The sequence below is a fragment of the Magnolia sinica genome, chromosome 2 (assembly GCF_029962835.1).
Source record: "Magnolia sinica isolate HGM2019 chromosome 2, MsV1, whole genome shotgun sequence".
NCBI classification, from domain to species: domain Eukaryota; kingdom Viridiplantae; phylum Streptophyta; class Magnoliopsida; order Magnoliales; family Magnoliaceae; genus Magnolia; species Magnolia sinica.
In genome coordinates this window covers 136,310,085-136,382,173 of record NC_080574.1, presented here as the reverse complement: position 1 = coordinate 136,382,173, position 72,089 = coordinate 136,310,085, and the positions used below count along the sequence as shown (strand labels likewise).

General features: G+C 39.6%; 3 protein-coding genes across 8 annotated transcripts; 1 reads left to right on the top strand and 2 right to left on the bottom strand.

Annotated features, from left to right (window-relative positions):
* The first annotated feature begins 12,795 nt into the window (after window positions 1-12,795).
* On the top strand, window positions 12,796-34,303 carry LOC131237813 (CDP-diacylglycerol--serine O-phosphatidyltransferase 1). 6 transcript variants are annotated; one of them, XM_058235815.1, is made up of 13 exons: window positions 12,796-13,052; window positions 18,557-18,752; window positions 20,499-20,561; window positions 20,730-20,789; window positions 24,262-24,352; window positions 28,607-28,661; window positions 28,783-28,862; window positions 28,967-29,083; window positions 29,497-29,581; window positions 31,728-31,819; window positions 32,714-32,967; window positions 33,064-33,152; window positions 33,938-34,303. In XM_058235815.1, exons 2-13 carry the CDS (start codon window positions 18,589-18,591, stop codon window positions 34,063-34,065), a joined length of 1,278 nt encoding a protein of 425 aa, XP_058091798.1. In that variant the 5' UTR covers window positions 12,796-13,052; window positions 18,557-18,588; the 3' UTR covers window positions 34,066-34,303. The 6 variants fall into 6 exon arrangements, with proteins under 6 accessions (XP_058091798.1, XP_058091799.1, XP_058091795.1 ...); XM_058235812.1 differs by lacking the exon at window positions 12,796-13,052 and adding an exon at window positions 15,018-15,083; XM_058235811.1 differs by lacking the exon at window positions 12,796-13,052 and adding an exon at window positions 15,112-16,784.
* Window positions 34,304-35,733: 1,430 nt separating this feature from the next.
* Window positions 35,734-44,094, bottom strand: LOC131237815 (palmitoyl-acyl carrier protein thioesterase, chloroplastic-like). Its single transcript, XM_058235817.1, has 6 exons — window positions 43,477-44,094; window positions 42,582-42,715; window positions 42,372-42,485; window positions 42,112-42,280; window positions 37,373-37,441; window positions 35,734-36,167 (listed from the first exon to the last, which is right to left on the bottom strand). Exons 1-6 carry the CDS (start codon window positions 43,972-43,974, stop codon window positions 35,835-35,837), a joined length of 1,317 nt encoding a protein of 438 aa, XP_058091800.1. The 5' UTR covers window positions 43,975-44,094; the 3' UTR covers window positions 35,734-35,834.
* A 2,181-nt stretch (window positions 44,095-46,275) lies between these two features.
* LOC131237812 (origin of replication complex subunit 4) lies at window positions 46,276-57,541 on the bottom strand. Its single transcript, XM_058235810.1, has 17 exons — window positions 57,406-57,541; window positions 55,949-56,039; window positions 55,810-55,866; window positions 55,581-55,628; window positions 54,063-54,113; window positions 53,897-53,940; window positions 53,720-53,783; window positions 53,372-53,458; window positions 52,719-52,810; window positions 52,271-52,352; window positions 51,500-51,585; window positions 51,298-51,407; window positions 49,367-49,459; window positions 48,861-48,925; window positions 48,600-48,743; window positions 47,983-48,088; window positions 46,276-46,688 (listed from the first exon to the last, which is right to left on the bottom strand). The coding sequence occupies exons 1-16, from the start codon at window positions 57,510-57,512 to the stop codon at window positions 48,047-48,049; spliced, it is 1,263 nt and encodes a 420-aa protein (XP_058091793.1). The 5' UTR covers window positions 57,513-57,541; the 3' UTR covers window positions 46,276-46,688; window positions 47,983-48,046.
* Between the last annotated feature and the right edge of the window lie 14,548 nt (window positions 57,542-72,089).

Sequence of the window (72,089 nt, the reverse complement as noted above, 5' to 3'; positions counted from 1 at the left end):
AGATATGAGCATGTTTATGACTTGCTGGACTTATGAAAAGCTTAAATATTTCACATGTTTAACGTAATGGCACGTGTGCCTTCATGTGGGCGTGGATTAGCAGCCGTACACGTGTGGGCAGAGCAAAGCCGAGCATGCAATTTTCATTGCTTTTATTTCATGTAATTTTTTATTTTTTTTTCTGATTTTAAAGAGAAGGTTTCAAGTCCAATTGGTTAAACTACAGGATACCGTCCATCAAGAAGATAATTTACAACATTTCATCTTCTTGCTACATCCAACACATTAGTTTAAAATACAATGGTGAGTATTAAAATTTCAGATGCATACACCCATTGATTGGACCACACATGCATTTTGTTTTAAAAAGATGTGTAGAATTTTTTTTTCCTTTACAGCCTATTTGATGGTGTATCGTGTTGTACCCTGTTTCCAACGGTCCATAGGAAAGGAAATGACACATGTCACCCTAAGAGAAATATATAACATGTGTGAGGTATTTAAAAATATTCAAAGTGTTATTTACGAACTTACAGTTGGCATGGTCATGCAGTCCAAGGTGTGAAAAACAATTGAGCGAAAAGATAGGGCATAGCTAAAAAGCCTAACAGGCAAAAAGTTGCCAAATAAAAACAGAACCATTTGAAGAAACTGAAAAGACTTAAGAATTCAGGATACCAACATTACAATGATTCAATTATCATAATGGAAGAAGTAGAGGAGAGACATATACATAATATCTTAGCAGTAGAGAAGCTTATAAATAGAAGATGAAATCAACATAGAAAGACGCCTCACACCAATCAAACAAATCAAATCTATCAATCTATTTTATTTCTAGTTATCTTAAAAGTAACGATAATCCAATAAAAGTAAGCTCATACACTAAACTTGATCATTATTTAATATGAGCAATTCTTTCAAGGCGCATTCTTGCAACTGTTTTTAATAATGAATTATAAATTTTTCATTTTGTTTAATTATTTTGGTAGACTAAAAAAATCATTTAATGTAAAAGACAAGTTTTAACTTATCTTTAGAGGAAGAACTTATCCTTTTTTCTATTATCATCTAATCATTATAAATACTTTACAAGTGGTTGAGTAGGTGATTAATCTTCTCATCTTCAACATTTGATATAATTGTCTATTTTAGTGCTTAAGGTCAAAGTTGATTGATTTGAATCAAGATGCTATATTAATTCGCATCATAGAAAATAATCTGAGTTCCATTAATATTTATTGTACACCGGTCATGTAAATTAAGTGCCGGCCTAATGATGTTAGGGTGTACACGAACCGAGCTAGATCGGTTAGCTTACTGGACTCGACTCAAAAAAGCTCGATTCGGCTCCGTTCGAACCGGTTGAGTACGAACATTTCTTGATTTTAAATACCCAAAGTACCCCTCGACCGAATCACGCATTATAAGCGGAATCGTAAGATTCGTAACTACGGGAATGGGAGGTGAGAACGTCCATGACAACTGACGCCTACTCGTGAGCACACATGCCAATGTTTCACACGTGCGGAATATCTGGCCGTTCATGAACGGTTCCAATGAATATTTGACTTGCAGCCAAAAAACAGAGGGTGGATCTGCTTATGCGACACTTTAGATCTGGCCCAGCGGTTGATTTTTTTACTCTTAGCTGTCCATTTCTTTACCCGTGTGGGCCATTGATGGATAGACAGCTTAATTTTGGGAATGGAACTTACAAATGGAGCATCTTGCAAGGCTTACAATGATAGATGATCCTACCCGTTGGATTGATGACCATAGAGTGAAAAGTGGTCGATGATCCAACTTCACCTGAAAGACTGAACAGTCTAGACCATGCCAATTCATAACGGGAGACTGATTTCTGATTCTCAGTGGCTGCGCATCAACCATCAGGCTCTGGCTCTGCCAGAGCATCTAATAAGAGAAAACTTTCATACTCTGAGATAGTGTGATGGTTGATCCGCAACCACTTGTAAACGTGGCATACAAGTAACCCATAACAACCATCGGCTGTTGGACATTTATTGGACGGTTGAGATGAAAAGTAGCCAAAGGTTTGACTTCAGCAAACAACTATCTGGAAATCAGAGGTTAAGATTGCCCAACCAATCTGATTTTCTGCTGATGACTATCAACAGTGGGTCCCACAATTTTTACCGTTTAATTCGAGTAATTCTTGATGGACCAGAAAATGGACGGCTCAAAGTGTTGACCATGCTTGTTTCATCGTGAATGATCTTCACCGTCCAATATATAGGCTACTGTTCTTCTAGTCGGTTTTGAGCTTGCTTTCTTCAATATTATGAATCTAGTCCATCCATTAGGTCCATTCCAGTCTACTTCTTCTATTTGGGAAAAATCATAATAATTTGATTATCGAAGCAAGATCGTTCATAGAAAGCAAGTCGAATCACGAATGTTTAGGATCATCCAATTGCCATGATTTTTCATTGTAGTTAAAGAAGAGTGGCCCAACCTTATGGATGGCCCACATAGATTATGTGAATTCCAACAAGGCCAAATGCAACTAAGTGTATGAAAAGGTTTCCATACATTCAATCCACTAGATCATCTCATTATGTATAGAGATGATTGTTGTTGGTTATCAAGATTACTTTTAATCTTTACCGAAAGCCGATAATCTCCATCAATTAACTATGATGGAGGGGTTCCGCTCCATGGCTACATGGTAGATAGGCTATGTTTTAACATTGGGATCAAGGATCGAATACCCATGTGATGTGGGTGGGTTGTAGAGCGTGGGTGTGTGAAAAAATAAAAAAAATAAAATTGAGAAATGATCTAGTGATCCTAGAGCATTATTGGCTCTCCTAGTTAGATTGGGGTATGTGGAAAATTCATTAAATTAACTTAGACTATTGATTAGGTCTAACATTGATTTCATGGGCTACCATGCAAACATGGCATACATATGTTAATCTTGCCATTTGATGGTTAGCCTCCGATATGGATGGTGGAGATCAGTTATACAATAATTGGTCCCATTAACAATTTTGATCAATTTATTTGTTGGGGCTATCATAGATTGATTGCGGTTCTAAATAGTCAATTTTTCTAGTAATCCTCCCTGTCCCACCCACGGCTCCAAAAGAAAGCTGGCTACAAAAACATGTTGCGGAGAAGCATTTGCAAGGGATTGATATAAGCAAAGTCAAAATCACAATGAAAAGGGTTAAACAAAAAGAAAGAAAAAAGAAAAAAACCAAAGTTAAACCAAAAGAATAGACAAGATTTACAAGGGTTTATGTGGTTCAACAATGTACCTACTTTAGAAGACAATGGTATAAAAATTCCTTTTCGAGGCCATTTGGATGAGAATAGATAGAGGTAAATGAATGGAATTGGAAGTAAATAGAGATAAATGATATTTGAGGTGTAATTGAATAAAAGTAAATTCATGTAAATGAAATGAAATAAGAGTAAATAAGTATGTAAATGAAATCCACTTTAGAATAGGGGATTTAGAAGTAAATGGGATTAAATGCTTTTTTAAAGCTCCCTTAAAGAGTCACACGAGTAATCAAAAGTGTCACCATGAACACCGTCCAAATGATGGCCATTTAAATAGACGGATACAAATATTGTCAAGTTGCTTGTTTGTGGCCTACTCAAGTCTTGAAATTTCCTCTTTTTAAAATTTCCTCCTTTTTTTATTTTGATTTTACTAAAGTATATATTTCACCGTGAATATTACAAGCCTTCTATTAAATATTGCTATTTTTTTTGCACCCACACCACAATAGTTTTTTACAATGATGGGTATTCAAACAGATGACCTCGTGTTGAAACTCTTGTGAGTCTACCACGGAGGCATGAGTAAGGACCGCCTTTTACTATAATTTAAATAGAATATTTTGATTTCAAAAAAATCTCATTTGCTGATTTCAAAAAAAAATCATTTACTCTCATCTAAACATAAATGCATAAGTCGTTCACTCCCAATTCACTTACTCCAAATCTATTTATCATTTACTTCTATTTACAAGCTCCCAAACAAGCCCGAATTACTAAAACATAAGTACAAGACACACCTCTCTCACCCATACAAAAAATCCCCATCAAAGATTTTTTTTATTTTTTATTTTTTAAATAAACTATTAGAATACCTCTCTCTAAATGCACTCTTTCTCATTAGATTACACCAGAGAGAGCTGGTAGGAAAGCCTAGAAAAACCACTCCTTCACCTAACTGCATGTGTGTGTGTGAGAGAGAGAGAGCGAGAGAGGGAGGGAGACGTCTCTCAATAAGAGATGTCTCCACATCTCCACTGCTGCAACAAAACAAAGACAAAAATAGGATGGATTGGATCACCAGATCAGTGAGATTTTTGCATAGGAGCCCATAAAATGTGTTATGAATCTAATAGACAATTTAGATTGGATGGGATTAGACTGTGGAAGTGATATATGCAATTTGGAACACTATAAATTAATACTGCTTATAATTAACTAAAATGAATCAATATTTTCTCACTTTGCGTTGGACCGACTCGTCCGGTCCTGATTCGAGTTGGGAATCAAGTATGTTACCGAATTGGATGGGACTCGACCGAGTCAGACTCAACTCAGGCGAGTCAACTAAAATGAGATAACCTCTTTTTTAGCATATACCAAACATGCCCTTCCCATCTCTTTAACTATTATAGAAACCCGATTGGACCCGGTCCTTAAACGGGTCCTACTTTTGGACCCCACCCTTTAAATCAGGTGGGAGATTGGTACCACCCATGTACACCAAAAACAGCTAGTCAAGAGGTAATGTGGTAATTTTAGGAGGGCATTCTGGGAAACAAAAAATAGTTTAGTGAGAGTTGTGATAATGAAAGAGTACTTGGAAGATGGAGACTCTCATGAAATAATTATGGACAGAGAAAACTCAAAGCTCAGAGAGTTTACTGTTTGTCAGCGTAGAAAAAAAAGGACGGTCTTTCTCAGCCCTCCCTTTCCTTCTTTTCCTCCAAAACATCTCTCCTTTTGTCCCTCGCCTCCAAATACTGCCAAAAAACGCCACCGCCTACCCTTAATTTACGGAACTGCACCTGTAAGCCGGTCCGGAACACCTGCTGTATGAAGCCCGTGTGCACACTCTAGCTCTGTGTGGCCCATCACGACGTGTAAGTAGAATCCGATCCGTCTAAACATTGATACACATCCTATTAACTGTACATTAGAAATATAGAATTTCTCCTATATTCAGGTGGACCACACCAGTGGAAAAATATTAAATATTAGTGACACGTGGCCACAATGCGATCTTTAGATCAGGTCGAATTTCTATATGTATATTCATCCTGGTGGTTATAACCTGATGAACGGTTTAGATGGAACTTAACAATACATTGGGACCTAGAAAATGGTGGTTGTCTCTTTCACCACTGTTCCTCAGACGTGGCCCACGTAAGTTATTTTATCGGTTGATTATTTTCTAATAGTTCTAGAATCATCCATCTCGACTGATGGACGGAGTGGATATCAGATAAACATCACGGTGGGCCCACAGTGCTTGGGTGTTGAACATTCTTTATACAACAGCTGTTGTATAGGTTTCAGGTCCCTGTACACTACAGCCATGTTAATTGAGGTCCGGGTCTTGGAGCACGGGGATGCTAAAAGTGAATTCATAATCCGCTAGTTGGGACATTATTACTGATGATCTGAACCGTTCAAGAGACAGATCCAACCATGAATAGACCACTGGATATGTATTGGTTTTTTCCTAAATGAATATAGCTGTTGGATCTATGGAAAGATAAACCATTGATGGTTTACATTTGAGTCCATTTTTTTATAATGGTTAGGATCATCTTTATATGAAAATAGGACAGTCCATGGTCTATCCCTACTTGGGTCTACTTCGTGAAGTGGGCCTTGCAATCATCTTCATGGCCCATCGAGTGGACTACGATCTCACTTCCATGCTCCGGGGGCTAACTTCCTTTTACCGTAATGATATTCTAAAGTGCACCCCTTCTAGAGAAATGGTCACACCAATCGGTTGGATGATAAGATATCATCCGGCAGCAAATGGGTAATGTTCGAGAAAGATCCAAGCCATACAATAAGTTAGCCCCACGATGGGTAAAATATTCTGAAAATATCATCCTAATCCACTCATCATAAGGACCACGCTTCTATTCTATTTTTATCAGCTGCATTCTATTATTTTCTATAGTGTGGCCCACATGATGACTGGTTTGGATTTATTTTTGAAAAGGTGATTCTGGTAATGGCTATCCTATTGGACGGAATGGATCTTGTACACACATGGTAGGCCAGAAGTTATCCGGTGGGTGGATGGTAGCTCATCGTCCAACCGGTTGGATGTGAGAATATCTTTTGAAAAATGTGGTGGGTCATGCTCCTCACATGTTGTGTTGATGCACAGCTATCCAAACAATTCAAATAGTGGGTCCCATCGTCAATGCAACATGTGTCTAAAATCATACTGATCAGGCAATCCTATCCATCCAATAAAATGGATGGTTAAAAGTTAATTAATGAATGGTCCAAATTAGAGGGTAAGAAAAAGAAAGAAAAAAGAGGTGTTTAATCTTACCTTCTTAGTGCAGTTTTTTGGTTGTGCTCCATCCAGTGATGGGTCAGATATTTGGACGGTCTGGATTCCCGTAAAACTATGCCCTTTGTAGGACCCATCATCATTTCTTAAATGGTGCAAAACTGACACAGCAGTCTGCCCAAGTCTAAAGTGGGCTTGTTTGGTAAGAAAGTTAGGGCGGCTAGCCTTACTATTATTTGGTCCGCCCAACAAATCATAGGTGGGGCCCAGATGTTGATGAGACGTGGAGTGCATACATTGCATCATATACTTGGAATATTTCCATCTGTCATGGCCGTCCATTCATACCAACATGATTTGGTACACTTGAGTGGAACTTTTTTTAAATGAAGTGAACTGGTCCCACCTGCAACCGATGCATTGTAGTTCAGTGTATAAGCTATTGATAACGTTGGAATAGTAAGATACGTTGGAACACATGTTAGTTACCATGCATCCCAGCTTCATGGGCGCCACTTTCTATAGGCATGTTTAGGCGGGAATGAACGTGGTAAGGATAACTACTCCGAATCTACAGAGCTTCTCTGGACTCCTCAACTCATTCCGGTTTGCGAGATACGCCCGATCTAAGGTCCGACGGTCCGCATCACTTCTATCATCAACCGGGCCTTTTCTGTTCCAACTTGGCCATGAAACTGTTTGCGACCCGCTCTACATCACATGTGAAATCCAAATCATGAATCTAGTGAGAATAACTCATTAACACCGTCCATATAAGGAAGGAAATCCCTCCTGCCCCGCCGGGCTAAATCCGTCCAAGCAGGGGCTCTGTGGGCCCATCGTGATATATGGATTTTATCTACATCGTTCATCCATTTTTCCTAATCATTTTAGATACTAAGCTTAAAAATGAAGCAAATCCCATGCTCAAGTATACCACAAGGTGAGGATTGAACATATACCGTTGAAAATTTATTGGAAATCAAGTAAGTTTTGAATCAAGCTTACATTTTGTGTTTTCCCTTCATTCAAATATGTGTGACTTTATAAATAGGTTGGATAGGTAATAAACATTAGGGTGGATGATTAAGGTTTCAACGGTGAGCATTATTATTACCAGTACTTATGATTGTGGTCCACTTGAACCTCCAATCTATCTCATCTTTGAGCTCCTATCCTAAAATGATTTAAAGTAATGGACAATAGTTATTGATGAAAGCCATACATAACAATATATTTATAGAGTTTATTGTTAGACTGATATTTGTTCAAATAGAAATAAGATTTAATATGCGTAGACAATTATCATGAAATCTACGTAAATTAAAATTGTAGTTGTATTTGATTCTCTATTATTAAAATCTATTAAAATCCGATAATCTACACTTATACCAAACATACCAATTACCACTTATTCACATGGGTTCATGCTCCTCTACTCCATATACTTACTTTTATGGCCCGCTTGAGTTTTGGAATAGCTTAAGTTTCAGTGTTTTTCTTCATCCTAATGGGTTCACTTGATTAATGGGTTGGATGACATTTAAACAATATATTAGACCCAAATTTTATCTGACAAGTTCCTATGCTGGGTGTCTCCTATATTTCTCTGTGTGGCCCAACTAAGCTATGGTTTATGTAGAAGTTTTGGATCTAAAGCTAACATGGGGATGCACATCTAATAGACGGTTTAGATGACACTCGCTCACACTCCTAGATTAGACTGAAGAGGCATGGGTTCCACCCTAACCATCCGCCTCATCATCTCGGTTTTGGACCAAGCCATCTGTGAAGTCACAGAACCTCTCAAACCATCCATGACTTCCATTTTTTAATAATTCCTTTTGCGTCGTTGTGTTAAAATGAAATATTTTACTTTATCTTATATTTTCTATATTTTAATTAACATCTCATTGGTTGGACCACAACAATAGAATGGCCCACTTTCACAGTTTGATGGACGGTTCAACTTTTACACTGTATCCATCACAAGAAGTTCAGCCATCGATTTTGAAACTGCCGTTCCTGGGCATGGATTGCCAGTTGGTCTGAGTCAACTCACACTTGGGACCCAATCAATTGAAACCACGCATTACTCGGACGAGTCACCCCAACTCGGCTGAGTCGACTCATACTCAGCTGGACCCAATCAGTTCAACACTGCAAGTCACCATCCCTACTCGGCCGAGTCGGACAGATTCATCCCAACTCAGCCAAGTCGGCTCGCAACTTGACTCAAGACCAGATGAGTCGACCAGAATCTTAAACCTTTGGGTGGTCCAACATACTCCTAACCTCCTTAGCTAATCATCACAAGATTGAAGAAATCATAGAGTCTTGATGATAGTCACTATAATGGAGAATATATGGGCAAATATTAGAATATATGAAAGAAAGATGCATATCTAATAGAAAATTAGGACTTTTATGACTTTATTGGATCACCTAATTAATGTGCTATTGACTATTTTAAAACTCTTCTTTCTAGCTGTAAATGCAAAGATCGTGCAACTTGTTGAGTGTGGGGCCCACTGTGGTGTGTGTATGGAGTTTCACTCATTAGGTGGGTTCAACGCACTATCGGTTTTGTAAGGAGTCATCAGGTGGCCACACCATTTAAAAATAATGCAAAAACCTCTAAATTCACTTAGTAGCCCAACCAATGGTTAGATAGGCCTAACTTTTAGGGCATCCCATCATAAATTGATTTGCTAAACCATTTGGGCTCTACAAAATACTGTGGTGGGCCCCACCAATGTGATAAATACTGCTAAGATTTTAAAATCTCATGATATTTTTGTAAAAAGTTATTTAAGTGATGTGTCTTTTGAGACTTTCAAAAAAAAATGTAGCAATTCTCAGCTTTTTTGCGATTTTATGACAAAATTTTTCTAAGGAAATCATTTAAAATTTTAACCAACTCATTATAATTTGGGTATTTTAAATTTTAAATTGTATTAGTAATTTCTAATTTAACTAGATTTTCTTGATAATATCCTTTAAAAAGCTCAAAATTTTAAAAATTTCCAGAGATATTTGAGATAATGAGATTCGTCACTATGGTAGGCCCCACGCACACAACGAATCCCATGATGTTCCCATCCACAACTAATTGATGCGAGATGCTCATAATATGGAAGCGGACTGCATACTCAATATAGCACTGTGAGTAAACTCTGTGGGGCCCATCATGTCTGTATGTATCTTATCAAATTTGTTTGTTTGTATTTTTTTCAAATCATTCTACAGTATAAGCCCAAAATTGGAACTTACCCAAAGCTATAGATGAAGGGAAAGCATAAATATTAGCTTGATATAAAACTTTTGTTACCCTGGTAAGTTTTTAATGATAGCTAGTTAATTACCATTGCTTCTTCTTAGGGTTGCACACAAACCAAGTTAGTTCGGTTAGCTCTACTTGACTCGGCTCGAAAAAGTTTAATTTGACTCGGTTTGAAATTGAGTTCGAGCCGAGTCGAGCTAATTTATTGAGCTCGAAAAAATTTTGAACCAAGTTCAAACTCGCTCGAGCTTGACTCGACTCGACTCGGATCGAACCCCAACTCGAATCGAACTCGATCGAACCAATTCAATGACTCCGTTACTTTGATATTGATGTTGCTCACCGGGTGTTTGATGAAATGGCTCAATAAAGTATTGGCTGGTGGTAATGAAGGCATCATGTGTATGAAAAAAATACTCTTTTTTATTGATTTTAATATTGCTTACAAGGTGCTTGATAAAATTCTTGTAAACAACTACTGCTGTTTTACATAAAAGTGCACTTTATGTGTTTGTGAAAATGCTACATGGGCTTGGTCTTGGCTCAAACTAGCTCGAGTTACTGATCGAACCGAGCCAAGTTGGCCAGTTAGGCTCGAGGTATGAGCTGAACCGAATTTGAGCTAAGGTCAACTAGTGGCCGAGCTGAGTCGAGCTAGGGTTAACTCAACTCCATGTACACTCCTACTTCTCGTGGTCGGGTTCACATGAGCTTTTGATATGTTTCAATTTTGAGCTCATGCTCTATAAATTTATTTATGTAAGCTATCTATTTTATTTGAAAATTATAAAAAATTTATTTATATTTTATTATAACAATTAAATTACAAGTTTAAATTCATTTGATAAGAAAATTGATAAATGTTTAAGTGACATTGGGATTCACTTATGCTTCATTGTTAGAAATGTTTTAGAAATCCCATGAAAATGTATGGGGACACTTGGCGCGGTCCACTGGCCAATCTGAACCACTAATTAAGTACGTAGCACATTTGATGGCCCACTACGAAAGAATCATATCAATCAGACGATCCAGTCCATCCTTAATTTGGCCTATTTTACATGGCCATTCATTTTCCAAGTCATGGATGGAATGGTTATGATTTCCTTACAAAATTATTTCTTCAGAATTGTAAGCATCCATGATGGGCCTCAACAAATAAATGGATCAAATTGTTGATTGGGACTATTTTTTCAAAAAATCGCAACCGTCCATTTTAGAGGACACTGATCATATGCCTGAGATCGTTAGATCGGTGTGATTTGTGCACAGTAGCCCATGAAATATTATTTGGGACTAATGAACGGTTCAGATCTTTTCATTATAGTATGTAGAAATCACAGTCCTCATGCATCAGTATAAAAAAGGGTCTTTTCACCTTGTGCCAGTGGAGCTTAGGTTTGTTGGTCTGGACCGTTGATATGATAAAACTCACAGAAGATGGAGAATGACCCAAAAGTCTACTAGATTGGAAGATCTTGGCCATCAGATCTGTGGCACTTTTTCTGCATCGGGGTTGTATCTTTCTCTTAGTTGTCTATCCGTGGGACACCGAATTGTACATGTTAGGACCATGGTAGGTTTATCTAAGCCATTGATTTTGGCCCCCATCATGGATGGACTACGCCTGCAAGTATACCAAATTGGAAGATCCTGGCCATCCAGTCTTTTGTCTCACCTCCATTGACCGTGGCTTGTTGGTGCATTTCATTCATCTCATCAATGTAGTCAGCAGGCCACAGATGGAAAGGTCGAGATTTGGCTATGACCCATCCATGATCGGGCCCACCAGATTAATGGCTTGGATAAAATAAATAATGGGCCCACGTGTACAAACTCGTGCACAACAGGGCAGTTCCCTGGGAACATTTTCTCAGTTCATGGAGACTAAAATATCACATGATTCGGGGATCCAGACCGTTGATCTTATGGAAACGTTGTAGATGGCGATGCCATTGAACTCTTCAAAAAATCGAAGGTTCTGACAATCCCAAAGACCATTAATCTGGAGGCGAAAGACCTCTAAGCTGAGAGAAATTTTAGTAATCCACCATCCTCAATCAGGTCCATCAAATCAACAGTACCGATGACCAGATGCACAAGGACAATGGTCGCATTTTGCTGCATTGACGACACAAATGCGTGAAAAAGAGAGCCTGAACGGTTGGGATCTTTCTATCCAGGACATGGCTCCAGGAATAAGGCCAGTCTCGTCTTAGTTTCTTGTTTTGGCTCTTGACAATCAACGATCAACGTCCATTTGTTATAAAAGTAACGTATACGTAACGAACGTTCAGGAATTCATTGCATGGGTCCCATATCTGGTGGGCCACAGGTGTTAACTTGCATCATGGACCATAGGCAACCCCATCCAAACTATTCTGGGATCTTTCCATCTAGGACATGACACGAGAAATAAGGCTAGTCTTGTCTTATTGTCTTGTTTTGGCTTTTGATGACCACCGTTCATTTGTTATAAAAGTTACGTGTACGTAACGAACGTTCAGGAATTAATTGCATGGGTCCCACTGCCAGTGGGCCACAAGTGTTAAATTGCACCATGTGGACCATCGACAGCCCTTTCCAAACCATACATCCATTTCATAAAGAGAATCACACCCGATAAGACGGGTCTGATTATATCCAGGTCATCCAAACAAATGGGCCTACTCAATCACGGTCCAGAAACCCCACGCGTATAATGCAACACGTGTGGGGCCACCAGAACTCATCATACCGTACCAACTCCCAACATTCCAACCCACACATACACCAACATCTCGACAAGGGGTGTTTCGGTAATTTCCCGTCGAAAGTCCGTGCGGACGGAAACCCCAGACAAAAGAACCAACCCCACCGTGGCTCATTCGTAAATTTGGCAAAACCACGAGGGCATTTTCGTCATCGATGAAAGAAAAGCTGCTTTTCTCTCTCTCCCGTATCTAAAACACCTTAAAAACTAGCTTTGACCGTCGTACTCTCTCTCTCTCTCCTCTCTCTCTCGGGAAGTTTTTTTCTCGATAACGCCTCTCTGCCTTTCTTACTTTCCAGAGCTGATACCCATAAACCAACGGCTCAGATCTTCTCTTCTCCGTCCTAAGGCAATACCGAGCTCGACGGCGACATCTACGTTACACAAACAAAAAGGAAAAAGCTTCTCAGAATTCATTAAAATCTTAGCCTTTTCCTACTCATTCCAACAATCTACGATTCTTTCTTTTCTGGAAGGTATTGAAAGTCGGTTCTTTCTTTTTTTGATGTTTTTCTTGGTTTTTTTTGTATGTTTTCTGGATTAGTTTTTTATTGGGAATTCAACGGTAGGCGGATTGAACTTATTGGAATTTTTATTGGTGATTTTTGTTTGAATTCGTGTGGTTGAATTTGGTCGTTTTGGAGAGCTGGCGCGGTCCATTTGGTTTGATTTTTTTGTGTGTGATTTTGGTGGTCTGTTTGATTTTGTTGTTATTACTTGGAAATTTCATTTGGGTGTTTTCTGATTCGATAATTTAATGGGGGATTTGATTTATATGAGTGTTGGTTTTTTTTAATTATATAATTTTTTAATTTAATCTTTCAGATTTTATTTGAAATTTTCATTTGGGTATTTTTCCGATTTGATAATTTAATGGAGTATTTGATTTTTATGAGTGTTAGATTTTTGATAAGTTTGGTTCTTTATTCGATAGTTTAGATTTTATTTGAAAATTTCATTTGGGTTTTTTGCCGATTCCGTAATTTAATGGAGGATTCGATTCGATTCGTACGAGTGTTGGAACGATCAATCAATTTGAATTTCTTGGTTTATGTATTTATTTATTTATTTATAATTTGGTTTATTTGATTGATTTATGGAGTTGGTTACATTCTGATTTAGTTCCTTTGTTTATCACAATTTCTTGTTGTTTATGATTAAGAATGGATTCTTTAGTGATTGATTTATTTTTATTTAACTTGAATTACCCATTATGTGGTTTATTTTGAGCAATCTGAACCGTTGATTTCATTCACATTGTCAAGTAGAGATTCATTATTAATATGTGTATATGATGATCGGTTTATATTGATTGAATTGATTAGGGGAGATTGTCGAATTTCTGGGTGTGTTGAAAGTTTGTTGAAATGGAGATAAGCACATGATTCGGTGTAGAATTGGTTTATATTTGTTGAAATTCTATGAAATTAATATAAGCATGTGGTTTCTCGAGCGGACTCCAAAAGGTTACTAGACCATTGTACACTTACCAACATGGCACATGTGTGTGAGATTTGGTTTTCACCAGGTGGGCCCCACTGTAAATGTGACCTGGGTTAAAATCATGCTGCTCAACTCGTCAGATGGGTTGATGCATTTATCCAGTGGTCCAACTTCAGCTTAGATGTGTGGACCACTTGACAGGCAGTGCAGCCCAATTTTAATGGTAGGGCCCACCTGATTGCAGCTTGGGCTGGTGAGTGGTTACTGCAGAGGCTAGTAGCATTCCATTCAGATTGATGTGAGCTGTGAACTTGCTATAATTGTTCATTTTTCCTCTTTCTTTGTCACGGTGAACATACAAGTATTTTTGTCAGCTTGCTTTGCAGATCTCAGTGCACCGCCCTTAGCTATTGTGTCGGCAATCTCATTTGCTTTCTGATTATGCGGCAATACCAGATTTTTATTATAGATGCTAATTTTGACACCTCATCAATAATGCAAGTTAGCCGCCACGGTTCAAATACTGGAAAATGCCTATTTCGACTGCATTTTGGGAATATACTTCCCTTCCACCATTAGTTTCTCAAATGGCAACAATGAAAATGTCTTGACCTTCTTGAAAGTCTCTTGATTCCCCCTTTTTTAGAGTCTGTCGAACCAGCTGGCTCGGAATAAGCAACTTTGATTGGTCCTGTATCATGTGTTTTCTTGACTATGATCTTTAGTTAATTTATTCTTGATGTTCAATTAGAATTTTCAAAGCCTCTGCGAGTTCATGTTCTTGACCATTGTACATTTATTTTTACTAAAGGCAATTAACTATTCCACAGTGTAGACATATACAATTCTGGGAAATAAGAGGTTAAGGGATGGTTATTAACTTTCTTGAGGGGTGTAAATTGAGGTCTGGAGATCATCTTAGAGAGTGATGACCCAATACTCCAATTGTCTGAAATTACTAAAATTTTCTGTGATTTCAAAGGAACTCATACTCTTGATATGCAGTGAAGGGAGTGAACTGCTCTCGGATGTAGAAACATGGACTGAATTTCAGTTAAAGGGTGGTGAGTGGTGATGCAGATTTCATGCACTTCTGTAGAATGCTAACCTTTTTCTATAGGTCTGATCATAACATTGTCTGTCATTTTTAAAGAATGTTAAGAATTTCTTGCTTCACCTTTTCATTCATGAGAAAAACTTTGATACTCTCGCAGTGTGTGATGGATGATAAACTGGCACTCAGAAATTACATATAAATTGCATATGTCGCATACAAGTAATCAAACTAAATAGACCAACGTAGGAGTACACGTTTAGATGTATCATGAGCAAAAAAATTAAGTTTATTTGATCATCTAACTATCTGATTGGTGGACATTTATTTGACAGTTGAAAATGGAAAAAAATAAAATGAAAATCCTAGTCTTATTTCAACAAACAAGTGTCCATGAATCAAAGGTCAGGATTGTTCAACCAATCTGATGTTTGGATTCTAATTTTGGTCCAGTACATCCCACACTTTAGTTAGTTTTTTTTGAGTTAATATATACCACGTGTACTGTTTCTAGGTGCCTATGTAGCAAGCATTATACACAGCTGGAGTATCATATAACTCCCCTTCATACATATGGTGTCAAGTCCATAGCTCAATGTAATATAATCTGCAGCCTTTAAGTGGTCTGTTTGATACTCAACCAAAGAAATGAACCAAAAAAGAAAAAGAAAAAGAAAAAACTAGAGTATTAAATCATCACTTGTGAATGGACTGAAAAATGTTCTTGTGGAAGCTACATATGGCTGCAGATGCAACTTCTATTTGTGTCATGAGCTTTGCTAAGCCTACACACGTGTGCAATAAAGCACATGTACATGCCACACCTGTGCCAACATGGTATGATAGTTCCAAGTTGCAATCGATCCATCAGAATGCCACCACTATATTGATGACCTAGCCCTAGAATCAAGTTGATCCACTGATCAGGTGGGCCACAGTTAGCAGAACAAATGTATGCTCTGAAAAACATGGATAAAGTTTTATAACCCATCTATATGTTTCCAATATTGGGGCCTACATGCTGAGTGGCCAGATTTATTTATGGGAAAACATGTAAGGTCGGACCAACCTGATGGATGGATTAGATCTCACACCTATGTGCCATGCTGGCACATGTGTGGCATGTACGTGAGCTTTATTGCACATGCATTTGTGCTTAGCAGAACTCTTGCAACATAATGTCCCTAGGTGGAGTTGCATGCCTGTATGAATTAAAGGGTGGCTGCTTAACTGAAAATCCCTCATCCATAGTAGGTCCAATATGAATTGCATTTCGAATTTTACGTACCTGAATTGAAGAAAATGTTTAAATTTTACTACGTTTAATACCCTGTGCTTTTCACTTCTGTTGGGTTGCATTGCATGACAAAGACAGCATTTTGAATTCAATAAAATTTCCAGGATGGATAATCGCTAGCCACAGGATGGATGGTTCACCTTCTTTTGCCTTGCATCTGGGGCTGCTTGGAAAGCAGAAGTTACATTAGGCTGTCCGTATTTTCACATTGGTCCGCCCCAAATTTCAAGTTGGATGATAATCAGTCTCCTGAAATTTCAGGCAGAGCTCACATCATCTGCCACCAAAAGTGGATCACACAAACGCACCCTAAACTAACATCACACTTTGAGGATTTCCTGAATCTGTGCTTGAGATCTGTGGATTTTCCCCAGGACTTCTGTGGAGCATTTACATAGTGGATCCGAAATAGTGGTAATGTACATTTGCATTGCTTGTGAAGTGTTCTTATTTCCTTTGGTGAATCCTTTTATGCCTGCAACAATCAGATTTCACCTTGAGATAGGTTGGTTCCAAATTGCCTGTCCTTGTTCAAACTAATTTTATCAGGAAAGTTGTATGATAATCAGGCTGCTTATGATGCTTGACATGCGGGCACTGGGCACTCAAAAATTGTGTACCAGGCATACATTATCTCAAGTAATACCGGCTAAATTGTGGAGCCCACTGTTGCTAATTACATTCCCAAGACAAGATTTTTTTTCAAAACAATCCTAACCTCTGATTCATGGACACTTGTTTGTGGAAACATGACCATTGGATTTATTTTTTTTCATTTTAACTGAACAATAAATGTTCATCAATCCGCTAGTCATATAATGAAATAAATGTAATTTTTGGATTATCTCACACCTAAACTGGGACCCACGATTTGAAACAGTTTATTTTGAATTAATTGTATCCAAGCATGCAACTTCCAAGTGCCTGCGTATCATCCATAACACTACCAGAGTTTCAAAGTTTTTCTCATTTTATCAGATAAAGAATGTCTTGATCATGGTTCAAAATATGGTTTTTTGGTGAAACCATACGATTTGTTTTTTTCATATTTATCACTTTTACAGCCTAAATTGGTCAGAATTCAAACCAACATGGACCAATACATAGTGCATATCTCCCCATGTGAATCAGTCTTGGAGCCGGCTGATACGTGCTCTAACAATGATATTTTGAACCTTGGTCGCAATTGACCCGCCTCATCACATCATGGCAGCATTGTCTTTTGCAAAAACACTCCTCCGGGATTCCTTTATTAAGCCGCCCTTTGCAAACTGATGATTGAACGGGGAAGTTTCAATTTTCCTAAAAAACCCATATCCTTTTACGGTGCTTGCATATTAACAGTGTTAGTTCATTGATTATACTAGCATCATCAAATATCTTTTAGTGGGATGTATCGTCATGAGATGCTAACCATCAAACACTTCTCGAAAACACTGACCACCGACTCATCGTTCGTTAGGATGTAACATTCTTCATGGTCTTCCCGTCAATTGTAATGTGATTCCTTTTAGTTCCCAGTGTGAATACTGAATAGTCTTATGTTTGCATCTGGTTATGTTCTTGTTTGTAGAGGGTGTCATAGTCTTTTGTTGTAGCCCCATCTTGCTGCCTGCCTAGTTTTCTCCTTCTTTTCTTTTCTTTCTTTTCTTTATTTCTTCCTCTCTCTTTTTTTTTTTTTTGCCTTTGGGCTGTTATTGTGACCTTTGGGCTGCTTGTTTTGGCTCATAATAAAGTTTGCTTATTCATTAAAAAAAAGTATCATACAAGGTATTCATAAATGGTTACATAATAGCTGTGATTGGTGGGACCTGTTATGCGGTACAGGGCTGTGATGCCTGATCTAAAGAAAAAGGCCTGTAATGACCGTAACACGGGCCTGTAACAGGCAGAGATGGGGCTATACATTTTTTCCTTTAAAAAGAATTTTGACTGCTCCAGGGCCGTAACGGGTGTTACGCCCGTATCGTTATGGTCATACGGCTGGCTGTTACTGTCATTAAATACCTTGGTGTCATATGAATGATTTGATTCAAAAGTCACAGTTAATTTCTCCATATAAGAAAGGTAATTTGCTGTGCGAGAAAAGGTTTACATTTGATGTTTGGAAAGACTATTTTGAAACTCTCCTCTTTTGTACTTTATAATGGATAATTATTCATCTCACGTGTCAAATTATCTTTTAGTATTTACAGGAAGCAAGCTGGCCCTGGGCCCCATGGAGGCTAATGGTCATAGGAAAACAAGGAGAAAGGATCACACTGTTCAAGAAAACTGTGATCCAAACTTGTTGAATAATGTTGAAGAGTTGGATCCATGGACAGCATGGGCATACAAGCCTCGTACTATTTCCTTGCTACTTTTTGGTGCATGTCTTCTTATGTGAGTCCCTATGCTCATGTAATTTAAGTCTTGTGATATATAGAACAAAGAGCTCATGGTTACTTCTTCATTTTGATTTCTGTATGTTGAAGCACTTCAAATATGCTGATTTAGCTTATGGTTTCTTGCATGAACCCAAACGAGACCTTTGAGATGTTCTTTCCATTTATCTGCAATGAGTGGCAAAACATGCCATGGAAACCATAATAATATGGAAGTAGGGACCTAAAGTTTGATGATACATGCATTTGCATAGTCTTGAGGTTGTACCATATGTGATGCTTCAATCCTTCAAAGGCAGCCATGTAAAATGTGGTACAACATGGGAATGGTAGGGTATGTAATCCATGCCAGACATGGTCCTATAGCTGACAGAACATTTATTTAAAAAACATTTGAAGTAATGTATTTTGAGAATTTAGTAAAAGTATATTAAGAGAAGTCTTTAATAATAGAAAAATAATAATAATAACGTAAATTTAGATCATTGTGCCTATACCTTGAGATTTAGTGATCAAGCAAGTCCAATCACTAGATTCGTAGCTCTACCCATAGTTGAGCAACAAAGGACCGTCATGAGCTCACTGTTAAAATAAGCCTTTGTTGTTGTTTTTTTTTTTTGTTTTTTTTCAGAAAACAACTTCAAAGAGATGGAACATCTCCCTTCTCAATCTATGTGGGATTAAACTCCATCTAAGTCCACTCCTAAGTAGGGCCCCATAACCATGTTTTCCAGCTCTTTACCTTATCCGGCGAGTAGCCTAGCATCTGATTCTCGAGACCTAGAGAAAGTCTTGATCCAACGAGGATTTTTCAATACAAGCAAAAGTATACAGGTTACAAATTGGTTTGTGGGATCACACATGCTTGATTTGTCTTGTGGATTTGTGATAGGGTCACCCTCACAACCATCCACAAAAGAAAAACTACTTGAGGACTTCTGCAACACTAAGTTTTTGCTAGCCTCAATCTACATTTCATGAATCCCTTTACCCTTAAATTTTTATTTTTTTTCTTTTTCGGTCTTCCACAAATACCTACATCTGTGTGCAACTCAGAAAGTTTTGCTGCCTCTTTTATCCACATATTTTGTTTGTTTTCGCAAGTTGTTTGACAATCCACTCACCCTCAATCTATTAGAAGTTGTCTTTCTGTTTGGCAAAGTGGGAAATTTCCATTTGCCATTTATATAGATGAACGGTTGGCATATTGTCAAACTTCACTTATAAATTCCACATTGATTGCATTTCATCATTTGAAGCCGTCTTCAATATTTTCTCTACGATAACTGTCGTGAGTAGCGGGGAACAAACCCACACCATTAGTTCTGTGAGGGTGCCGAACTTAGAATATCTTACGATATGGCGAGGCATTTGATTAAAGATAAGGGTACTTTGGTAATTTGGAGGGTGTGGCTGCTTGGCAACCTATGGCTAAGATTTTCCCTGCAGAAAGCCCATTTACGATTGAAATTTTATCCATTCAATCTCTCTATGCCAGTTGGCCACAACCTGTGCATGTGGCCAGCTCCCTATCTCACTCTCTGTGTTACATGCCCATTTCCCTCCTGATCTCTCCCAAGTCCCATCTCTCCCTCTCTCCACATGCATTGCACGTGCCACACCTGCTAGTAATAATAATGCAATACCCCCTAGTAATAGCAGCCTCAAACTTCATGTATTGTATCCATAGATGGATGCTTCTTACTTCATTGATGTGTTTTTATTTGTCTGTGAATAATTTCAGTTGGGCTAGTGGAGCTCTTGATCCAGAAAGCACTCCTGTAGATATTGTCACATCTGTGAAGAGGTATTCAAACTTTTGTCATACTTCTATTTATTAGTATTAATATGTCTATTCATATATTAGTAACAAGATTTTGTATTATTATTAGTATATTGTAGAAGCTTTTGAAGAGGTAGGTTGGTTTATTGATTTCTTCACGAAAGACATTATTGATTTATATGTTTTTTTTAGGGGAGTTTGGGCGATGATTGCGGTATTTCTCGCTTATTGCTTACTCCAAGCACCTTCAACGTAAGTTAAGAATTCTGGTTGTGGAGAATCTAATTTGTTTTGTCTTCCATTCTATCATGTTGATCAAGATTTAGAAACATCTGAGGAGATTCTGAGATACTTTTTTGATCTGTCACAACACATGATCAGTACATGATCTACATAATGGGATATGGAAGTTGCATAATTTGCATTATCTTGACTGTTTTAATGGAAAATTTTCATGAATTTAATTTTTCTTTCAAGAAAATTTTCATGAACTGACAACTTGATATTAGAAAGCATCTGCCAAGCCATGCGCCTAATCCCCATTGATGTCGAAAAATGGTATTTCACATAAGCTTTTGTGGGTTTAGCAAAGCTCCTATACTGCCTAAAAGCTTCTTGAAATGTATTTGAGATTAGTCACGTTATCTTTTGAAGTCTTACAAAACACCATGGTGTCATCCACAAATGAAAAGCAAAGTGCTGAGTCAAAAGCCTTAAATCATTCCACATTCTTCCACTCTATTATAGAATTTTCTTAGACCTTCCATGACCATAAGGAATAGGAAGGAAGATTTTTTTATTTTTTATTTTTTATTATTTTTTAGCCGGGGGGGGGGGGGGGGCGCGGGGTGTTGGTGTTCCCTTGTCCAAATCAAATTTGCAGAACACATCTGGATCCTTCTCCATGCTCCTTGAGTGAATACATTCATTCACAATCAGGATGCCATCAAGGATTTGAAGACCTTCCACAAACGCACCTTGGAACAAAGGGATTAAGAAATGCATGATCATTTCATTCTTTTTCTTTTTTTTCTTTTTTTGGGAAGGTAAAATAATTTTCATTCTGTCTGCAAGTGTTCTAGTAATGATCCTATAAGCATTTCCTAGCAGTCTTGTCACCCTGAAATCTGTGATGTCTGATGCTCGCTGCTTCTATGGAATATAGGGCATAGGGAAGACACATTAAGAGTCCTGTTAAGTCAGCCCTCCCATGAAATTCAGTGAAGACTGCTATGAGATCTTGTTTGACTACCTCCCAATATTTCTGGAAGAAATCAATTGAAAATCCATCTACGCCATCCATACTGAACACTGTGTTCCTAATTTTCTCTGACCCAAACCGACTTTCTAAGGAAGCTGCAACTTCTTCCAATAGGCCTTTGAAGTGAATACCCTCCCTCTACTCCTGTCCTGAAGATATCCTCCTTACAATACAGCCATTCATAAAATTCCCTGCATAAGTCTTGCGCTCTTCTATGATGTCTGCAATCTTCCATGGATACACGCCACCTTTGGCCCATCCAATGGCCTTCTATAATTGCAGGGAGAAGCTTGAGGCTAATCGCCAGCTTAATCACCTGAAGAAGAGTGACTCCTTCAGCTTTATTTGAATTAGCATATCCATTAGACCGATATACCTTGGCCCCCCAACTCTCACAAGGCCAGGAATCCCATGAGAACAACTATTGAAGTTAGTTTTGTAAGTACCTTGGTTTGGGGAAGCCCTGAAGATGCAATTGTTACCAAATATACCATGGACCGGCAAGGACTGCCATATACCATAATACGCTCCCACATGGGCCCCAAGTGCCCCCTACCAGCTTTTGATACAGTCCACCACCAATCTCAGAGTCACCCAGCACATGTTAAATTTAAATAGGTTATGGCCTCAGATGAAGCAGACGATGGGCAATGCAACAACAGGTGACCCACCATCTCCTCACTAGAACAGGACAACAGACACCTATTCGGCAATGCTCACCCTATTCTCTATGCTTCTGCCATTAACTGAAATGCATTTGATGGCATTCTTCCTTCTACTGGCATTTGCTAATTCGCGGAAAAATGCCGCACCTTGTGATCACCTGCTTTCAAACATAATGCCCTTGATCTCTGTGACTCTTGTTTCCATGTGATTTCGTCTTGCCTGATGAAGAAATTCCATTCTCTTTTTAGCTCAGTTCTGTCTTCTATCTGTTTCCAACATGCCTCCCATTCTTTCTTTCCTGACAATCTTCATTCTTTCTGAAGGATGGACTCCACTTTGGTGGAATCGAAGATCTGTATCTTCCTTGGCCAAGAACATCAATTTAGATCTGATGACCTGCAATTTTTTACACCTTCATGACTTCTATTGACTAAAGACAGGTTTTACATGATCATGCTTTATCACGCCAGCTGGAGAGCATATACACACATTGACATGGCCATGGGACTGTTGATCATGATGTTTTCTTATGTAAACCAAACTGCAGACATGGCTAGGGCAATGGGCTGGGAAGCCCGCCCCACCCAGCTCTGGGGGGACGCGGATTAGCTACTGACAGGTTGAGTAGCGAGACTCGCTACTGAAGTGACGTCACCAAGTTCTGTGGGACCCACCATGATTTATGTGTTGTGTCCACACCATCCATCCATTTGGAGATATCAATTTAGGGCATGAGCCAAAGAATTAGTCAGATCCAAAGCTCAAATGGACCCCACCACAGAAAACAGTGGAGAGAGTGACGCCCACCATTAAAAATTTCTAAGGGCCACAAGAGTTTTCAATCAAGCTGAAGTTTGTGTTTTCCATTCTTTCATGTCTGTCTTAACTTATGAGCACGTTGGATCTCAGATAAACATCATAGTGGACCTTAGGAAGGTTTCAACGGTGGCGTCACTCTTCCCACTGTTTTCTGTGGTGGGGTCCACTCCAGATTTGGATCTGACTCATTCTTTGTCTCATGCCCTAAAATGATCTCTCCAAATGGATGGATGGTGTGGATACAATACATACATCATGGTGGGTCCCACAGAACTTGGTGACGTCACTTCAGTAGGAGTCTCACTACTCAACCTGTCAGTATCTAATCCGCATCCACTCTGGGCTGAGTGTGGACCTACTTGCTTGGCCTGTGGAATGGGCTTGGGCCTCAAATGTATGGCCCAAATAATTTTTGGGTTAGGCTTTGGGCTCAAGTCATTTTGGCCCAACCCAGTATGCCCTGGCCCATCTTACCCGACTTCATATGTACGTGTTATATCCTATAACTATGCCATTCCAATCTTTGATTAGGCAACCCAACCATCATGAGTGTAGATCGTTCATGTGTGGAATATTTAAGTGTAAAATAGGGATTTTTTCAATTTTTGGGTCAATCCAGGTAGGGACGGGGCCTAACCAATTTTTCCAGGGCTCAAGCGCAGTTCTTCTATGCTAGGCCCATGCTGGGCTCGGGCATTGGGTCGTAAGTGTCGGTCCAGTCTTGGGCCTAGCCTGGCTGGCCCAAACTGGGCCACTGCAAACCTTAGACATGACAATGTAGATAACTGCCGTAAATTCACAACAAACAACAGAAACAACAAGAATAACCATATTAACTTCATCCTTTACTCAATAGATTGAATTGTAAGATGTTGGTATCATGTTTTACCCTGGTTTCCAATTAATTAAGGAGGCACTAAGAGCGAGGGCTTTGACACCTGTAATGTTTTTTTTTTCTTTTTTCTTTTTTCTTTTCAGGGTGCTTATTCGGCCACATCCTGCAATTTGGCGTTTGGTTCATGGAATGGCAGTTGTTTACCTTGTTGCCCTTACATTTTTGCTTTTTCAGGTTGGTTTTCTTCTTCTTCTTCTTCTTCTTCTTCCTTTTCTTTTATTTATTTATTTATTTTTTCCTTTTGAGCTAATCATAAAGCTCGAATTCAAATCTCATGGAAGTTAGACAGGCCTTTCTTTTCTTTATGCTCCATTATTTGCTATCAAATGATTCTATATGCATTGAGTTAAGCAAGTTAGCTTTTATAAATTAGATATTTCATATTGATTCAGGAATAATCTTGCCTCAAAATGGGGCAGGGACACCTTGTGTTGTCAAAAAAAAAAGATATTTCATGTTGATCCAGGAATCATGCGTCTGTCATAGTTCTCTTCTTTCACTTAACAGAAATACAAGCTAGTCAGACAAAATTGAGTATTGGAGAGATGTGACACAAAGTTGATGCGGACCCAAAGATGTCCCCATGACCCATACAATCAATGAGTAGATTCCATCAGTTGTCTGTTCAGTGGATCAGATCTTTCTGTAATCTGTCCGTTTAACCAGGGGGTGATGTGTTCATATTGTTTGATTACTTGTGGGTCCATGATATTTTATGGATCCGTAGGACCCACAAATTTTTAGTTCCTTAAGTTAGTTAGTGGTTTGTAGTTAGTAATGGTATGAATTCTACTCATTTAAGGATAGCATGTATGGTTGTGACATGCCCAAGGTATATTTTAGTGAGAAATACTCACATCAATCAGTTGGACAAAAAGTTAGTCTGCCCAGTGGATAATTTTCTACATGTCATGTGTGTGCGACATCTAACCCATCCAATAGGTTGGCCCTACCATGAGGATCACCTTGCATAAAATCAGTCCCAACCAATCATCAGGGGGACAAGACACGTATTTTGCTATTTACTAACGGCAATACATTATTTTCGTTTGTCTGGCCCTCCTGATGAGTGGATGGAGCTGATTTTTCTAAAAGGTGATCCTCATGGTGGGGCCTACCTATTGGACAGGTTGAATCTCACACTCACATGACATGTTGAAAGTTATCCGCTGGGTGGTGATCACTTAGGGCCCATTTGGATACCACCTAATAAGTAGCTTTTTAACTTAATAAGTTACTTTTAACTTAAGTTAATTTTGGCAAGCACCATTATAAAAGCAACTTATGTGATGAATGTTATTCATCGTCATGAATTTTTTTTCTTGCTCTTCAACTTATTATTTTTCTACTTTTCTCCCTCTCTCTCTCTCTCCATGTGATGGATGGTCCATATCAAAGAAGGCCCCACATGATGGACGGTCCACACTAAAGGTGGGTCCCGCATTATGGATGACCACATCAAGGTGGACCCACATTATGGATTGTCCACATCAAAGGTAGGCCCCTAATGATGAATGGCCCACATCCAAAGCGGACCCCACATGATGGACAACCCACATTGAAGGTGGGGCCCATACGATGGACGGCCCATTTCAAAGGTGGGCTCCACATTTGCTTTCAAAAAAAAAAAAGGTGGGCTCCACATGAGGGGCAATGGATATGACAGGTGACCCCATGTGACAAACAATAACATGAAGGTGCGCCCCACATGATAGATGACCCACATCAAGGTGGTCTCCACATAATGGACAGTCCACATCAAAGGTTGGCCCCTAATGATGAATGGCCCACATCCAAGGTGGTCCCCACATAATGGATAGTCCACATCAAAGGTTGGCCCCTAATGATGAATAGCCCACATCCAAGGCGGACCCCCCATGATCAACGGCCCACCCCATAGGTCGGGCCCACACGATGGACGGTCCACATCAAAGGTGGGCTCCACATGATGGGCTATGGACATTGAAGGTGGGCCCCACATGATGGACAATTTATTTTGATGGTGGTCCTCACATAATGGACAACCCACATCAAGGTGGCCACACGTAATGCGTGGTCCACATCAAAGGTGTTGATGATGAATGGCCCACATCAAAGGTGGGCTCCACATGGTCGATGGATAAGGTAGGCCCCACATGAGGACAATTCACATTGAAGGTCAGCTCCCTAATGATGAATGACCCATGTCCAATTCAGGCCCCACTTGATGGATGTCCCACTTCGAAGTTGTGCCATGCATGATGGGCAGTCCACATTAAAGGTGGGCCCACATGATGAATGGCCCACATCCAAGGTGGGCCTCGCAAGGTGGATGGTCCACATTGAAGGTAGGCCCCACACATTGGACAGATAGCATTGAAGACAAGGTCAAGTTGGGCTCAATATAATGAACAATCCGCATCAAGCGTTAGGCCCACATGATGGACGGTGAATATTAAGGGCGGACGGAACAAACTTTAGGGATAAGTACTCATATGATGTTGGAAACCAAACATACTTTTCTACTTCTACTTTCTTGCTGATGAGTATGTTGTTTACCAAACATACTTATCTATTGGATAAGTAGAAACCAAGATAAGTTACTTCAAGGCATAAGTAGTTTATGTAAAGTAACTTAGGATCCAAACGCCCCCTTCTTGTCCAACTGGTTGTTATTGAGCATCTCTCTATTTTGGTTATTTTTAATATTTTATTAATAGATGATTAGAATTGAGCTTAGTTACTGGTTAGGATTAGATAAGGGTTTCTTTTGTGCTAGGAAGAGTTTATACACAAAGAATCTTTTATAAATAGTTGAATGGAAATTTGAAGTTTTTATGCACGAAAAGATTTCTTGCTCCGGTGGATGGATGTCTTGAAACCTAATGGGGTGTGATTATCAATACTAGCATAGTATGATTCTATGCTCTTACAAGGTGTTATGCTTTCTACTCAATTAGTGCAATGGTAATCATTACATGCTATTTGTGTCCCAAAGAATAAAAAATCTGCCAATCTGGTTGTTTATTATTATTATTATTTTTTGTTAAATCAATGTTTTCATCGGCTCTTGAAGTAGTGAGATTGAAATTGTGAGGTGATTTGACTATCCAATGGTCATCTTCCTGCATCATAAGTAACATGGTTTGGGCTTAATTCTTTTTGTTAGATATTCCTTCCATTTATAAAACCAAAACATATTTCTTTTATTTTTGTTCCCACTCACTTTTAAATTTCCGAAATAATGTGAGGTACAGTTAAAAACTTCATCTTCCCAGTTATGGCCCTGTACATGTTTTCCCAAAACTAAATCTGGTCCGCTCAGCATGTGGGCCCCAATATTGGAAACAGGTGGATGGGTTAGAAAACTTCAGCCAAGTTTTTCAGAGCCATACGTTTGTTATGCAAACTGTGGTTCACCTGACCAGTGGAAACTTGATTCTTGGATTGGGGCATCAATATAGTGGTGCCGTTCTAACAGATGGATTGGTTCTGGGACCTATAATGCCATCCTGGCACTTGCGCGATGTGTGCATGAGCTTTGTTGCACATGTGTGTGTGTGTGTGCTTAGCAAAGATCTGTTTTAAAAAAAAAATAAAATAAAGTCATCTTCCCAGTTATGCCCTGTCATCATTCTCTTTTATGTTGGTTAAGATAGCATATTCCGTTAAATGCAATGGTTCATTCTTTTTTTCTATTTATTCTTCAGATGCTTAGTTTGAGCATAGTTACAAAATTCAGCCATTCTTTTTTAAATTGTGAACTATTCATTAGTTTTATCATAAAATAAAATAAATCACGATATTCAGGAGTTATTCCAAATTATTCAGAAAGCAAGCAAAATCCTTTCTCCCAAATGAGAAGTAACTTTCCCTCCAATTTTTTCCGAATGCAAACTTTGTAACATAGCTTTTAGATTGTTAATTCATCATTATTTTTATGCCTTATTGATGAATGGCCATTTGATATCTCTAAAAAAATAAAAAAGGATGGGCCGTTCGAAGTTTCCATCTTTTCTTCAAAACATTCTCCAGTATTATGCTCTTCAAACTATGCATGAGGCATCATCATCATCTAAGCCTTATCCCAACTAACTGGGGTCAGCTACCCGAATCCTATTCTGCCATTCCACTCAATCAGGGACCATATTCTCAGTTAAACATGAGGCACTCAATGTCAATATCATAATCTTTAAGTTTCATGGATTATCTCTTGTAGTTGTCTATGCTTTCTTCAAAACATTATCCCTTGCTACATAACTCTTTGCTCTATGCACGAGGCACTCGGTGTCATATCATAATCTTTAGAATTCATAGATGTCCTTATTCTCGAAATATCTACATCTTTTTTATTTGTCTATGCTTTCTTTCGGAGCGACTTGGCCTGTTAATATCTATACATAACAGTAGTTTGTCAATTAAACCATTTTCTCTCTTTTCTTATTCCAGAAGCGCGATGATGCTCGGCAGTTCATGAAATATCTCCATCCCGATCTTGGTGTTGGTATTGAATCTTGAATTTTGTAAAATGTTGCCCTCGATCTTGTGGAGTTAAAACTAGCTGATTGATGGCAGACCTGAAAGCAATTTGGATTTTAACTGTTCTCATTTTACTTTCTGTGCAGAGCTTCCTGAAAGATCATATGGAGCTGATTGCCGCATTTATGTGCCCGAGAACCCCACGAGCAGGTTTAAGAATGTTTATGTATGAGGTCTTCATTCACCATTGATCTGATTTATTTCCTTCTGCATATTAGTTGCAGTATCAGGGTGCCTCAAGTTTCTGATTTTGGTTTTAGTTGTTTTTAGGATACTTTGTTCGATGAATTTGTTTTAGCCCACATTTTCGGATGGTGGGGTAAGGCAATAATGATTCGTAATCAGCCCCTTTTGTGGGTACTGTCAATTGGATTTGAATTAATGGAGGTCAGTTTCTTCAGATTATTTCATCTAAGCTCTCGAACATTTCATTGTGCTTTCCATTTTCAAGAGTTTATCTAAGCCTTCACAGATCTCAACATGTGACAACCTGGCCCATGCGGGACATCCGAACTGTTCATCAGGTGAGCTCGACAGTGTTGAGAACCCAGCTGAAAATTCAAGCCTCCCACTTATCAGGCAGGCCATTTGGGTACGGACTTTAAATCCCATGTGATGAGTTGATCAGCCTTTTATCTGGGGCAGATCATCTTCTAAGAAGTGGGGCCACCTGATGCATGACTTGGATGTCCCTCAGATCAGGTTGGTACACCTGGTTGCATCTGTTCTTAGCAAAGCTCCTTTTTTAATTGCTGGAAGTGCAGTACAATATTCATTCTAATACTGAAATTTTTTTGCAGCTTACATTCCGCCACATGTTACCAAACTTTAATGAGTGCTGGTGGGATAGCATTATTCTAGATATTTTAATCTGCAATTGGTTTGGTGAGACACTAAATCTGTTATTTGATATTCGTATATGATGTATCATAACATGCATATGGTTATTCTTGAAATTCTTTTCAATCAGCACTGTATTTTGGTGTGGTTTTGGTAGACTTGTCTTTTCAATTTTCTTGCTGTTCACATGACATCTTTCAGCTACCCAATGAGTGCATTTGAACTCTCACCTTCAGAAGATGGAATAAGACCTGCACTTAAGCGCTAAACCAGTAGATTCAACTCTTGAATATGTGGAGATGAGAGAAAATTCTTGACTGCTTGGGTTTTGCACAGAAACACCAAAACAAAGACCTTTACTCATGTGGGAGATCTGAGTTGCATTGAAACCCAAACAACTCCTTATAGACTGTTCATTGCTCTAATGTAAGTACAAAATAGGTGAGTTAATGCAATTATAACTTCCTATTCCTAGAGATTCCTAAAATCCCACAAAAAATTAGGAAACCAATATCATGAGAAAATCAGAAGCTATCTTAAACAACTAAACTTAAATCCTAAACATACCAAAACTATAAAATAAAATGACGACTGTCCCTGTTGCATCTTTTTCTTTCTTTCTTTCTTTTCTTCTTCTTCTTTTCCGAGAAGTCACAAAATTTTATTAGAAAAGGAGGAAGAGAATTCCTCACGAAGAATTGCAGACGAGACCAATAAGAATAGGAGAAGGTAACAGGATCAGAAGCAACGGATTAAAGAGACAAAGCCCTGAAAATAACATCCAACTTTCACTTCAAAAATAAATAAATAAACAAATAATGTCCAACTTAGCTTTCCTGGAGAACTCATCATGAGGTCTGGTGATTCTGGAGGCATCTCTCATTGTTGTCTGTCCTAATTGATGATAATATAGCCAGAAAAGATAACCTCCTTAGAATTTTCTCTTTGGGGCCGATTCCACCCCCATGTAATGCTGAGAAGAAGGCTTCTATGAATCTCGACATCACCAACCTGCAGTGGAACAGCTCAAGGAAGCAACCCCAGACTGCCTTGAGAAGATTCAATGAATGAACAGGTGATCCACGGATTTCGCATCCAACAAACACATGAAACAAACATCAGGGATGGTCATATAACTCTTTTGAAGATTGTCCACAGTGAGCACCTTGTTCTTGCCACCAAGTAGAATCTGCCACCCTAGGATTTTCCCTGATTCCTTATTGAAATTAAACACATGGAAATAATATCAAAATGAAGTTATTTTGTGAAAATAAGTTCCCCAAATATAGTCCTCTTGTAGATAAGATATTTCAAGGACAATTGTGTGAAAATTGGAAGTTGATATCATGGTTGCATCACAAATTTTCTTATAAATGCATGAATTGTAAGAATACTTGATGAGCAAGAAGCATCAGTGTAGTGGATTATGAGTTGAGTCGCTTCCGCCACCTTCGACCAGGCTCTCGCCTCCCCAGAATTCATAGTTGTTGCCCATGTGGATATTCTTAGGGGTTGGAGCATACTTTGTTTTTTCAATTGATATTGGAATGTGATTATTCATAGTGGGAAAACAGAACTGAAGTTGGTAAGGGTTGTTGGGAACCACCTTAACTGGGCTTTGTCGAATTCAATTTCGATGGGTGCTCTTTGGGGAATCCCGGCCCCTCCAGGATCAGTGACAGTTTGAGAGACAGAAAGGGAGAAGTCTTCATGGTTTTTCCAGGGCCCTGTGGGGAGCTAGGTCTGATCGAGGCATAATTAATCTGACTTAGAGATGAATTTTGTTTGATTAGTTCCTCTTTCTGGGAAACTAGTCGGAAGCTCTTGCTTTTTCTTTGAGTGGGTTATCTGCAGGTTTGATTCTTGTAGTTGAGAGATTAAATCCCTTATTGCTATATTGGGTTCTCGTTGTTCCCTACTTAAAATGACACCATGATGTGGCCAATGGTCTCACTAGCAAGGGAGTGACAAGAGTTCACTCTCTATTGGCAACTCTTTTCTCCTCTTGTAATATTTTTGAAATAAAATTCTGCATGCGTAGTGGTTTTTGTTATTAGATATTCAGTATGTTGCTGTGGCCATGGAGAGAAATATAGATTACCAACCAAAATGAAACACCTACGGAAAATAAGGTATAGTATATATTTAGTTGCTGCTTATCATGGTCGGTTTTCTTGGGTGTAAAATGTAGGCATTTGGGCAGGAATGCATACCGTCAGGTACTTCGATGGGAGAACATACGAGTGGGTTGGTATAAGTCGCCAGCCAAATATTATTAGTAAAGTATGTCCTGTGACAAACATTTTATATTCGAATCTGGCATATATTGAAAATGAGGTTGTCTCAAGTCCAGCCAGTTGGACTACAAGTTATGATCCACCCCTCAGATAACTTCCAACCTTTCATGAGGATCACCTTGTGCAAAAATCAGTCATATCCACTCATTGAGCAGACCACACTTGTATTTTGCTATTTATTTAATGTCTAGACATTATTTTCTATGGTGTGGCCCACCTGATGAGTAGATAGGGTTGATTGTTGCAATAAGAGAGCCTCACAGTGGGGCCGACCTATTGGAAAGGTTGGCTGTCACATGCATTTAATTGGTTGGAAGTATCCGCTGGGTGGACCATACTTTGTGGTCCAACCACTTGGACTTGAGACCTCTTAATAATATTGTTCATGTTTGGCTTTCCAATGTCCCACTGCCCGACTGTACTCTTGTCGTAAATTTATAGGAAGGAATGCTCTACTATGACACATGCTTTGTGACATTCAATGAAGTGTACATCAGAACATCTTTTTATACATAGCACTTGTGTACAGTGATCAGGACCATTGATTTGGTGGGCCACCACATGGATGGCTCATAGTCCAAAAGGTGAGGCGATTGGAGAGTTGTAGCCATCACATCGGCAGCTTGAGAAGGAGATTGTTAACTCAAAAAGTGAGCAACAGTCCCATTCAACTGTCCCAATCTCTGATTGTTCAATCACTTTGATTTTTGACTTATGGCCACCACCCACATGTACAGTGGGCATGACACTTTATAGAACAATGAAGCACGCGTCATAATTGCATCTCTTCATAAGATTGCTTCGACAGAGATGCAGTCATGGTGTTCTTTTCCGCTTCTTTCATCCTCTTTCACTTACCTTCGGCATGTCGCTTACCAAGGTGAAACGAACACTCGGCCAATTCACACCCGCTCAATGGGACAAAGATGAGTGGCACCCTCTGCTCGGACCATGGCGATTCATCCAAGTGATCAGTCTTTGCATCGTGTTTTTGACTGTGGAGCTCAATACCTTCTTCCTCAAGTTCTGTCTTTGGATTCCTCCTCGAAATCCCATCATTGTGTATAGGTTGGTCCTGTGGTGGCTAATCGCAATACCAACCATTCGTGAGTACAACTCGTATTTACAGGACAGGTTGGTCACTCTCTATGTCATTCGATTTGGATTTTTTGTACAGTGATTGGCGGGGGATTGTACTTTTTCTTATCTTATTTATTGTATTGATTCCAGAAAACCAGTGAAGAAGGTGGGAGCATTCTGCTGGCTTTCACTTGCCATATGCATAGTCGAACTCCTTATCTGCATCAAGTTCGGCCATGGTGAGTGCTATAACATCCTTGTCAACGCACTATTTGTAATACTTAAGGCCACATTGGATTTACAAGTCAATTGAATCATGAACATTTAGTTCAAGTTGGGCAGGTTTGGTCAGGTTGAGGGTCAACCTGGGGCCAACCTAACCTCAAGAGGACCCAATCCGCAACTCAACTCAACCCAAGGTGCCCAACCTGAAGCTGTCTACACTCGACCCAACCCGACCCAACTACACAATTATTCCCAACCTGACCCGAATTTGCTCAACCCAAACCCAACCAGAATCCAAATCATTTGGTCTTTTTTCCAACCTGCACCCAACCTTGGGTCAATCAGGTTCGGGTTGACCCACAACCCAAGTTGCATCCCTATTTGATGATGCTTGATAAACAGCTGCTTTCTTTTTGTTTTTGTTTTGACCCGGGCCCAGCTTTTGGTAATCCCATCCATTGATTTGGTGGGATACATCATGGATTGGGCCATGACCAATATCTCCGCTATCACATGATCCTAGTATCCATGATGGAAATGGATGACTACTACCAGTGATTCTGCAGTTAAAGGGGGTTGTATTTTGGATGGTTAGGTTTACTTCTGTCTACCATGAGCACCACTGTACAGAAAACTGGGATCACCAAAAAGGTGGGCCCAAACATTGTATACCCCTTCATTGGTCAATGGCTACCAGTCATTATGTAGTGGCAATGGGTCACAAGGAATCAATACCCAATATCTAGAATGCCGCCTTCATATATCATTCCCAACTCTGATGTCTTCCTACTCTCACCAGGTCTATTTCCCAACCCAATGCCGCCATGGTTGATTGTCTTCTGGGGATCGGCTGCATCAGCCCTAATGTTATTCTTGCTCATTTGGTCATGGCAACTCCAACGTAGCATGGAGAGGAAGAGGTTATGATTTTGCTGCTGCGGTGCTCTCTTTTTTCTTGGCACTCCCTCATACAAATATTTATCATGTACATACCGATCACCCTTCCTGTTCTGTAAATGCTTATGCTGTTGAATGAGGTTCGGTTATTAGAAAAAATGGTGTTTTCTTTTCTGGTTAGCAGCGGGGAATATTTTTTGAACTGAATCTACAGTTTCTGCCAATGAGCGAAAAAATGAATGGTTGAAGGGGTTTTGTTTTTTTTTTTTTTTTTTCAATTATTAAGGCACTATGTAGTTTTAGCCCCTATCATTTGTTTTTCCATTTGAGCTGGATCTTTGTATGTTGGAGGCCCAGCATCCAGTGAAATAGATCGTTGATCTCGGAAAGAAGTGGATTGCGTACTGAGTAAATTCCGTGGGGTCCACCATGATGTTGTATGTTTCTTATCCACGACGTCCATCCATTTCAACATCTCATTTTAGCGCAAATTGAACCATATCCAGAGCTCAAGTGCGCCACACCAGAGGAAACAGTGGGAACCGAACACCTACTGTTGAAAACTTCTCGGGGGCCACAGAAGTTTTAGATCAAGCTGATTTTTGTGTTTTTCCTTCATCCATGTCTGTGTGACCTTATGAACAAGTTGGATGTCGATATCGTCACTGTGTGCCCTAGGAAGGTTTCAACAGTGGATGTCATTATCCCCACTGTTTCCTGTGGTGTGGTCCACTTGAGCTTTGGATAAGCTTCAATTTTGGGCTCATGCCCTAAAATGATATGGAAAAATGGATGGATGGCGTGGTTGAGACACATGCATCCATGGTGGGCCCCACAGTTTCCTCAGCACGCTATAGAGTACTGACAGCTTCCGTTGATCTCATGGGCCCTATCACATCTCATATGAACTTTTGCTTGTTGCTGTTTATGGGCTGCGATTCTGTTAAACCATCACCTTTGCAGATGATATCTGGGATAATTTTCTTCATCATAAGCACAATTCATGGTGGGGCTCACCAGATGAACTGTCCAAATTCCGAGGTGGGTCCACCCTTATGGAATCCGTAGTCAAGGGCTAAACGGAAAAACAGGAGAGGAAGAAAACGATCTCAAAGCCGGTGTATCTTTGAACTTGACAGTTTGAAGTAGGGGAACCATCAAATGATCGACAATCTACTTGGCGATATTGGATTGCCCATGGCCCAGTGGAATGATCCTTTCCATATGATCCAGTGCCTCTATTTTGAACAGAAAATGGAAAATGGTCTACATTCAATGGCCAAAAACTGGTTGGTTGGTTAGTGATTTTCAGGCCTAGACAAAGTCAAGGTAGAGCCCACAAAACAGACGGTTCAGATTGATCATTGGACCATCGATTTGTAGTGTAGGATGAAGTTGCACCATGCCTTCCTCTGCTGCTATGAAACCTCCACACATTAGTCGGAAATAGTACCAATGTATTACCAAAACATTAGTAGTATTTATTGAATCTTCACTTTTCAGTAAAAGAAAATTAAGGACATCTTCACAGCAAGAACAAGGCAAAGATCAAATTGGGCGGCTAAGATTGTGCCAACCGCTAGATTCTTACAGCATCGTCCGGCCATGGTAGGGCCCACCGAACCGCCGGAGGGGATCGTCTGACCATGAAAAACACCACTAACTGTAGCTGCCTCTTTTATTAGGACACAATCTTCACATGAAACTCCCATTCAGCCGAAATCATGGGAGAAATGCAAGATTGCAATACTCCAAAAGGCAAAATTCAATTCACAAAAGTATAGCAATGAGATAGAATTTCAACAAGTAGAAAATGGAATGATGGAGAGCTTCTTTTTCCATTTAGTTCTCCCTCTAACAATCTCTTTATCTGTGGGGCCACCTTTGATTTGGACTAGGTGCGTATACCTTAATGGCCACTTATCAAAGGAACCCAACAGCCCTTGGCCGTTGAAAATCTCTGATCCCAAGCAAAATCCTCCAAGTATGTTGATGTTGTTGCCTTCTTCTTGCATTGAATTTTCATCAGGTTGGCAGAGGGATTGCACTATATCTGAACTGCCACACTCCCTTCTATATTCTAGTATGATGCTAGATAGCTGGTGGGCCTCCAAAAATAGCTCTGGGATTGTCTGGAAAATGAAAATGATTTGAGTGTTCAAATTCATACCATGGTTAAAAGACTCAGTGATTTGATCTGATTTGTTCATCCTGTTCGATAGGTCTGGCAATGGGTCGGACCGGGCTGGATCTTGAACTAGTCGGACATGCCTTTGGCTGGCTTACAAGTGGAATTCCACTCACCCGAGTTAGCTGAATCAGCCCGACTCTCCTGCATCGGATCTGACTCATGATATCAAACCAGATAGGGTCTGACCGACACTGAGTTGACTCGGCTGAGTCTTAAAACCTTGATAGATATGATGTAATATTTCTTCAATGCTGACTTGTGGTGTCAAACTCAATGGGACTCAGCCAAGTACGAGTCAACTCGTATGAGTCGGTAAAAAATGGGGTGGGTGAGCTGTAATACTCCGGTTTTTTTTTTTTCAGTGGCCGACAATGCGCCTGTACACCTGTCTCAACTACCTACTCGTAAGCAACCTTCGCGCTTTAGAACGGAACTCAAAATGTTCATGTGCAGTGCGCACTCAGGTACTACAATAGGAACGAAGGTTGCATACGAGCAGGTAACCGAGACAAGTGTACAAGCGCACTGCCGGCCACTGAAAAAACTAGGGTATTACATGAGTTGGGATATAGCATGTCCAAGTTAAGCCCGTGAGCTAAGTGACCCGAATAGGCCCAAACCATCACTTGGACTTGGTGCACCGACGATCAGTGAGTCGGGTTAAGTAGGTCTACTTCTCTGGTCTCTAGAGAGAAGGGAACTGATGTGCGGCACGGTTAGTAATCGAGCCAAAACCGAGTCCTAGATCCAACCTACAAGCCCTAGGGCTCGACTCAAACCCGACCCAAAGAGTCAGGCTGGGTTGAGCCAGCTCATCTTAATTGCCACCCAAGATGCTCGCAATGGCTACTTTGGAGAATCCTACTTCCCCCCACCTGCACTGATGTCACACGTGTGAGATACAAGTTGTTCATTAGGTGGTCCCTGCATGAATTGGTGATGTCCCACCAGGTCATCAAGTAACTTACAGTTTGTAATTTTTCATAACTGTCCATTTTCTTCATAAATATTTGCTCTTATGATATTTTTGAGCCATGGGACACACCTGCCTGATGAACGGCTGCGATCTCATTCACGAGTACCATGTTGGCACGCTTGGGAGAATTATCTTGGAATTAATCATAGCTATGTTACTCAGTGAATTACCTCTAGCATCCATCTGACGTATTTAACGTTGTTGACATGATGGTTCATGTCCAAATCACTTCTCTTTGGCTGCAAATCCAAAACTTATGTTAGAAATGAATATTAGCTCCATCACTATAATTTATTAGATGGTCCAATAGTCGTTGATTTATTTTTTTTATTATGGACCACTTCTCTTTCATACCATCCATTATAAGGCCCGCTAATTGGATGGTTAGGATTATCTAATTAGTATGGTTTATTAACTCCTGTCCATCTATTGTAGGGCCCACTAGATGAACGGTCTAATCCATCATCATGTCGTGCCACGTGTACAGTGGGAGGTAGCTTGTATGGGAGATCTCATACAGGTTGGATTTATTGGGAAGCGCGGAAGGTGAGCCCTCAAGATCTGACGGTCTACACGATGTTTGGAACCTTTACAAAGCAGAAGATTGACGCTCCAACGGCCCGCCTATCTACTACTGGAGCAGATGGAACTATTCACACCTCTGTTCCTACGGTATATAGTGGCCCCGGATTGCGATCTATGGATCAGATCGTCCCAAGGACAAGCTAAGATGGACAGACTACCGTGCACACTATATCTCTCTGTATACTCTCGGTATTTCGTATGATTGTTTAATGCGAGAGAGAGAACGTATCCCTTTTTATAGGAAATGAGGGAAAGATCGGATGAGATAGGATGAAACCATATTATCCGGTCAAATCTCTATCTCTTATCATATTTCAAATTCAAAGTTGAATTTGAAATCTCAACCGAATGAAAAAGAAGGCCGAAGAAAGCCTTAACATATAGGACCCACCCACTAGTGATTGCTCACCAGTGGGCCCCACTGGCCTACGTCCAACATCTTCCACTCAATCACATTGTGGGATAGGCACAAAAAATTTGTCCATCTAACTTGCCTAATAACAATCAAAAACCAAAGATCGCGATCAAAAGAATCAGAGGCGTGAGACCAGCTGGATCACCATAATCTTCTCACAGGTGCTTAAGTACTAAGTGACCACTTGACTAGTACTCAATAACCCAAGCTTTGCAATGCCTGTCTTAGTCCGCATGACCACACCAGATGGAGTTAACTCCTGACCTGGAGTACTCGGCCAACATACGCACTTATCCAACTTATCGAGTTATTATGAAAACTTGATTTTTCACAAACTTCGAATAAAACCAATTCAAAGCAATACTTATATATATATATATGCTTTTTAAGAAAAATATTGTTTGCAAAAGTCTAATAAAAACAACTCGATACTGCCGGCGGATAAGTCTTCAAGTGCGTATTTATAGTTCTAGAAACTTGGTGTAGCTGTCACGAGATCTTCCCCACGCAGATGTGTAATTTGGAATTAATCAAGCTGCTTTCCTAGCGTAACTGAGTCTGGCCAATCAAGGACCTTTCGTCATGGTACACTAAAGTAGCAACACTCAATCTCATCCTCATATACACAAGAGGAGGGTAGCTAAGGACACAAAGAGTCACCTACAGGACTGGCTACTCGCACGTTGCAATGATTAGATTGAATCAAAGCAATCTGTAGGTAATAGGTCCCAGTACATGGCTACAATCCACGTCGTAAAGTAGACAATACTAGGTGAATGTCAGGTCTACAATACGCAGGTCATTCTACATAAGGTACGACTCATCTCATAACCTCATAACCTGGCTTTAATTTCAGGCCATAACATTGATCGCATGTAACGGAATGGTGCGATTATGTTATTCGACTTTATCAGTCTCATCTTCAATCTTTATAAGATTGTAGGCGGATACGACTCACTCATATCATCATCCTTTATTATTCACAATAAAGGGAAGTTCATACCTCAATGTATAAACATAGCCCTAAATGTACCTTTCTTATACATTCAAGGTTGGTCAACCCGTGCGAGTGGGTGACCGGCCTGCCGACAAAAAATAGAAATCCTACATGATTTTAAGGTAAATGCTGATGATCTTCATACCTAGTTATATTAGTGTTCAATACTGAATAAAAAGGAATATAATATTCATTAATAAAATATCAAAGGTACTACAAAACAAGTACATCAGTCAAGCTTTCTTCAATCCCATCTGCTTGACGTGAACCTGAAATAGATCTCTAACCATAGGTTTCGTCATGGGATCAGCCATCATTTCCTTAGTAGGAATGTAGCTGAGGGCAACTTTCTTATCTCTCACTTGATCACGGACGTAATGATTACACTTGTACAATGGCTAACACATGTATGGTAGCCAACACGTGTATACATGTACAACAGCTAATGCACGTACAGTGGCTAACACATGTATGGTAGCCAACACGTGTACACATGTACAGCAGCTAATGCACGTACAGCAGCTAATGCACGTACAGCAGCTAACACATGTATAGCATGTATAACACGTGTACAACATGTACAGCACGTGTTAACTTGTATGTGTACAACACGTGTTAACTTGTACAGCACGTGTTAACTTGTATGTGTACAACGGTGCTCATCTACAGCACGTGTTAACGGTCACGTGTACAACGGTGCTCATGTACAACACGTGTTAACGGTCACGTGTACAACGGTGCTCATGTACAGCACGTGTTAACGGTCACGTGTACAACGTGTATAACACGTGTACAACATGTATACAATAGCTAACGTGTACAACACGTGTACAACATGTATAACACGTGTACAACATGTATAATTTGCTAAATAACACGTGTACAACAGTAATTTGCTCTGATATAACATCTATACAGTAGCTAAATAACACGTGTACAACACGTGTACAACATAAGCTATTGCAGATTAGCTATTTTTTTTTATTTTTTTATTTTTTAATAACTCATCACATCTGATGAGTCTTATAAATCTAAACGGTCCACATGAAGCAGAACCTCATGAAATCCCCTGGTACCAATTTTTACTTTGAACCAAAACTTTGGTGGGCCATTACAAATTCAAACATTTTCTTCCCTCGATTTGAATTTCTCTTTGCTATGGCCCACTAGAATCTTAGATCAGTGTGAAAATTCACCTCCTGAGGTTTCATGGGATTCCGCATCTTATTGACCATTCGGATTCGACACCAATGACACGAGAGTAAAGGTGCGTAGGTGAGCATGCCTTTAAGTGGTGTAGTTCAATACAACAACTATTAGTGGATATATTTCTATTAAACAACTATTGGTGGATATGATGTACACGCATGAGGTACAATATGTGGACCATTCCATAAACCAATTACATGTTGTACATTAAGATGTATGGAATCATAAAGATGTACATGATCATCTTGGTCCATCATAATCGGGCTTACATGCACATGGCATATGTGTATACAAAAAACTAATCCACCGTACACATGCTGATTTGATACCATTCGTAAAACATGAATTCCAATCCAAAAAAAAAAAGGATGGGTTACTTACCTTTTTAGATGAATATAATCGGAAATCCGCCGTTAAATATTCTCTGATACCACTGTTGGGAAGCGCGGAAGGTGAGCCCTCAAGATCTGACGGTCTACACGATGTTTGGAACCTTTACAAAGCAGAAGATTGACGCTCCAACGGCCCGCCTATCTACTACTGGAGCAGATGGAACTATTCACACCTCTGATCCTACGGTATATAGTGGCCCCGGATTGCGATCTATGGATCAGATCATCCCAAGGACAAGCTAAGATGGACAAACTACCGTGCACACTATATCTCTCTGTATACTCTCGGTATTTCGTATGATTGTTTAATGCGAGAGAGAGAACGCATCCCTTTTTATAGGAAAGGAGGGAGAGATCGGATGAGATAGGATGAAACCATATTATCCAGTCAAATCCCTATCTCTTATCATATTTCAAATTTAAAGTTGAATTTGAAACTCAACCGAATGGAAAAGAAGGCCAAAGAAAGCCTTAACATGTGGAACCCACCCACTAGTGATTGCTCACCAGTGGGCCCCACTGGCCTACGTCCAACAGGATTGCAATTGGAGTATGATTAAAAACAAAACTTCTAATGTTCTAAAATGAGATTGAGATAAGTGCACCACGGGCTTGTAGATGCATGGGCCGTTAAGTCGTTGATCATGACCGTCCGTTAGATTCAGATTAGTATTCATGAGCCTCCATGATGAATGCATGGAGAGATTGGTGAACTTTTACATCCGATCAACACCAATCAAAATGGACAGTTTGGATCATGTACACCGATTGAAGGTCCAATGATCAGTATAATCCATTCAAGAGAGTTCCATTTTGGATAATATAGGTATCCAAAGAACCGTTTTGATCAGATGACCATAACCATCCTGACCGTGGATTGGAAAACCGACGGTTGTGAAAAGGTAAGCCAATGTTTAGAAGGTTAAGATCCTCTGATCAATATGAACTTTTCATGGTGGCCCCAGTGTGACAAATATCTCCGGGAGTATGAAAATATCGTGATAATCTCTCGAAAACGACACCAAAACGATATTATCATGATATTTTCAAACTCTCGGCAGATTTTAAAATATTACGTTTTTACCGCGATATAATCCCGATATTTTTTTTAAATTATTATTTGAGTTTTGAATCTATTCATTATTTGAGATTTTCCCGATACTAGCCCGAGAAATTGCCGAGAACGAGAAGTGTCACAATGGGCCTGGGTGGCCCAATGGGGCATCAAGATCAATGATCAAGACCGTCCACGTGTCTAGATCATTCCTCTTCTAATAATCATGATTTATGAAAGATTAATGGAAGGCTTACCTTCAAATCCGAGTTCACGTACTTGGCCTTGTCATCCAACTTGATGATCTTCTCCTGTCCATCGTCTTGGATCGCGTGCCGATCGATGAACCACGGGAAGATCTCAGCCCTTACTTCTTCAGGCATCTTTGACAGGCGCCGTGTTTTCTTGTTCATCATCACCCAAGTGCTGTCCATGATCAAAAATCTTTTTTAGATCAAGCATCACTAAACACCCTATCATCAAACCATCAAGAAGAATGGACGGTCTAGATTCATGCCTGGTCGCCCGTGCGAACACATGGCCCGTGTGATGGCTTCTGATCATCCAGTCCCTCCGCATCCCATTCTTCCCGGACGCTCCGACCCATGTGTTGATGTCCACCACCTCGCCCCTACAGTGCCATCCAACCGTTCAAATACCGATCCCTGACGATGATCATGATTAATCTACCGTTGATAATGATGATGATGATGAGGTGATGACTCACCAAATAGGATAGCTATGAACTTGGACTTGCATCCTTGTAACAACCCATATGAGATTGTTCTTCATCATGCCATGGGTCGCACCAAATCCATCCCCGAGCAGACCCGACATCCATACATGGTTCAGGGCAGTTTCCTACATGCATTCCATCAACCCTACGTAAACTGAAATAACTGCATGGGAACTTGCATGCTTTCCTAAATTGGGATGATCGCATGCAACCTGTTTGCACCGTAAGTGAGGTGTATTGGATAGATGAATATTCCAACCATTGATCTGGACTGGACATTTGGTCCGAACCACGATTCCAAAAATCACACTGATCGGACGATCACAACCATACGATTGATGGATTGCGAAGGACAGAGAGATGTGTTGAAACAAAGGTCGAAAGTTCAAACTAGAACGTGGGTCCCACTTTGGATTGATGATCTCTCAAGTATCATTTGATTGTGATGGCTAGGATCATCTGATCAGTGTGATTTCGACAGGGGTGGCCCACTGAAAGTGAGCTGGTTGGAATTGCAATCCATTTTCATCATTAGACCAATCACATGCAACCAGTTTGCACAGCAAGTGAGGTGTATTGGACAGATGAATACTCCAACCATTGATCTGGACAGGATAATCACACCAATCAGGCGATCCCAACCATACGATTGAATGATTGCAAAGGACAGACAGATGTGTTGAAACAAACGTCCAAATTTCAAACTAGAAGGTGGGTCCCATTTTGGATTGTTGATCTCTCAAGTATCACTTGATTCTAATGGTTAGGATCATCTGATCAGTGTGATTTCGGCAGGGGTGGCCCACTAAAAGTGGGCTGGATTGGAAATGCAATCCATTTTCATCAGTAGATGAATCTAAGGCAACAGTAAGAATGAGAGAATCACCTGAAGAAGATTGAGAATGGTCTCCAACGTAGCTGTTTTATCGGCGCCGACTTCATAAGATCGAACGACGACCGTCTGTGTATAGCCGACCCCACCATCGGTGATCAGGCCTTGACGGAACGGATCGGCGGATTGTTTCTTGGTGGGGATATTTTGACGGTCCACATCTCCTACGTGGGTGATGGAACCAGTTTCAGCCACAGATGGGGTGGAAACGAACGCTGTGGCCGGGCCGATGGATTGGGCCATGGAAATGGTAGAGCTCCCATTGATTTTGATTGAGCTCTTCTGTTTTTGGCTTGTTTTGTCATTTTCATTGGTAGAAGAGCATTTGGGAGGGTAGAAGATGGAATGGGAGGAGAAAGAAGCCATGGAAAAAAAAAGAAAAAAAAAGGAAGGTAGATGATGAAAAAGATTGAAAGAGGAGAGATGGAAGGTGGTGATTTTATAGAAGGATAGGGGTTGGCTTGGAAGAGCTTGAACCCCATCAGACGACATGCACTAAATCCACCGGGTTTCATAAAGTGAAAGTGGGGAACATGGTGATCCAAACCATTGATCTGATGGACCCCACAATAGATGGACTTTTCACCATGAATATCTTCCAAATAGGATAATCCTAACCTTTCAATCTGTGATCTGTGAATAGATGGTCCCCATTCAATGCAATAAAAGGACAAGGGTTGAATGGCTAGGATCTTCCAAGATAATATAAAGCATGATTTATATACAATGGAGCACATTAGATTAATGGTCTGGATCACTGAAGCAAGGGGCCAATGTGTGTGAACTCGACCTCGGAGTATACTTTCCATATCCTCCAGTGGAGTACCGTGTAATTCCCCCTAACTAAAAGACAACCGATGGAGGTGATTTTGTCAATGACAAATGAAATCATCAAGGCCATGTGTTGTTTGTTGAGTGATGCTTTTGGGTTGTAATTTCTGAGTGAAAGCATAGGAAAGATCGACCCTTGTGTTTGGGACAAACGGTTAGTTTTTGGCTTTGGCAGTTGGGAGTTTCAATTTTTCAAAAACATGGGGGTGGGCCCGAAAGGAGTGGGACCCACCCCTTTCTTTGGTGTGCTCCTCCTATGTGCTTGGATTTGTACTTACTGAGGTGACCGACCTAGGTATTTACATTCATGGTAGAGAACAATGGAAGAGCCCAGCCATAATCAAAAACACAAAATATGTGGGCCCACCCATCATAAAAAAATCAGAATATGTGAGCCAGAATTAAAAATATATTTAGGCCCCAGCCATAAAATAAACGAGGTTTCAGACATTCCTGAAACCAAAGGGATTTGAATACTTTGACTGTTTTACGGATTTCGTGTAGTTTATTGAAGTGTAAATTTATGTGGGGCCACTATGATCGTGGTGGGCCATCGGATAAAGGGGTCCCCAGCTCTCATTTGGTGATCACAGCCATTCGAAAAGGTTCAGCAAAAATTATTATATGACTCGTTTTTACTCCAACCGTCCATTTCGATTGCCCAGAATTGTATGGTTGTGATGATCCAATGATGGCTATTTATGAGCTATCTGCAACAGATTCTCCTGTCCAACTATGTTTATGATCATTGGTGTACGCTGGCTCCTCACCTAGCAATCCGAACCGTAAAAAGGTAAGGAATTAGGGCGTACGTTGCACCAAAGCTTGTGGGCCCACGCATCTCTCCTTCTGTGGTCCCAGCGCCGTATGCATTTTTTGGACAGTTGGCGAGTGTTGCGCGCCGACTATTAAGTGCTGTGTGCACCTTCAGATGAGTAAGGTTCCTACCCACTTTCTTTGAATAATGGGAGATAGATGTGTGCACCGACTCTCCGTTTTAACGGTCTCATATTAATGTAGTTTGTTTGTTTCTATGTTTATGGTCTTCGCCTCATACATCACTTCCGTTTTGGGTGGCTTTTAGACTGGGCTAGGGCTGTAAATGGTCAGGACCAGACCCAACCAAAATCAACATTTTGAATAGGCCTAGCCCAACATGCCCATCCCAAATAGTTCAAATCAGGCCAAAGCTGATCCAGGCCCAGTCCTTCGACAGCCCTAGACCATGGTCTTGGTCTTCGGTCGAGTCGTGACTGGATTAAGTCGGGAGTGAATCAGCCTGACTCGGTTGGGTGAGGGTAACTCATGGTAACCAAATGGTCCAGTCTGGAGTCGACTCGAAACCTGGCCCAAGTGAGAACTGAATCAAACTGACTCATCCAAGTCTAAGTGTGATTCGTGGTGTAGAACCAGATCAACTCCAACCAATTCTGAGTTAACTCGGACGAGTCACATAGGACTCATCTGAGTCCAAAGAACACGCCCAAAACTTGCTGGACTCCGTTTTTCTCATACTACACTTGTTGGGAATTTCTTCTACTGTACGTTTAGGTTCTCAGCTACCACATGCGGGGCCCATGGTTCAGTTATCCAAACATAATAACTGAACCATGGGCCCCGCTTGTGGGCCCCCAGAATAAAAGTCCATGTGATTTGGTTTACTCTCTTTCCCAAATTGCCATTGTATGAGGTGGCAGAACATGTGTGAAAGATCCCAGCTGCCAGCATATGTATTACCGATCTGGGCCAGCCATTCATCAGGTATTGAGCACTGAACATGCCATATGCCAAAGATCAGGGTAGTACACTCAGCAAGCGAGCCACACATGCACATTGAATTTGGACTGGTGGACCACCCATTTTTGTCATGTGATCAGTGGACCAATCCATGACATGATGAACGGCCCAAATCTTTTACACAGGTACAATCGCCAAATATCTCTAACACTCGAATCAGAATGCTTAAAGAAATAGAGTACTTATTTGATACTCAGACTGCACATGAAACTTGATACGCAAGCACTTCGTGAAATGTTACAAATATAAAGACTGAAATTGTACAGACTAAATTTTGGAACATTCTGCTAATAAGTTACTATCTAAAAATCAGGTTGATTGAACAAATCCTAACATCTGATACGTGGACACTTGTTTTTGAAATAAAAGCATTGGATAATTTTATTTATTTATCTTTCATTTTTGAACCGTCCAATAATGTTCAGCAATCCAATAGTTAGATAATCAAATAAGAGTAAGTTTTGGTTCGTGATACATCTAAACCGGCAGCCATAATTTGGGTGGTTTACTTTGAATAACTTGCACACCATATGCAATTTCTCAGCAATTTCTGACTGCACTGCATGCATCTCATCCACCTGCCAGAGTATCAAACATTTATCATAGAAACAATACATTTCACATCCGTTCATGCCCAAGACAAGTCTTGTTTTGTACGGTGAAAGACAAACAGAAGCTCTCAATTGATTATTTTAGCCCTTTGTTAATTTGGCACTTTCGCTTTGAAAATGAACGGTCATAATAAGCTTAATAATCAGAGGGTTGAAATATTCAATCCAAGAGTTTTCTTTAGGAGTCCTAGAGAGAGAGAGCCCAAAACCAAATGGCAAAAATCAGAGAGTGGGGGTGGAGAGAGCCCCAAACCAATTGCCAAAATCAAAATGTATCTTATTGCAATACATCGGGGTGTATTGAAGCAAACCTCATGTACCATAGACATTTTATTTAGCTTTCCATAGATCACATCCAGGATTTGGAAGAGTTGTATTAGGAGAGGAAAGAGCAGGGAAATGGTCTTGGGCATGTCCGTTAAGATGTATGTTAGATTGAAGGAAAGTAAAGGACAAGACAATCTCTTGAAACATAGTAAGACAAAACGTTCCTCGCCTTTTAGCCCATGATTAGCACACTTGAAACATAGTAAGATGAGGATTCCTAAAACTCTGGGAATTGAGGATCACTGACATGAAAGTCTTTCATAAAAGTTCCACGTGTTTCCTTCCTGACAGTCAATGCAGGTACCAAGTCTGGTGATCGGGACTGTTGTTCTTGTGGGCCACCGTGTGCGTAGGCCTGAACCCAAAACACAAGGTGGATTGGATTCTCCCGGCCATCCAGGAGTTTTCATGCGAAAGAATGGTTACAGCAGTGGTCTACACAACCAGCAAAACTCACAGCTGGATGGTCAAGAGCTGTCCAAGCACTGCGACTTCTGGCCCATTCACATGGAACATTTGTCATGTGTGCCATGAGGGAACTGCATAGAACTCCCACATGAAACCAAACATTTCTTATGTTTCGGTATTCCTGTCCTGGGACATGGTCCAAAGATCACATCTTATTATCCAAAACATCAGATGGCTAAGATCATGCACGGGCTAATTTTTTTTTATGTCCCGCCCATTGTGGTGCTTGAGAAACTGGCCAAACCATGATCCAGGGTGGCCACGATAATCTCTGTCCGGGAGCAGCATTGTATATTAGGCCTCCCAGTGAGGCCACTAAACAACCTCCCAGAAGCCAATAGTCGAGCCAAAACTGGTGGCTGAAAGGCAGGCCACTTGAATACGGAATGCTAGCCCATAGTTCAGGTTGTGTATTATACATTTTACTCCTACTGAAAATACAAACGGAAAGCAAATTGCAACATACCTGAAAAGATTGTTATGCTGAATCTACAACTCACAATGCAGCTGACTATCAATTCACCATCCTGTCATTTGTAGCTTTCACGGTTGAATAATTTCTGAAGAATTGCCTGTGTTCGGAAAAGTACCCAAAATGTCAACCACTTCACACAGATAGCATTAGTAGACATGAAAGTCAATGAAAGAAATCACAAATAAATACAAACTGTTTCATTAAGGAATCATTAGTGACCAATCATGGTTTAAAATCGACTGAGTAGACTCAGTTAGGGCCATCATCACCCCCAAAAACAAGCTCGAGTGTGGATTTCTTAAAATTTTGGCATCTAATTTAATTACACATTCCCCCTCAGATTTTCCCTTCTTCCCTGTTTTTCCAGATTTTTGGAATTTTCATCAAAAGAGGGCCTCGACAGAGCTTGGTGGAGTCATATCTGACTCAGAAAGTTGACTCAGTTTTGGTCATGACTGAGTCAGTCATCGATACCAAGCCTTGAAGTCTTCTTTCCAATTGCACGCAAGTATGAAGATGTCTCAAACAGCTAACTTCACATTGTGTTCGAGGATTGAGATTAAGATACAGTTACAGGTGATGGAATGCATTGTTATGAAGCAACTTACAGGACAGGAGCGGTTCGATTGCAACCCCTGATAGAGCTCCTGGGACGCTACCAGAAGTTTCACTGGACGGAATTCAATAGACAGATTCTGTCCCCTGCTGTCAGTAAAACTGACTAATTCACGTTCTAGCAGGTGTTCAAATGCCTGCAGGAAAAAAAACAAAAACAAAACAATAATGTTACCGGATCTTGCTTCTTGATTGAAGAAATGGAGAGGACTATCTGCTTGGAGTTCGTCCTAGTAGAGGATTATTGTACACACCCGCAAGCAAATATTTCGTGCATAATAATCAGAGGTTTGATAAGCATCATGTACGCTCTTGTACTCTGCCATAAGTGACAACAATAAATTCAGCAATCTAATATCTTAGGTGCATTTGGATGCACCATCCAATTGATTTGCAACAATTAGTTTAACAAAGTGGAGTGGCCAATTTGCAACTACTTCAGAATTCATATTGAGATGTTGAGCTCCAGACTGCAATTACATTGCTTCCGATCAAGGCCTGATCAGGATGCAACTGCATTTTTAGGGCCACTTCCTCATTATGACAACTAGGATTGATTGTTACAGGTGTGTTTGGTTGCACTAAATATCATGTGAAATATGACAAAATTTGATGATATTTGGTGCAACCAAACACACCCTACGATTTGGTCACTTGTTCATTGCTGAACTGAATGTTCACAATTCAATTTGGCAGTGCATCCAAACAGAGCCTTAATAACTAAGGAACAAGGGGAAAAAAGCACCATTCAAAATCGAACCTTTCATTATGGAATTGAAATTGTATGAGTTTTGTTCTTTGACCTCCAGCCTATGCATGCAGACCAGAAGATAGAACTCTAGTATGGAGGCATCTGCTCAAACAACTCACAAGAAATCTACAATTAACATCTTTAAAAATAATAATAATAATAAATAATAAATAATAAATAATAAAATAAAATAAAATTCCAACCTGCATCAAAAAGCCACATGCAGTTATTCCAGAGGTGCCTTCTATCTTAGGTGGACCATTAGAAATTAAACCCCAAATAACACCCAGTTGAAGATGACGATGGGCGGGCTCCATTTTGAACATGGCGAAAACATAGGCAGCAACTAAAAGAAAATTCCAGTAGGCAAGTTATCAATTTCTGCCTTTCCACCCCTCAAATAATACTGATCGTTCAACTTGAAACAAACGAAACATTATTTTCAAAGGATGGAGTTGCCACTAAAACCCTATTCCTGAAGTACCTCTGAACATATCACCAGAATCATTTTGCTAACATGAACTCATGCATGACTGCCCTGAAACCTATGTAATTTTTTGTACATTATGCATTATCTCGGGGAACAATGACATTAAATCGTCTTGATACATATTAATGGCCAGAGCTGCAGCTCCACATGGTCAGCCTATATACATCTTCACATATGATACAGAAGGGAGAGGTTTACAACTTGGGTGTTTTCGAGCTCAACCAGAACATGGTTGCAGAAATAAAATTATTGTCCATAACAAATCAGGTGTTGACAAAAGCTGCAAAATACAGTTGTTATTCGATTCTAATGGCCCATTTGGAAGTCAATGGAAACTAGGGCAGTCCCACTTCTTCGGCAGAAGTCCATGGTTCTGAATATCAGCATTGGGGAACATATCAACCCGGTCAAAAACAATATGATACGTGCGTCGTGTATCGATATCGGTCCGTATCAGATCATATCAGCCCATATTGGTTGACAAAAAAAGTAAGCCATAGAATTAAAGAAAATGTCAGGGAAAAAAGAGAATAATAAGATATTCCAGAATCAATCTTTCTTTTTCTTTTTTTGGACAAGCATATGATGGCGTATCGAACCATTCTTTGATGAGATGGTGTCCATCGGTTTGACTTGTTGAAGATCAACTAAATAAGCCCTAATTGAACACAATCAAGCATTATTTGGTGAACTAGGGCTCACTACATTGAAATACAAGAAAAAGAAGAAAATATCAAAAAGAAAGTGAGGGTTTACCCTTCTTTCCGATTTTTCCCATAATTGTCCGCTTCGCTTCAATTTGTCAAATCCCATTCAAATATTTGTTTTGATCCCAAAATAGGACTAAATCTACCCTAAAATGAGTTTTTAAGCTTCTCCCATGGTGTGTGTGTGTGTGTGTGTGTGTGTGTGTGTGTGTGAAGAGGAGGAGACATGAGTGAAATTTTGAAAAAAAAAAAAAAAAAAAGAAAGGAAAAACCAGAATTGGGCTTTTATGGGCATATCGGCTCTGTATCGGTGCTGATACGCCACGTATCGGCCAATACAGGCCGATACAGGCCGATATGGATCAATTTTTATTTTTTTGTATTAGGCCGATACGGCCCTATATTGCGTATCGTCTCGTGCCAACATGGATACGATAGAGCCATATTGGCCGATACGATACCGATATTCATATCTATGGGCAGAACCAATGGGCTCCTCTCGCCTGTTTTTTTAATCTTCAAATAGCATGTGGGAGAGCCATTCTTATCTGACTAGAGCCAGAACACATCCCATCCGCCACAAACAGGTAAGCTTCCAAAAAGGTGTTAGACCCAGCGATTTCAGTCAAGATACCAAGAAAAGATACGGTAACATAGCCCAGTAGATCCAATACAAGCCCAGTGCACAATCATTTCATAAACATTAGTTTGGGTGTTCCAAAAACATTAGAGCGTTCACAGACCTTGTAGAGTTTCGAGCTTGGGTTGCCTCTGGATGCACGAAATTGCAGTTCTGAAGTTCTCAAGTGATAGGAATCCAGACTCGAGATCCATGAAACTAACAGCATGAAATCTGGCAGCATGGTTTTCTAGAGATTAGCTTTGCAGAATTTAGATGTGCAATGCTCAAGCATTTAATGTGCTCTTTTGTAAGATGGGACTTACAGAAACCTCAATAGATAGCTGACACTAGCATCGACATTTGACAGTGAATTTAAAATCTCTACAAATCCATGATCACCTACTATGTTCTGAAAAATGTCAAGGCATTACTCACAAATCAGATCAGAGTTACAGCATATATGATGCAAAGCTAAGTGTAGAGCATCTCTCTTAGACACTCCTACAATGTGCAAATAGCTAGCAATTTCCTGTATGAGGATTGATGAAGTAAGAAGGAAGTGACTAGTCTGATTTCTCATTAAAATAGCCACTGGACCATGGATAAAATATCAGTCAGCTTGGATGAGAATCACGGTAGCCAATTCCAAAAAAGGCCCACATGGCATGTCCCTGGGAATTGATCCAAATCAGCCAAGACACAGTGCAACTTGTCCTTATTAGCGATACTCAAAAGTGTTGACTCCTCTGTATCACTGACACATACAGTCAACGCATCCATATCGCTGATATCTGTGTCAGGGATACTCCAGCACAATTCGCCTGTCTTGACTAGGATGAACAGCAATCAGGTATCTTGTAGTCTTATTGCATCTTGTCCAAGTTATATCAGTATCATCAATGTGACCTGGACATGGCGCACACCACATTGAGCATCGAAACCAGCATTTTGATCTGTGCACTAGAGAGCCTCTGTTCACTTCAATACGGTGTATATTTTCAGCAGATGTTCTTAGTTGGAGTCTTTTGGCAGCTCTGAAAGTCCATAGTTGTTTCCAAGCAATCAAGGAAAATAAATATATGCCTGAGGGATACATGGATCTTTGCATTGAACTCAGCAGCATAGTCATGAGGAACATCTAGGTCAGTTGGTAAAGATAATATGTGTTCTAACAATCTGCAAAACCCAGGAGGAAATAAGATTAATATAAGGCATTTCTTGACTAAATTCACAATTCTTGAGCAAACTTACCACAGATTCCATGAGTCAGAATCAAGGTATACAGTAACGGTAATGGCCAGCGTAATAGTCGGCCATATGACCGTTAGTATACAGGACATAGCAGTAAAAAAAAAAAAAAAAAAATAGAAGGGAAAAAGTGTATCGGCCCGTTACAGTCTAGTATCAACCTGTTACAAGCCTCTCTTTTTTTCAGATCATGAGTTACAGCCCTGTATCACGTAACGGTTCCCACCATTACCATAACGTAACAGCCATCACGTAACTGTTTTTTAATACCTTGGTAAGAGTACAAGTACTAACCTTTGTATGTCTTCGGTTGATGGAGGGACAAATAATAGCTTCCTATGTGAGAAACGGGATCGTACTCTCTTTTCTAAGAGTTGGTCTGCATCCTGCATTATATGTAGCCAACTTAGGAACCAAGACAAATGAAAACCATTTCGAGTGGGAGCATAAATGGTTGGTATGTTCCCTTCAGTAAGAATTATTTTTTTTTTCAGTGCAGAAAATGGAGGTTAGGCAACGTTTAGTTGGTGTATTTGGTTATGTATTAGAAAAGTGTGTCATTAATGGCACCATTTAACTCTTTTATCTCAAAATTTCAACTTTCATCACTTTCATATTTTCATTCTTCGAACACAGTATTCCTTGGCGTAGTGGCACCACATATACGATTCTCTGATATTTACGTGCACCCGGATTGGTTAGAACGTGGAAGGGTTTAAGCCTTTGTTGGATCCTCCAATTAGTTTGCCTCTACTGCCATTCAACTGGAACTAATGGTTCCATGTCCCTTCTTTTTTTCTTTTTTTGGCTGTTTTGCTTTTGATGTGTCTTCTTCCTTTCCCTACCTCCCACTCTAGCTGGTTTACTAACGTAGAAAGAGCATAACATGGAAAAAATAATAATAATAAATAGTTAGATAAATAAATGAAACCAGTGGAGCCCCATACCAAGCGGCAACTGACACCAATGACTACAGCCTGTGAAGTTAGAGATTGCAATGCGTCCAGCAAGCTATAAAGTAACCGCTGCTTTCCCTGCAAATTATACAATAGAAGCATTAACAACTTCAGCACCAGATAGCCAAGTATATCATACTTGTAATTCTTGAAAGAGGCACAGGTATTGAAAAAAAGGACATGATGTGTTCTGTTTTTCTGTTTTGGTCAACAAAAGGCCATAAGCCAATAACTAGAAAAAAGGAGTGAGCTTGTGAAAATAGCAGTCAAGCTTCAGAATTCAGAAGTTTCTAACTAGAAAGGAAAAGCACGGAATGGAATTACAGATTTAAGGTATACCTGAGTGAAGAGATCAAACTCGTCCAGAACAAAAATGATGGTCTTATGAGCTAATCCACACTCTCTAGCAACAGAAAGCCATCTTAAAATGAGTAAATGCAAATAGCACTGTAATTATGAAATGCACAAAAAACAAAAAAAAAAAAAAGCATCTTTCTACATTTGAATTGCACTCACCGCAACATGGCTATCATGAATTGAGTGTTATCATCAAATGAGGCCTGCAATAGTACAAACCATCCAAGAGCTTAAGAAGCACAAACTTGTCTAGATTGGAAAATCTACAAGATTCAGTGTTTCTTGATCAAGAAAATAACGGCCAGGAGAAAATTGAGAGTGGCACCATTTTTGAGAATAACAATTGATGCTCCAAGCATAGTTGTCTGGCAATTTCCTGGAAAATTAATAAGCATTTCAATACAACAAGCAAGCCAAAGAGGAAATCCTTCTTCAGAGAAAGATAAAAGGATGAATGCTATTCTAAGAAATTTTAGAAAATTTATGACCAGCCAGCCACCTTCACATACAGATCGCATGCTGAAGCTCATGGGGAAATTATCTTGGGACATAGTGACATACTACCAGTCTACCACAACAGATGTTGAAATATGAATATTCCTCACATTTTTTGGATGGATTCTTATTCCCTCACACTTTTCGATAGATTCAAAGCTGGCCTCAATTAGTTAGGGCAAGGCTTTGATGATGTTTGATCTTTGGATAGATTCATGTATATAAGGTGATTTTTGGAATATTACCTTTCCATTCATTGGTATATATCAAGTGAACAATGCATTATAAATCACATTAGCCTACTTCATTTACTTTCTTTTTCTAGGAAAAACCAAACAAGGAGACTTTTTGGGGAATTAGGATTTTCCAGTAAGTTCTAGACTAAATTTCTTCTATATAAGTATATATGGTACAATTACAACGCACATGACAACAAGTCCTCTGCCCATGAGCAAACAAGGCAACTTGATTAATGGTAGCCAAGACAAACACATTTATACCATTGAAAGCGTGATTGTTCCTTTCTTTCCAAAAAGCCCAAAGGATAGCCATGAAACAAACAACTCAAATGAGTTTGGGTTTTCTACAAGGGAGCCGCAATCTCCAAGCTTTGACAAGTTGTCGGATGGAACCAACATCAACCAGGCCACCTTAAGCTGTTGAAAGCACCCTCCCCAAGCATCATAAGAGCAATGAATGAGTTGTTGGTTAACATGTTCAAGATCCCATAGACACATACAATAGCCACTAACAAGGATCATATTCCAATGACGCAGACAATCTAACATCAGTATACAATCCCAGCTTGCAAGCCACGCAAGCCCTAGGAGGGCAAAGATAGAAAGAACAAGTGACGAACTATGCGATAATCTTGCAAAGCATGGCAGTCAATACTCATGTGACCAGCAGTTTACACGTGGCATACATATTATGTACTCAGTCCAGACCATCCAGATTCTGGGCATTATAGACGGAGCATAGATCAAATGTCACATTGATGGGACAATCCAAAGACTCAACCACCTTCCACCACACACGGGGCTGAAAATAAAGATGTTCAACGGTCCAAATTCAACCGGCCCAGTGACCATGTCTGACTGTTCAATCGTCCAATCAAACTGATTTTTGGGCTATGCCCTATCCAAAATGGAGCCCACAATTTGGATGAACTAGATTGAGTATGAGTACAATACACATCATACTCTACCAGGTTATCATATAATTCATCCAAATGAACCACGCATTTATACAATTCCACTTCTAAGGGATGTGTTGTATTAAAACAAAAACAAAACAAAACCAAAAAAAAAAAACTCCATAATAACACGATAAATGTAGGAGAACCAACCTTGATTGCACAATTATCATCACTATGCAATAGTCCATTCAATCTAACCTGAAAATATATATATATACATAATTCCAATATTAGCTTCCGCACTATCCAGAATACAAATGGCAACCTTAACATTTCTGATGCAACAACCCAGGAATTGAAGCATCCACTCATCCTTCTCAGAATCTAACAGTTGCTATAACAAGATCAATGCCATCAAAATTGTGAAGCAAACCCATACCAGTGATATCATATTGGGGTATTCAACATTTAAATCTCTCAGGACAAGCTCCAATACCTTAAAACAAAATGGAAGCAAACAAATGAATAAAATAATATCAGTATTTTATAAAATGAATTGAAAGGAAAAGTTGCCTTACGGCGGTTTTCCCGCATCCACGGGGGCCAAGTAGCAAGAGTGAATTGTTGCAGGCCTCAGTAATGGAATTGGTGATGATGAACTTCAGCTTGCTGAAACCCGAATATCAAAAATAACAATAGTATAAGTAGTGATGGTGGTAATTTTTGGGAATAATAATAAAAGAACTGATTGGCTATAGACAATGCACCACAAATTGTGGTTCCTAAACACCTTTCATGCCAACATGCCACTTGTGTGGGACATCAGTACCATGAAAACAGTATGCCCCACTATGAAGATCACCGGGCACAAATTGGGCCGGTCATTTATCAGGTGGGCCACACTGTTGGAATCGATGGACAACCGGCGGTCTGACTCAACATACAGGTGTGGCCCATCTGGTTAGCAGATCAACCTAACTTTTGAGAAGGGTGGTCTTCATGTTGGGGCCTACCGTCTTCACGGCACTGATGTCCTACATAAGGGGCATGGTGGTGGGGCACTACAGCTTCAATGCACATCATCTCCCACCAATAAAATATGGTGGGCGGATGGTATTGTAGCCTGTAGGTGTTCGGTTCTCTTAAGGGGTCGTTTGGATGCCTGTAAATGGTTTACGTTGTAAATGATTTACAGATAAATAATCATTTACGGCCTGTCCTGTTTGGCTTTAAGTTGTAAATGATTTACAGGTAAATGATTTTCTGTGTTGGGATAGCCTGTAAATTGTTTATATCCTCTAATTGAGTTTTCAAAGGGGGGTAAAAAGGTAAATGAAATCCAGCTTTTTGATAGGAAATCAAAAGAGGTAAAAGCTGTAAATGATTTACAGGCATAAATCAGCATCCAAACACAACCTGTAAATGATTTACAACTAGCCCCATTTATGGGGATCCAAACGACCCTAATAGTAATAGCGCAGCTTCAATTCACACAATGAGCGCCAAGAGTCGGAAAGCTCATCATCTCCCACCATTGAAGGATGGTTGGCGGGAATCCAAAAAGAATTCCAAAATGAGAATTTTTCAAACGCCCAATTTGAAATGCTCGTTGAGATTCATGCCCACCATTATTGGATGGTGGAAGATAAATCCGCACCAACTCTCAGTATACGTTGGGCGCACTCAAACTTCTCTCTAGCGACAATAACAAAAATAATAATAGGGAGACACCATTTACACCCATTCTGAGTGATAGATACACCCATCCTTTCTACTTTGGGTTGGTGAAATAGTACAACGTTGTACTGTTCTATAACCAGAAACGCAGAGCATGGGTATGTTTTTCCATTCCAAAGCCCTAATTAACAACAGCCACGACAAGACCAAGCTGATATTTACAACCATTCTTTTTATGCGTACACACCATTTATCTAGTTTTGGTACTAGAGTCGAAAACCTTTGTGTCATTCTAATAACAGCGGGAGAATAAGGAGGGATGAGAGAGAGAGAGAGAGAGAGAGAGAGAGAGAGAGACCTGTAATTGGAATCTGGAGAATCGGAGAGAGGAGTGAAGAGGAAATTAGGGTTACAGAGACGGGATCGGAGAAGGATTAGGGCTTTTTCAGCTGCGGCTTCTTCCATGATTTGGAATCTGGTACAAATGGGCGGGAAACGGAGATGGGGTTATGTATTGGAACGAGACTTGCTAAGGAGACTCGCGCGGTTGGATGTTGGTAAGGCTGTACATCGAGTGGAGTCGAGTCGAGGTGGGCCAAGCTTGGCTTGGCTTGGCTTGTCCGTGCTCTTCTCCGTGCTCGAGCTCACCATTGAAGCTTAATTTGTTTGCCAAAACTTTCGAGTCAAGCTTGCAGTGAGCTAATGGATCAAGTCCGGCAAGCTTACATCAAGTCGAGTCAAGCTTGCTCCCAATCTGCAACTCGTACTTGACTTAATGCAGCAATCTAATCCAATTGACCCAACTCCCAAATCAAATATTTAATTAATAATACACGCGCATATATATAATATTAGATAAAAATCATAGATAGTACTTTGTTGTTAATACTCAGAGAGATAGAGAGACGGAGAGCTCAATTGAGTGTAGGTCGTATAGCTGAGACAAGCTGGGTAGACACTGAGTCAAGCTCAGGCGAGTGGAGAGAGAGAGAGAGAGAGGAGCTCGAGCGTAGCAGGTTAGGTAAGGAAGGAAAATGGTATGAGAGGAATAGATAGGCATGATAGGGTTTTATGTTTTAATTTTTTAATTTTTTAATATTATATAATATACATTAATATATATAATAATATGTTTGAGTCGAGCCGAGCTCGAGCTTTGAGCAGAGTTGAGCTTCGAGTTGAGTCGAGTCAAGTCAAACTCTACTATATTTGAATTTGACTTGTTTTCAAAACGAGATGGGTCATACAAAGCTTGGCTCATCTTAATTTATCGTTCGAGTTAAATCGAGCCAAGCCAAGCAAGCTTTTCAAGATGTTGGTAATATGGCTGCCCACTTGCTGGGCTCGGGCTCGGATTTGACCTATGGCAAACAGAAAATAGACATGGCAAGGCCCCACCAGAGATATCTATGCCCCATCCATTTACGGACTTTTGTCCGAAATCTACGGCCCACAATTCATGTAGCACGGCCAAGCCAAGCCAGACCGTTGATATACGTTTGCAGAAGAATGAAGTATGTGAAGTATATGATAACGATCGTTAAAAAGCCCTTGATTGAGCTGACGGGCTTTTATGCAGTGCCCATAACTAACCCGCTTAATACAGGCTTGAATTTTGGGCCAGGGCTTAACTGATAGACCCCGTACCCTAACCCACACCCAGCCTAGAGTAGACCACGTTTGAGCTTGCCAGGCCAATGTGGCTCATTGACAAGCCTGGTGTGGGCTTGGGATTGGCCCATTAATAGGCCTAGTTGGAGAGGTCTCGACGCAGCTATGGCTCGCATGTGAAGTATCCAAGCCACCAATCATGTTTGGGATCGGCATAAAGATCCTCTTGCCCAAGAATCAAGCCCTTAAATCACACGATGTAATAAAGGCCCATTTGGAAGCTTGTATTTGGAATGCATTAGATTCCAAATCCTAATACGTTTGTATTGGAACACGCATCAGAATAAAATAAAAATAATTATTATATTAAAATTTTATAGTATATTTATAAGAATTTGAATTTGGTTATCTGATCCACTTTAACTCTCCAAATTAGTGTATATATATGATGTTTGATATAATGATTATAATAAGCCAATTAAATATATGCCTCGATTGGGCCACAAGCATAGGATTACAATAGATAGAATCACTAACGTTTTTTTACCATCACATTGATTTACATAGCCAGTGTTTGGACTGTTCATGTTATTTTGTTGATAAAAACTCAGCGATGTAGCCAATAACCTAATTGTTTTAGGAGTTGTTTTGATGTTTGGCTTTAAAGTATAATATAATTATACGGAAATAATTGTTTGTGCTGAGATAACTTGAAATATATTTAGGTATTCACTTGTAGTAGAGCTTTGAGTGATAAATCATTTAAAAATAATTAAAAGATATAAAGTTTTTATGTATGATAGATTATTGGGATAAGCCCAACTCAATAAAAGCCTATGGTCAATTTTTATAGTAAATTAATTATTTGGTGGCCATAAAAGCGGGTTCATTAATTCAAACAAAATATTAAGGTTTGATAACATCCTAATGTAATCTAAGTTTCAACCCTATCAACAATGATAATGAGAGAGAGGAAGAGATTTGTTTTCTTTATTCTTATTCTTCTTTAATTTTGGATCCTCGTAGGCATTGGAAGATGATCCACAACTCTCTATATTTTAATTTTTTTCAAAAATTATAGTTGTTGCCTAGATTCTCGTTATCTGTAATATGAAACATAACATTTTCACATGTTTTATATTACATGTAAAACTTGTAATTGGATTATGACCTACAATTTGATTACAAGTAGATATACCCATCCAAACGGCCCTGTAATCTGATTACTTGTAAACAAATTCCTACTAAATGACTTTATAGGCATCCAAATGACCCCTTAAGGTATCATCGACATACAACATACATAATTTATTAGTAGCTCAATGACACTTTTATTGCATGCGCAACTCTCTAGCCTTTAAAAAAGGGTTAAAATAGGCATTTGATTTTGAGTCTCGGAAAAAAAAAAAAAAAAAAGGATAGTAAAACTGTATATTTTAAATACCTCCAATTCCAAATACCACTAGCTGCTAGACAACTTTTGGATTACAAATGCACTTAAATCCGCACAGTTAAACAACCACTAATAGGCCCAAGAGCTGCTTGTTGGAAGAATCGGGGTATGGAGTCTATTGGGCCTGTGTGGAGAATTTTATTGCCTGTTACTTAATCACTTCAATTTAGCAGGTAGAAATTAAGATAGAGTACATAAGGCATAAGTAACTAATCTTAAGTAACTTATGATCCAAACACCCCCTTAAAGAAGTGCTTTTTTGGGTGGATGTGTGATTTAGCAACATCGCATACTATAAATTGGATGGAAAATTGGGGATCTTGGCCTATGAATGAGTGAAGATTCAAGAAAGATGTTCTTGGCCTGTGGCGGAGCAAAGAGTCGAGAAAGATGTTCGGACTTTGATCACCAAAGGATAAGGGACTTCATTTTATATATGTGTGTGTGTGTGTGAGAGAGAGAGAGAGAACTAAATAAACTATTGAAATAACATTTTCCCGAAGCAAGCGAGAGCTAATTCCCAAGAGGCGTTTGAACTTTCTCCACTCTAGTCACGATCCAATCAGTCTCTAAGAGCTCGCAAACAGTTCAGCTAGACTTTGGCCTGAAATTGGACCTATTAACTTAGCATGTGGGCTAATCTTGGGAAAATGAGTATGCATGATTAATGTCCCCCACCATCTTGGACTCGCGCCATGCTTTCAGCCAAAAATGATGAAATTCTGAGCCTTGGGTGGGCCATGGGCATATAAAATTTAATTAATGGGCCATGTTTGATGAACAAACTAGATCTTTGACATGTGTTCCCAACATACCTATGTAATACTTGACGTCGTGTGGCATTTCATAGTTAGACATTACATATAGATAAAAGGAGATATTTTAATAATTTAATGCACTGCTAGTTGGACCAATTTGAATGGTCCAGCTAGTTGTGTGTGAGCATTACTCTGTGTGTGTGTGTTTGGGCACCCACACCCCTCACACTCACCTACCCACACCACATGGGCACTTGATTCCTAGTCTCATTGTTGAGACGGAGGCCTATCTACCACCAAGTCATGTAGCTGGATCCACTGACATTTACTAATTATCCATTTATATGACTAATGTTTAGACTTTTTAGGTCATTCTATAGATAAGATTTTAATAATGCAGCTGATAATTAAAGTATTTTAGAGTATCATTAATGTGTCACATGTATAATGAATATCTTAGCAGCACTCTTTTTATATGTCTGCCTCTCTTGCCCTTAAAATGGAGTCAAAAATAACATTTCACTCTTATTATATTGGAATTACAACAAAAGAGTGAAATTATAAAACACCAAAATCCATATATTTCAATTACCTCTATTTCTACTTACCCCGAATTCACACCACCAACCAGGCTTTTGGATGCCAAACTCACTCGAGTACATCTAAACAGGTGTTGCCAAATGACCCCTATTCTCTCTCTCATCCAGTAAATATATTGTATTTAGTTCTTCCACGTGCCTAGAGAAGATGGGTTGGCCTAATTCAATGTGATTTTTATTATAGGCTTGCATGTATTAGATGAGAGATATGGAAAAAAAAAAAAAGAAGCGTTCCATCCCACCCGATATCTTCTCATGATACATTTGTGGGTTATTTATTTATTTTTGCATGATCGTATTTTTGCCAAAACCCAAATTTTTTATGTGGGTTTGCTAATCAGTGTGTTCAAATCCTCTTTAATACTATGAATAATGATAATTTTTTCTACAACTGTTTTGTAACCATTCAAATCAAGATTAATATGGATCAACATTTCCAGATTTGAACGGTTGGATTGATGTCAATGCATGCCACGTGCACCATAGCTGTGTGCATCCATACGGATGGTTATGTTCTAGCAAATCAAATAACTACTCAAGAATATTTGGAACCGTTGGAATGTCATCAGATCTTCTTAAAGAATGCAATGGTTGATATGCATGACCCAAACTAAACCGTCCAAATTGCGAGACCTTGCATGTTATCCATCATATGAAAATCGTAAGGGCTGAAAAAAATCCAACCGTTGATTTTATTGCACTTTTTTCCTGAATTTAGACCATCCGAATTTTTATTTATTTATTCGACGCATCCAATTATGTCGATCAATCGGCTAATTAATCCATCGAATTACTGTATGGTTTGTTCCACGATCCATCTAAACTGGGCTCACGATTTGGACGGTTGACGTTGAGTTATTTTTATGCCATGTCTACAATTTCAAATGGACCCGGATTGCCTAGTGTCGAACACAGCACTGACGAGTCCACCCATGTGGGTGCTGTGTATACGTGGAAAAGCTCTATGAGCCCGAATATGATTTATGTGCTTTATCCATGCTGTCCATTCATTTTTTAAGAATATTTTACAGCATGGGTAAAAAAATGAGGCATATCCAAAGCTTAAGTGGACCACACTATTAGGACAATGATGACCACGGTTGAAACATTCGTAGAGTCCACCATGACGTTTATTTGCTATCCAACCTGTTCATAAAATCACAATGATCAACGATGGAAGTAAAACTCAAATATCAACATTATCTATATCTGCTCGTGGCCCGGAAGAAATTTTCTATAGTAGGCGTTCAATCCCCGCTCTTTCCTTTGGTATGGTACACTTGAACTTTGGATTTGCTTCATCTCTAGGCTCATACTTAAAATTATCTCAGAAAAATGGATGAACGGCGTGGATGAAGTATATATATCATGGTGGGCCCACATGGCTTTTCCATGTATACACCTACGGACATGGACGCGGATTAGGTGTGCTGCCGACACCACCCCAGCGGTGGTGCTGTGAGGTGATGTTTTGGGCGCTGTAGGCCTACCTTGGTGTATTTGTTTTATATCCACGCCGTCAATCCGTTTTTTCAGCTCATTTAGGACATGAGATAAAAATATCGTTGCAGATCCGAAGCTCAAGTGGACTATACCACATGAAACAGCGGGGACAACGACGCCACCGTTGAAATCTTCTTATGGCCCAGTGTAATGTTTGTTTGCCGTCCAAACGGTTGATAAGGTTACACAAACCTAGATGAAGGAAAACACAAATATCGGCTTGATCTAAGAATTTTGTGACCATGAGAAGTTTTTAAGCTTTTAACGGTGGTCGTTCAAATTAACATTGTTACCTGGGTTATGATCCACTTTAGCTTTGGATCTTCTTCATCTTTGGTTTAGTTGTTTAAAATGAGTTGGCAAAATAGAAGGACAGCGTTGATACAAAACACGCATCATGATTGCTCCCACCGAGCCCAACACATAAGCAACCAGGTGGAGTTTGTTCCTGCGACTCACTTATGGCGCACGTCATTTTAGCTCGGAAGGATAAGCCCCGGCTGTACGGACAGCTTTTCACGGATGAAAATACCCTTGCTTTATCAACTTCACTCCATTCACTCCCTTGCACTCGAATAGGCGTTCAAAAGTCATCTCTATCATCCCTATACCTTCTTTTCATCCATTTTCTTTATTGAATCTCCTTAGAATCTCTATTCTACTGTCACATTACATCTCTCATGTTACATTCTACTAAAAACTAAGTGCATTCTTTTTTTTTAAGGACGTGAATGCATTGATAAATGTAAAATCTTGTAGGCTTTTCTCTAAAGCATGTGTTTCACATCAATGCACTCTTATTCTTTTTTTCGAATATGGATTTCATTGATACGGCGACTGTGGGAGATAAGGACGTTTAAATTCTAAAGAAATTACCTAAAAGTTCGTGATCAATTTCATGCATTACTAGGTTAATTTTACGTGGTTATCCAATAAGCTTAATGAAGTTCGCGGTCAATTTGACGAAGTTTTGTGGTCAATTTCACTTAATTTTTGGTCAATTTACTGAATTAATTGGTCAACTTCATGCATTACTTGGTCAATTTCATACATTTCACCATCAAATCGTAGTACAGTTTTGTAATACAACTGTGAATTTGTAGTGCATTTTTTGTAATACGACTGTGAATGTTATATATTGAATAGATTTGTGCTTTTTTGAAATTGAGAATTTCTTACCAGTATGATTCAAATTTTCAATAAGACATTCATTTCAAGGTCAATTCCATACATTTCACGGTCAATTCCCTTCACTTCATGATCAATTCTATGTATTTTATGGTTAATTTCATGCGATTCTCCCTCACTCACGGTCAATTCAATTCATTTCACGGTCAATTCCCTTCACTTCACGGTCAATTCCATGCCTTTCACTGTCATTTCCCTTCACTTCACTGTCAATTCCATGCATTTCACGGTCAATTCGGCGATTCCCCTTCACTCCATAGTCAATTCAATTCATTTCACGGTCAATCCCCTTCACTTCACGGTCAATTCCATGCATTTTACGATCAATTTCCTTCACTTCATGGTCATTTTCATGCATTTGATGGTTAATTCGCTTCACTTCACGGTCAATTTCATCCATTTCATGGTCATTTCTCTTCACTTCATAGTCAATTCAATTCATTTCACGATCAATCCCCATCACTTCACGGTCAATTCCATGCATTTCACGGTCATTTCCCTTCATTTAATGGTCAATTCGCTTCATTTCATGGTCAATCCCCTTCACTTTATGGCCAATTCCATGTATTTCACGGTCAATTCTCGTCACTTCACGGTCATTTTCATGCATTTAACGGTTAATTCGCTTCACTTCACGATCAATTCCATTCATTTCACGGTCATTTCCCTTCGCTTCAAAGTCAATTCATGTAACGTCCTAGATTTTCACTATTTTAGATTTCCAAAAATTTTTGAAAATTTTTCTATTAATTAACTTATAATATCACTTAATAACCATTAACACTCAATGTTAGTTTATACAGGGGTGGTACTAGTAAAGAACCGCACGAGTCCGATTAATTAACCGTAGGAAGCCCACGAATCTGCCCGATCACTTGAACATCAGGTGTAGCCTCATGATTTACTCACATAGGAACCATTGCTAACTAATCAAGACAATCACGACTAAATTAAAGATCTAACAGAAGCCGAGTCAGATAAGGCCCGGACCTTGACTAATAGACCAAATCAACACCATTACTCTTTTTACCTAAAACCGACGGTTTAGAATAATCATGATCAAATCTCCACTTTCACTAGTTATAAATAAGCCACACTATGAACATAGTTAATCGAAACCCTGATCATTGCTCACGAGAAATCTCAATACCTAATTCATTCCAGAAATGCCTCGATTTTTCGAACAAGCTCTAGACCGCTCGTTGGTGGGCCACTAGTAACAAAACTATAGAATAATGTCCGTCTTACTGGGCTGGACGTCCATCGTGGGAGTCAGACCTGAATAATGTCCAGAACCGCTCAACTTGAGCCAAAGGACTGGTGCATGGGAAGTGCAAATACTATAAGGGAATAAGCTGAAACTTAAGTGAATTGGGTCGTCCACTCTTATGCAAAGTTGTGAATTTCGGACCGTCGGTTTACGACCAAACTTCACACGTGGAGTAAGATATTTTCCTGCTCATATCCGTATAGTTGCGGCCCTGATCGACCATCGGTGACCGTTGAACAGACTTCTAATCATATCTGTTGATTAGCGCATCCAAATGGCGAGTCGAACATGTCCATACGTAAATCATCATTAGGGTTAACTATTCTACAATGTATATTAATATGTACACCCCATAGTGGGCCCTAAAGGTTAGAAAGATCCTCCCATAGGGCTAGTATAGTAAAAACCCAACCATTGAGGCCATTTTACACCAAATCTAGCATTATAAAATGGCTTCTTTTGGGCACCCCTCTCCCCATACGAATTTGCCTTAGAGAAAGGAAAAAGATAAGAGAGAAAAGGGAGAAAGAAGAAAGGAAGAAGGGAGGAAGGGAGAGTGAAGAAGGGAGAGAAAGTGGGCCATAGTTGAAGGTGAGGCCCAAGAAAAGTCGATCCTTATAACTCCTTCCTTCTTTCTCAAGAGATCTCACACCCACCACTCTAAATTCGAATTCCAATCGATTGGAGAGGTAATCACCCATCTTCTTGAGATCCTTTGTGTTGAGATAGATGTTACATTTAATCCCAACATGCAAAGTTCCTTTGACTCAGGATCTCTACGAATCAACTGTGAGTTTGGCAACCCTATATCGTTTCCTAGAGCTCTCAACGATTCATAGGTGCGAACTATTGTTCTTAGGTGGCTTAGCACCAATTTTAATATGAATCTAATGATTTTGCTTGTTGGGTGATATATTTGAAAAATCTAGAAAAACCTAGACAAGTCATTACACTTTAGATCCTCTTCCAAATCAATATGGAATGATGATGAAATATTTGATGTTTCTCAACATGATTGGGTATGAAATTGATGATTGCTTGTATAATCTTTGCTCAATTCTTATATGATGATTCCCCATAACATGTTTGATGTACTAACCCTTGTGTATATTTTTGGTATTAGGAAATATATGAAATGTTTGGTCTCCTCACTAACCCACACATCACATATGCACCTTTATTTCACAAAAATGTTAGCATTTGCATCGTAGAAAAATTTGAATTTTATGTTAGGAAATATGAATACATGACATTGCTTATGTTAGTTGATAACCTTGATTGTTGAAGTGTTATGGATTACCATCAAAACCCTTGGGTTGGTCAGGAATCTGAGGAGAGAGACGGTAGTCCCGTTGGTAGGACTACCCCGAGGCTAAACCCGTGAATTTGGGCTGGTGTGTATGGGCGACAGTAGTTAGACTACATGGGTCGCTTGTACCTGATGGCGTCTGTCACGTACTCGCCTAAACTTGTGCGGTCTATTCTATATTCTGACCAACTATGTTTGTTAACCATGTCTGCTCACGCCTGAATGGAACTTGGGACACGCTTTACCCACTGAAGCCCATTGATAACCGTTGAAAACTGATCCGCTGTCTCGAGAGCCGGGCATGGTGGAATGGAACACTGTGTCCGAACTGTCGGCATACGCTGGGTTACCGTGATGTATTTGTTTTATATCCACGCCGTCAATCCATTTTTTCAGCTCATTTAGGACATGAGATAAAAATATCGTTGCAGATCCGAAGCTCAAGTGAACTATACCACATGAAACAGCAGGGACAACGACACCACCGTTGAAATCTTCTTATGGCCCACTGTAATGTTTGTTTGCCATCCAAATCGGCTGATAAGGTTACACAAACCTAGATGAAGGTAAACACGAATATCGGCTTGATCTAAGACTTTTGTGGCCATGAGAAGTTTTTAAGTTTTTAACGGTGGTCGTTCAATCAACATTGTTACTTGAGTTATGATCCACTTTAGCTTCGGATCTTCTTCATCTCTGGTTTAATGGCTTAAAATGAGTTGCCAACAGATGGACAACGTTGATATAAAACACGCATCATGATGGCCCCCATAGAGGCCAACACATACGCAACCAGGTAGAGTTTTTTCGTACGACCCATTTATGGCCCAGGAACCTTTTAAAGCCCACTTCATTTTAGCTCCCAAGAATAAGCCCCAGCTGTATAGACAGCTTTTTCGCGTGTCGAAAATACCATGCTTTATCAATTTCACTCCCTTGCACTCAAATACAGGTCCGAAGTCATCTCTATCATCCCTATTCCTTCTTTTCATCCATTTTCTTTATTAAATCTCCGTAAAATCTCCGTTCTACTATCACATTACATCTTCCATATTACATTCTATTCAAGACTAAGTGAATTATTTTTTTTAGAGGAAGTCGATGCATTGATAAACGTGAAATCTTGTAGGCTTTTCTCCAAAGAACGTGTTTCACATCAACGCACTCTTATTCTTTTTCTCGAATATGGATTTCACTGATACGGTGGCTGTGAGAGGTAAGGAGGTTTAAATTCCAAAGAAATTACCTAGAAGTTCGTGGTCAATTTCACATAGTCAATTTCATGCATTACTAAGTTAATTTTACGTGGTTATCTAATAAACTTAATGAAGTTCGCGGTCAATTTGATGAAATTTCGTGGTTAATTTCACTTAATTTCCGGTCAATTTACTGAATTAATCGGTCAACTTCATGCATTACTTGGTCAATTTCACGCATTTTACCGTCAAATTGTAGTACAATTTTGTAATACAACTGTGAATTTGTAGTGCATTTTTTGTAATACGACTGTGAATGTTATATATCGAATAGATTTGTTGCTTTTTTTTGAAATTGCGAATTTCTTACCACTACGATTCAAATTTCCAATAAGACATTCATTTCATGGTCAATTCCATACATTTCACGGTCAATTCCCTTCACTTCATGGTCAATTCCATGCATTTTACGGTTAATTCCATGCGTTTCTCCCTCAGTCACAGTCAATTCAAATCATTTCGCAGTCAATTCCCTTCACTTCACGGTCAATTCCATTCATTTCACGGTCATTTCCCTTCACTTCACGGTCAATTCGTTTCATTTCACGATCAATCCCCTTCACTTCACGGACAATTCCATTCATTTCATGGTCATTTCCCTTCATTTAATGGTTAATTCGCTTCATTTCATGGTCAATCCCCTTCACTTCACGGTCAATTCCTTGCATTTCATGTTCAATTCCCCTTCACTTCACGGTCAATTCCATGCATTTCACGATCAATTCCCTTCACTTCACGGTTAATTCCATGCATTTCACCGTCATTTCGCTTCACTTCACGATCATTTCCATGCAATTCATGGTCATTTCCGGCGATTCTACTTCACTTCACGGTCATTTCCATGCATTTCATTGTCAATTCCGGTGATTCCACTTCACTTCACAGTCATTTTCATGCATTTCATGGTCTGTTCCCTTCACTTCATGGTCAATTCCATGCATTTCATGGTCAATTCCGCTTCACTTCACGATCATTTCCATGCATTTCACGATCAATTCCCTTCACTTCATTGTCAATTCCATGCATTTCACGGCCAATTCCCTTCACTTCACGATCAATTCCATGCATTTCACGGTCAATTCCAGCGATTCCGCTTCACTTTACGGTCATTTCCATGCATTTCACGGTTAATTCCCTTCACGGTCAATTCCATGCATTTCACGGTCAATTCCCTTCACTTCATGGTTAATTTCGTGCATTTCACGGTCAATTCCGACGATTCCACTTCACTTCACGGTCATTCCCATGCATTTCACAGTCAATTCCCTTCACTTCACGGTCAATTCCATGCATTTCATGGTCAATTCTGGCGATTCCGCTTCACTTCATGGTCATTTCCATGCATTTCACGGTCAATTCTGGTGATTCCGCTTCACTTCATGGTCATTTCCATGCATTTCACAGTTAATTCTGGTGATTCCGCTTCACTTCACGGTCAATTCCATGCATTTCAATGTCAATTCCGGCAATTCTGCTTCACTTCATAGTCATTTCCATGTATTTCACGGTCAATTCCCTCGAGTGGACTACCTTGATGTTTAACCCATATATTAAAATTGGTTGGGCCCACATATTGCACAGTTCAAATTTCTCATAAACTTGCCAGCCCTGTGGAGTGTAAAGATGCATGTAGTGCTATACAAAACTACACCATGCCCCCAACCTATGATACAACAATGAATGACTAGGTTATGCACTTCTTACTCATCAGGTGAGGCACATTTAAAATTGAGGCATCCCTCCCACGTGCAGTGCAAGTGCTTCTTTTACTATTATATATACATACGTAGAAATACACATATGCATATGCATACCCAGCATATATGCATACAGACAAATAGTATCAAAATTGTAAGGTAGACAGTCAAAATGGTGAAAAATCCTCCCCAGCACCCATACTAACAATCACAGACCACACAAGAATGCGTATATAGGAAATGATATCTACACCCACTCTAAATCATTGATTGATCTTTTCCACCAATTCTCAATTTTAAGAATTAAGCTAGCATGCTTTTGTACTACAATTCCCATAATGGAAACTCGCATGTGTAAATAAACAGGGCATTGCATATAGTAGCTCCTCATGCATGCATGCATCCTTACATATATAAGTTATCTATTAGTATAGAATAAGGAACCTATCTACAGCCACAAAGTTCATACATACGGAGTTCATGCATGCATCCTTGCAACCTGGTCGACCCTGAGTGTCTGTCCCACTGACTCGGTTGACCCCAAATGTCTGTCCTACTGACCTGGTCGACCCGAATCGCTGCCCAAGCCCGGTCGGCCCTAACTCTTCATTCCACATATTTATCTCCCATCTCTTTTATCCAAGACCAAAACCTAAGCACACACTCTCTCTTCTTCCACAATCCTAAAATCCATCTTCATTTTCATTCCATTTTCATCAAATCTTTCTCTACCTCCATTGAACATGCTAAAAAGTAAACACCTTGACTATAACAGCTACACAACCATTAATGAAAGAATCTTTTTTGCACTTGACAGCTATGAACACATACCTTTAGGATCTACTTCTCAAGAGATCTTAATTGCATCAAAGGTAGCAAGATCTTGATTGGCAGGTGAAATTGCAAGAATTATACAACTGGGCTACAGTAGAAGTTAAACATTGTTCCATCATTATATTTTCTTCCTGGCAGGTTCTTTTATCCTATGATAATATCATTGTCTTCAAAAATATTCGGTAAGTTTGTGAAAAAAGTCACCTAGAAACATATTCATCTTCATCATCGGAATTAACTGTGAAATGCATGGAATTGATTGTGAAGTGAAGGGGATTGACCGTGAAATGCATGGAAATGACCATGAAGTGAAGGGGAATCGCCGGGATTGACCGTGAAATACATGGAATTGACCGTGAAGTGAAGGGGATTGACCATTAAATGAATGAAAATGATCATGAAGCGAAGGGAATTGACCATGAAATGCATGGAATTGACCGTGAAGTGAAGGGAAATGACCGTGAAATAAATGGAATTCACCGTGAAGCGAAAGGGGAATTGACCGTGAAATGAATTGAGTTGACCGTGAAGTAAAGGGGAATTGTTGGAATTGACTGTGAAATGCATGGAATTGACTGTTAAGTGAAGGGAATTGACCGTGAAGTGAAGGGGAATTGCCGGAATTGACCGTGAAATGCATGGATTTGACCATGGAGTGAAGGGAATTGACCGCGAAATGCATGGAATTCACTGTGAAGTGAAGGGAATTGACTGTGAAATGAATTGAGTTGACCATGAAGTGAAGGGGAATTGTAGGAATTGACCGTGAAATGCATGGAATTGACCGTGAAGTGAAGAGAATTGACCGTGAAGTGAATTGAATTGGCCGTGAAGTAAAGAGAATTGACCGTGAAATGAATTGAATTGACGTTGAAGTGAAGGGGAATCACTGGAATTGACCATGAAATGCATGAAATTGACCATGAAATGAAGGGAATTGACCATGAAATGCATGAAATTGACCATGAAGTGAAGGGAATTGACTGCGAAATACATGGAAATGACCGTAAAGTGAAGCGGAATCGCGAAGTGAATGAAATTAACCACGAAGTTAATGAAATTCACCACGAACTAATTGAAATTGACCGCGAAGTGAATGAAATTGATCGTGAAGTGAATGAAATAGATTTTCAACCATCAACCTAATGGGATCTTGGAAAATAACCATGTTGTTGGCTAAAGTAGCTTCTTCTAGCTCAAAATCATATATTGTACGTCAAGTAACTAATTTTAGTTTAGAAGATATTTTTGTTAAATGAATAAAGAAAGAAATGAAAAATAGAAGGAAATTTTTTTTATATACTTATATATACATATTTATATAAATATGTATTAGACAAAAAACGTAGGTAGAATAAATTTCTCTATGTTAAAAAAAAAAAGTGCATAGGCTACTGTGACACTATGGTTATGACTACTATTATAATCCATAGTCATAGGTTCCTACTGGCCGGGTCGACCTGACTCATTGGCTCTCTCTCTTTTTTTTTTTTGCCAATGCTGTAATCCCCAATGATTTTTTGTAGGTCTCATTATTTGGTATGTGTTATATCCAAACTGTCCA

Bases quoted from the DNA above. Each gene is read 5' to 3' on its own strand.
- LOC131237815 (XM_058235817.1), bottom strand. From the start codon at position 43,974: ATGTCGTCTGATGGGGTTCAAGCTCTTCCAAGCCAACCCCTATCCTTC. The intron at 42,716-43,476 runs GTGATTCTCTCA...GAATGCATGTAG, and splicing joins CCATTCTCAATCTTCTTCAG to GAAACTGCCCTGAACCATGT. The intron at 37,442-42,111 runs GTAAGCCTTCCA...TTGGATTTGCAG, and splicing joins ACGTGAACTCGGATTTGAAG to CCAAAGAGAAGTGATTTGGA.
- LOC131237813 (XM_058235815.1), top strand. From the start codon at position 18,589: ATGGAGGCTAATGGTCATAGGAAAACAAGGAGAAAGGATCACACTGTT. The intron at 24,353-28,606 runs GTTGGTTTTCTT...TTCTTATTCCAG, and splicing joins TTACATTTTTGCTTTTTCAG to AAGCGCGATGATGCTCGGCA. The intron at 29,084-29,496 runs GTCAGTTTCTTC...ATTTTTTTGCAG, and splicing joins TTGGATTTGAATTAATGGAG to CTTACATTCCGCCACATGTT.
- LOC131237812 (XM_058235810.1), bottom strand. From the start codon at position 57,512: ATGGAAGAAGCCGCAGCTGAAAAAGCCCTAATCCTTCTCCGATCCCGT. The intron at 55,629-55,809 runs GTATGGGTTTGC...ATATATTTTCAG, and splicing joins ACCCCAATATGATATCACTG to GTTAGATTGAATGGACTATT. The intron at 53,784-53,896 runs GTGAGTGCAATT...TTCTGTTGCTAG, and splicing joins TTCATGATAGCCATGTTGCG to AGAGTGTGGATTAGCTCATA.